Genomic DNA, 72089 nt, shown 5'->3' on the forward strand with positions numbered 1-72089 from the left:
CTAGTGACTCAAAAGTGAGGGACACAGTTCAGAGACAACTCCACTTTATTTCTCTTTGAAATTTAATTACAGAGATTCTTTACAGGCCTTCAAAGGCAAAGGAAAAGACTATTGATAGTATATTCGAAGATTTCTGGAATTCCAAGCGTGCGGCAGCAGCTGCTGGTCAAGTGCCTCTAGGCGGTAGCTTCCTGGACGGATGACCTCTTTGACTCGGTACGGCCCTTCCCAAGTCGGGGAGAGTTTGCCCACCCTTCTTGGCTGGGAGACGGCCGCTTTCCTCAAAACTAGGTCGCCTGTGCGGAACTCCCTTGGTCGGATCTTCGTGTCATGGTATCTAGACACCTTCTGCTTATACGCTGCGGCTCTGATCTGTGACTCTTCACGGACTTCCTCAAGCAAGTCGAGGTTGACACGGAGCCCGTCCCCATTCAGCTGTTCATTGAAGTTAACAATTCTTGGGGAAGGAATGCCGATGTCAACCGGAATCACAGCCTCTGTTCCGAAGGAGAGATTGAAAGGCGACTCACCCGTTGCAGTGCGTGGGGTAGTCCGATACGCCCAGAGCACATGGTATAGCTCGTCAGCCCAGCGTCCGGCCTTATCATCCAGTCTCTTCTTTATCCCCTGCAGCAGAGTCCTGTTCGTCACTTCGGTCTGTCCATTTGTCTGAGGGTGTGCCACGGAAGTGAACCTTTGCTCAATCTTCAGATCTGCACAAAACTTTCTGAAGTTCCTTGAGTCGAACTGTTTGCCATTGTCTGTTATGAGGACCCGGGGTATCCCGAATCTGCACACCACTGATTTCCAGAAAAAGTTCTGGACGTTCTGCTCGGTGATCTTTGCCAGAGGTTCAGCTTCTACCCACTTAGTAAAGTAGTCGATGGCGACAACGACGAACTCGCGGCCTCCGGAGGCCGGCGGAAAAGGACCTAAGATGTCCATTCCCCAGACAGCAAAAGGGAGAGGGCTGATGATCGGAGCCATTGGCACGGCAGGTTGGTGAACGGCGGGAGAAAATTTCTGACACTTCTGACACTTCTTCACAAGGCTCAGTGCATCTTGTCTCAATGTAGGCCAGTACAGGCCTCTTAGAAGGACTTTGATGGCAAGGGCCTTGCCCCCAAGATGTTCTCCGCAAATCCCTTCATGGGTCTCTCGCAGGGCATACAGGGCATCGGTTGGCCGGAGACACTTCAAGTACGGGAGGGTGTAAGATCTCTTGTACAGAGTCTCGCCGTCAAGTGAAAACCTTGCTGCCCGCTGTACGACTTTACGGGCCTCTTTTTTCTCCCCGGGGAGCTCTCTGCTGCGCAGATATCTGATGATCTCATCCATCCAGCACGGCTCATCGTCGATCTGCATTACTACGACGGGCTGGCCATCAATACTGGAGGTCTTCAGGAACTCCATACGGATTTCTCGGAGAGCGGTGTAGCCTGACGTTGCTAGCTTTGAGAGCACATCAGCCTTTGTATTTTTAGTCCGGGGGACTCTAATGACCTCAAAACTTCCGAACTTACTGGCCAGGCTACGGACCCTTTGCAGATATTTGATCATTCGCTCTTCTCGGGCCTCATATACTCCTTGGATCTGACATACGACTAACTGTGAATCGCAGTACGCCTTCAGTCTCTGAGCGCGGGCCTGAATGGCGAGGTTCATTCCGGCGATGAGCGCTTCGTACTCTGCCTCATTGTTTGACGCACGGAATCCAAACCTCAGGGCATAATTCAGGACAAAGTCATCTGGTCCTGTGAGAACTAGCCCGGCACCGCTGCCACTTTTATTTGAAGACCCGTCGACATATACCTCCCATGGCGGCTCTTCAGAACATGGAAGCGGGCTGGTCGGAGGAGCTGCACTCTCAAGCCCGGGAAGCGGAACCGCTTCGGCTTCGATCTGCTGCTCGGATATAACCGGTTCTGCTTCTGAAGGAAGCGCTGCTTCTGACCCGGGGTCTGAATCTGGCATGGTACATTCAGCTATGAAGTCTGCAAGAACCTGAGCTTTGATTGCTGGCCTGGGCAGATATTTGATGTCAAACTCGCTGAGCTCCACGGCCCACTTCACAAGTCGGCCTGAAGTGTCTGGACAGTGGAGGATCTGCCTGAGGGGCTGTCCCGTCAGGACCTTGATCGTATGCGCCTGGAAATATGGCCTTAATTTTCTGGCCGCCATAACGAGGGCGTATACGAGCTTCTCGACTCGCTGATATCTCGTCTCTGCATCATGGAGGACCTTACTGACATAGTAGATCGGCTTTTGCTGGTGGTACTCCTCTCTGATCAGTACTGCTGCAACTGCCAAAGGTCCCGCTGAGAGATACAGAATCAGCTCTTCTCCTGGCTCTGGCTTGGACAGCAACGGCGGAGAGGACAAGTACTGCTTCAGCTCTTCAAATGCCGCTTGACACTCCGAAGTCCAGGGCGCGGTTTTTATACCTTTGACTGCGTTGAAGAACGGAAGGCATTTTTCTGCGGACTTAGAGATGAACTGCCCCAGGGCAGCTACTAATCCGGTCAGGCGCTGTACTTCTCTGATAGTTCTGGGCGGAGTCAGCTCCATCACCGCCTTGATTTTCTCAGGATTTGCCTCTATCCCTCTCTGGCTTACCATGAAGCCCAGAAACTTGCCTGCTCCAACGCCGAACGTACACTTGGTCGGATTGAGCTTCATGTTGTGCTCCCTCAAGACTTGAAACGCTTCTTTGAGGTCGGCAACATGATTGCAGGCAGCTCTGCTCTTGACCAGCATATCGTCCACATATACTTCCATATTGCGGCCGATCTGCTCCTTGAACAGCCTGTTGACGAGCCGTTGGTAGGTGGCTCCTGCGTTCTTCAGTCCAAAAGGCATAACTCGATAGCAATAAGTCCCTTGATCGATTACAAAGGATGTCTTCGGAATGTCGGACTCATGCATTCTGATCTGATTGTAGCCTGAGAAGGCGTCCATGAAACTTAGCAGCTCGTGACCTGCAGTAGCGTCGATGAGCTGATCGATCTTTGGGAGCGGGTAGCTGTCCTTCGGGCAGGCCTTATTCAGGTCTGTAAAATCTATGCAGGTCCTCCACTTCCCATTAGACTTCTTCACCATCACAACATTCGCGAGCCAGTCCGGGTACTGGATCTCGCGGATAAAGTCGGCCTTCAGAAGCCTTTCCACCTCTTCTCTAATGGCCCTTCACCTCTCCGGTGCAAAGTGCCTCCTCTTCTGTTTCACGGGCTTGCAGGTCTGATCAACCCCGAGCTCATGGGTGCTGATTGCAGGGTCGATGCTGGGCATGTCTGAAAGAGCCCAGGCAAAGACATCTGCATTGGCTCTGAGGAACTGAGCAAGATCCTGCTGCGCGGCCTCTGGCAGGGCAGAGCCGATCTGAACAACCCTCTGGTCGTCATCGCTATACAACGGGATAGATATAAGGTCCTCGGCCGGCTCGTTTACTGTGATCTGGGCTTCGTCCCTTAGATCAAACAGCTCGATTGGCAGAGACTCGGACGCATTCTTCCCTTTCAGTGCCGCTGCATAGCACTGCCTCGACTGGGGCTGGTCCCCTCTGACTTCCCCTACGCCCCCTGGTGTACTGAACTTCATCTTCTGATGATAGGCGGAGGGAACGGCTCGGAGGAGATTCTGGCCGGGGCGACCCAGGATAGCATTGTAGGCGGACTTGGCCCTTACCACCAAAAAGTTCACCATGGCGACGGACTGGCAGGGCGGCTCCCCGATAAGAACTGGAAGCTCGATCTGCCCTTCAACTTTGACAACTTCTCCGGAGAACCCGAACAGGTCAGAGTTGGCCGGCTTCAGACGGTCGGTTCCGATCAGCATCCCGCTCGAAGGCGTGATAATAGAGGATGTCTGCGGAGCTCCCGTTGTCGACCAAGATCTTCTTCATTTCCCAGTTCGCCACCAGCATGGTGATGACCAGGGCATCATCATGCGGGAGGATCAGGCCGTCGAGATCTGCATCTGAAAATGATATCTCGTTCTCTAGCCTGGCCTTCTTGCTGCAGGTATGGACAGCGTTGACCTGCCGGGCATAAGTCCTGCGGGCTGATGAAGAGGTTCATCCTGCGGTCGGCCCTCCTGAAATGGTACCAATAACACCATGAGATTGAGGTTGAGGTACCTGAGCAGGGGGGCTGGCCGGGGCCGGAGCTTGAATGCGGTCGCCTAGAGGTTGAGCGCCCCGGGGGCTTCTGCTTCTGGGCTTCGGCTTGTCCTTGCGTTCTCTTTTGTTGTCATCATTTTTCAAGTACCTTCCGAGGTACCCTCTGCTGATCAACTGCTCGATCTCCTCCTTCAAATGAAGGCACGCGTTGGTGTCGTGGCCGTGGTCCTTGTGGAACCTGCAGTACTGGGACATGTTTCTTTTTGCCGACGAGTTCTGCCTCTCCGGCCACCGGATGAAGTCCTCTTCCCGAATGGCTGCCAGGATCTGTGCTCTGGACGCGGTCAGCCGCGTGTAATGCTCTCTCGGGTGGGGGCTTCTCCCCTTTCGAGAAGGGCTTCTCTCCCTGCGGGAAGGGCTTCTCTCCTTCTTCTGAGACTTATCATCCCTACGCTGCTTGGTAGGGTTCTTCTCCTCGGGCCTTCTCTTGCTAGCAGAGTCCAGGGCGGCGAGAGTTTCCTCCACCGAGATATACTCCTCCGCCCCGGCCATCAGGTCTGCGAGGGACTGCGGGTTGCGCCGGGCCACTGCTCGCCTGAAGTCAGTTGATCGGGCGCCGGCCAGAAGGGTGTTCGTGGACGCGGAGGGATCCAGGTTGGGAACCTGAAGAGCTTCCCTATTAAAGCGACCAACGAACACTTTCAAGGCCTCATCATCTCCCTGCCTGAGGGCCATCAGCGAAGCCGTCGTCTTCCTGGGTCTTCTGCTGCTCATGAAATGGCGGGCCAGGTCATCCCCAAAATCATCAAAATTGTCCACGGACCTGGGTTTAAGCCGCGAGTACCAGTCCCGCGCTGCTCCGGTCAACGTGGTGGGGAATGCCCGGCAAAGGAATCCATCCGACGCCCCGTGGAGGAGCATTGTGGTCCTGAAAGTCTCCAAGTGGTCCACGGGGTCGGTGGTCCCGTCATACTGCGGAATCTGCGGCATCTTCCAGCCCGCAGGGGCCTCCGCGCTGAGCACTCTGTCCGAAAATGGTTGAGCGCTTGTGAAGATCCGGAGGCAGGCCGGCCCTGCTCTCTGGCGAGCTCTTCAATCCGGTGGTCGATCTGCTGGATCCTTCGCAACACCGGGTCCTCTCTTTCCTCAGCCCGGTGGACGGGCCTCTCTCTTCTTGCTGGCGGGCTCATAGCCGATCCGGACTGACTGGCCGGACTCCTTCGCCGGTGCCGCGATCCCTCTCCGTGCGTGGCGTCTTTCCTGCTGCCATGCCTTTGTACGGAGGGAGATCGTGACCGATGATGCAGGCGAGGCTCGGGGCGCACATGCTTGTCCCGGGAGAGGTGATCTCGTCTTGTGGAGTGACGAGTCTGCTCCCGGGGCGGGGGCGTGTGCTCTCTACGGGAACTTCCCCTCCTCTGGGTGGGCTGAGAAGCCTCGGCTGGGTACTGCTGGAGTGCGGGGGCCGGATTCCTGAACTGCGCAATCACAGCAGTCATTTCCTGGAAAAGGGCCCGCATCTCCCTCGGGGTCGGGGTAGGGTCTGAACGGTCCGAGCGAGTCGGACTTCGCTCCCCTGCGGCCCCGACCTCTATCTGCGAGGCCAGTCGCTCGCTTCTTCCTTCGCGGGGGGCTGTAGCCCGGGTCGTCCGGGAGGTTGGCACATGCTTTCCGTTTTTCCCTACCATTGCTTGAGTGAGGTTCCGAACAACTTTTTGTTGCGGGGTCCCACGGATGACGCCAAATCTGTTAGGTCTAAAATTGGTAACAGGTTATGGTAGGGCCGGAAGGGCTGATCTGACACGCCACGGCCGAAGGGCTAGTGGAGTCCTGCGCTGCACAAGGGCACAGACAAGAAGACAAAGGGTCAGAGGACCAACCCGGAGTGGTGCTCCGGACGGGCGCTTCGACACTCAAGTCAGTATGAGCAGGAGTGCAGAGCAATGTCAGAGCAAAAGCTTAGGGTTTTGATTTTCAGATCCCTCACCTTAGCACAAGTGAAGGCTATTTATAGTGATTCTGAGCCACCTGTCCAGGACAGGTGGTGGCCTCTGTATGGACCAGGTCTCATACCTAGGAGGGGCAGGTGGAAGTCCCTGATTGGTCCAGGTGTCACACCTAGCAGGGACAGGTGTTGGCTTTGCAGCGGTCCCTATGAGGGCCACGCGTCAACAGCCAATTGGTTGTTGAGTTCGGACCCATCAGTGCTGAGTTCGGACCCATCATTGCTGAGTTCGGACCCCATCGGCATGTCTCCCCAATCAATACATGTAGAAGATTGAATCCTCAAACTAAGATAAATTTATTTGTCAGAGAAATTGCTACAATACACAGACAAAAAACTCAGGGTTAGCAGCCAACGAGTGTATAGTACACCCCCTGGAGAAATGAAGAAAATAACTTACTCGTGTTTGGAAAAGGAGTAAACAATGAGTAGATCAACAATAGGTGAAGTAGATGAAGTGCACTGACTTGCACACCCCTTGGAGGCTCTGTTACACGAGTGGAGGGAAAAAGGCAAAAGATTCCCAGATCATGTGAGATATCCTGAAACTCTTCTTTACATTTTTTTTTTTTTTTGAATCTCTCTTCTATACTGGTTTTGTTTTCATATAAAAAAAGAAAGAAAAGGGAAGTGATATATTCGCCCCTTTTGATCACTAGGGGACACCAGCGTCAATGGCAAAAAGGGAGCTAATGTACTTTATGTCAGAAAGATATAGTGGCTTTGATTGCAAAGTACACTGACAAATGGGTGTCCCTGGCGATAAAAGGGGCGTAAATATCATTTCCCAAAAAAAAATCTCTTCTATACTGGGTATTGTTTTTTATTCATCTAAGAGGGTAGAAGTCCCACGCTAAGTAAGAAGGTCAGGTTTTGAAATGTTTCCAGTTGAATCGTCTGCTCTGTTTATTCAACCCACATGCCAGTGTCCATAGCCTCTGGCAGATATGTCTCATTTTCTTCACTATTCTCTAATAATGCAGTGGTGGAAAGAAGCTGCTCCAACAAATCATCAGGTATATCTGGAAAGATTAGGGCATCATCACTTTCTGAAGAGATTTCCATTGGAGATGAAGTGTCCATTCCAAGTGATGTCCCATTCACATTAATAAAAGAATCATTTTCTCCATTTGTGGAAGGATCCAGTCCTAGAGGGATGCCGGTATTCGATATTGGCACAAGCAAAGTCGGCTTCAGGGTCTCATTTGTAGGAGGCACGTACGTCACTATCTGAGCATTGGACGTGGCAAGTTCATGTTCACCCTCTGCGCTAAGTTCAAGCGCGGGAAGTCGCCTTTTCTTGTTTAATTCAACTAAGCGCCTGTTATCATTCTGCTGCAAAAGTTGCCCCAAAAACCCTGGCGTCTGCATGGCCATTGCGAAAAATGACACCATTTGTTGCTGATGCTTTTCCATCCCTTCAAGACGTTGTCTCAAGGCGAGTAATTGAGGCTCAGTGCTTTGCTGATGTAGCCTGAGTTTTACCAACTCTTGCATGAGCACATTCTTATCCCTCTTGAGCTGCTCAATTTCCTCTTCAATCCCAAACTTTCCAACCTCAACACAAGCTCCGACAGGTGTAATTTTTCCTTGGGGTTGTTTCTGTTGAATGTTGCTCGTAGTAGGTTTCCTTCTGCTGATAGTCTTCAACATATGTTTTTGACCCTTACGAAATCCATCATTGGCGAACTCCAAGCAATCTGAATTAACCACCTTCTTAAAACCCTGGTTCAAAGAAATGGAGTTGCAGATAACTTATGATTGCTCCAAGAAATTGAAGGTGTATATTTCAAAATAGTTAATAAATTATATCCTGCAAACTATTGGATAAAATTACAGCTTCAACCATACACTAGAGAGAGCATGAAAGGTGCCACGTATCTTTTAAAGTTCACCAACAGAAAAACATCTAGATACAGATCATCATTAGTAATGGGAGGATGCTAGATTCACAGGTTTCCTTGCAAAAAAGGGGGTAAAGGGCGCCCCCATTGGTCAATTTGCATTTATGATGGCACAAAAAATTACAATCATAACTGTCATAAATGCAAATTGACCAATGGGGGCGCCCTTTACCCCCTTTTTGCAAGGGCTCCTATGAATCTAGCATTCCTCTTAGTCATGATGAATTTTCTTGCCACCATCAGTTAGGATGGTGACGGTTAGAAAGCAAGGTTTTGATCCCTGATGTGGACAAATTTTTTCATAAACTTCATGGAATATTAGGAAATCTCAAATCCTAAAACTAAGAACAGCATCTGCAACTTCAATCACGACAAAGGCAACTCTATTCTTTACAAAGAAAAATAAGCACCCATTGTGTTTATGAAAAGTAAACTGCATGAAGTGGACTCAAGTTACCTAAGCCAGAAAATTGTAACGAGAGAAATTTCCTTTTTGGAATCATTTAGACAACCTTACAGAAGCTAAATACTCCCGAAAGGTTGCAACATAAAATACATGATATCATACTGAAAAGTTTTTCAAGGTAAGATAGACTTTTAACATGACGGATGAATTTTCAAAGATCCATTTCAAGTACCTCTGTGCTACTTAATACTCTCCCAGGATTTAAAGCTGATTATCTCTGTGGTGACAGAAGAAGCTGGTTATTTAAATTCAGTTGTCCTTTCAACGTTAAATTGGCGTTCAACAGCAAGTGGCAGTGAAAATTGACAAAGCAACCTAGGGATACTAGAAAATCCATGTTTTTGCCCATTTTCAATATAAGCAGAAGGCTACTTTCTTATAATAAATCAAGAATGCGGTACCCATGAGACATGATAGATTTAATTTCAAGAAAACAATCATTTGAGACCCATTCAGTCCAATTCCAACCAAACTTTGAAATGAAGGTTTATTTTTGTTGGATGGATCAGAGTAGTGCCCAAGGAGGTCCTGGCCTTTCATACATATAGGAGAAGATAAATTAGCTGGGTTAAAGGATTAAAGTGAACCCGAAGATCAAGATTTATTGGATGACTCGTTTTTTAGAAATTATTTGGAAACTCAAAAGAAATTCTTTTAGTGGAAGGAGATTCTTAATGTGATGGCATGGGCCTTTTAGAAAAGACTGGGTCCAAAACTACGGTGCGTCAAGGATAAGCTTAGGAGGTGGTCTCAAGAAGGGAAGAGTTTAGTTAATTTTTAAATAGCTGAAAGTTTGAGAAAGATTAAAGAGCTGCTGATAAAGAAATACTAGGGAATCCATCCATAAAAGAGGTGTCTCTAAGGGAGGAGGATCTCAAAGAAGAATTTAACCAAATGATCCTTCAAGAAGAGATGAAGTGGATACAATGCCCAACAGTGAAATGGCTTGACGGAGACCAAAAACACAACTTACTTTCATGACATCGCTATTGCAATGAGGAGCAATAGGATTCACTCTTGGGTGGTGAATGAGGTTAGAAGCGACGGAGAAGGTCATCACTGGTGAAATTGTGAATTTCTATCGCTCTCTTTATTCCATGGAAAACTCTATCTGCTTTTTCTAGAGGGTCTAGAATTTAGCCAATTGGATTTGAAAAGTGATTGTCAGCTTAAAGAGAGGTTTAATGAGAATGAAGTTCAGAGGAATTTGTTATCCTTGAGTGATGATTGGGCCCTGAGCTCAGAGGGTTTTTGTATGCCCCTCTTCCATGAGTGTTGGGATAATGTCAAAACGAATGTCTTGGCTCTGTTCAAAGAATTTCACAATTGCTTGATTCTAGATTAGAGCACAGGAGCAACTTTCATCACTATCATTCCTAAGGACGGTCCAAAAATAGAGTCAGACTTCATGCCCATTAGCCTAGTAGGAAGAGTTAATAAAACTCTGGCCAAGGTTCTTGCAGATAGAATCAAGAAAGTTATGCGTCTGATCATCTCTCAAAATCAGAGTGCATTCATTCAAAGAAGACAAATTTTGGACGAAGCCCTTATCGCAAATGAGACCAGCGGATCATCATATTCACAACAATACCAAAGGAATGTTGTGCAAATTGGATATGAAATTGGCTTACAATAGAGCCGGGAGGGATTGTGAAAATCCGATATAGGGGGTCCCAAGTTGAATTAGAAATGGCAACTATGAGGAGGGAGAATACGGTTGTTTAAGAAAACTAGAATTTACCAATTTGAAAAACTTAAACCGATTAAGAGATCAAAAACAATATTTTAAGCATACAAGTTAAATCTAATGGTGCAATGCAAATGAAAGAGCAAAGAGATAGAAAGAGTGCACCCGAGATTTAAAGTGGTTCGGTCCTCAAACCCGAGGCCTACTCCACTCCACCAACCAAACCCGTTGATGGCTTCACTATTTGATCTTCTTAACCTTGGCGAAGATCGGTGCCAATTACAATTGCTTTAACCTTGGTGGCAATCCTCACCACGGAGAAAAACGGGCTCCGCTTCTCCGAATACTCGCCCGAATACAAATCTTGAAAGATGAAAGAAAGAACTAAAAAATCCCTTCACAAGGGTTACAAAAGATGTACAATTGAGAGCCTATGATCCAAATCCTAGAGTTGGTGATGAGAGGCACGATTGAAGCTTGATTCACTCTTGGGTATTCAAATGAGGTTTAAGAGTGTTAGGATTGATCGTTTGTATGTTTAGAACACCCATATTTATAGGAAAACCAAAATATGACCGTTCAATGGCATTGAGGTAATTCCAGCAAAATTCCAAACGGCTCTTTTTCAGACCGTTGGAGTGTTCTCGGAGTTCCGAGAATAATTCTCGGAGTTCCGAGAAAAAATCTCGGAGTTCCGAGAAGCCTCACAGAAATTGGAAAAAGTCTACTGGACCATTTCTCGGAGTTCCGAGAATAATTCTCGGAGTTCCGAGAATTCTCGGAGTTCCGAGAAAACCTCTCGGAGTTCCGAGAAGCCTATGCAGAGCAGATTTTCAATTCTGTTTTTGGGCTTCCAGTTCTCAACCAAGATGGGATTGCTATGAGGGTTCCAAGGTGTTGGAACTCCACAAATACAATCACTTGTCTATTTAGGGTGTGTGAGATTACCTTAATTATGCCTCTAAAAACCTAATCTAGGTTTGGATCAATTACATTAAAAAATGGTCTTCAATATTAATTTCTTCATGTCTTCAAGTCTTCATGACTTCTTGCTTGATGACTTTGGCCTTCCAATTAGTGGTCCAATGTGGGCTTCTTGGCCTTCAATCCAAGCATCCTTGATCTTACTTTATCAAGATCTTCAACTTAGACAAACAAACACATTAGTGATAAATGATCACTTGTGTATTGGAATCATCAAAACAAGATGGGAATGCCAAGGTAAAAACCATTGGGCTTACAATCTCCCCCTTTTTGATGATGACAAGCACAAGAGATTTACAAATCAAAGCATATACTCTTTTCATATTTTTCTTACACTAGAGACTTTACTCTAGATTCTTCTCCCCCTTTGTCATCAACAAAAAGAAGGGGTAAGAAAAACAAGGGTTTAAAATTTACAATTTTAAAGCTCCCCCTTTTTCAAAGAAAAATTCAATTTTAACTCCCCCTAGTTAAAATAATTTTACAATACAAGAGGGGTTATCAAACAAAACATACAAATGAAATATATTCAATTTTAAGTTCAAAAACCCCTAATCTACACAATATGAATATCATCATATGGGGGTTTTGGGAACCCAAGATTTCTTGGTCCCACATCTAGCCCTACTCTTGGATGCACATTGGAATTGGTAATGACCATTCATTCCACAAAAATGGCATCTAACAAGAGGGTTAGATACACTAGTCCTATCATGATAAGCATGTTGAGGTCTAAGACTAGTTTTACTTAGGATTATGTCAATAATTTTATTTCCATTTAGAAATCCATGTAAACATAATCTAAGTCTTTCATTTTCATTATGAAGATGGGATGTTTGAACTAAAAGCTCATTTCTTTCATCTTCATAAGAATTGGAGGAGCTTGCCATATTTTGAAATTTTAAAAGTTGGCAAGTTTTCTCATCCAAGCTACCCTTAAGGGTATTAATCTCAAGTTTATGATTTTCAAGTGTAACTTGTTCTTGAGATATGGAAGAAGATAAATCACTTTTCAAAAATTCAAGTTCTTTTTCTAACTTTAAAATGGATTTTTTAAGAACTTTGTTTTTGGAAATTTGGGTATGCAAGGTTTCACATAATTCATCATAAGGTATGCTATCACTTTTACTACTAGATGAAGAATATGAGGGGTTAGAGTTTACCTCAACTTCATGGGTGATTGTCATGAAGCAAAGATCATCTTTTTTATTTTCTTCCCCTTCACTTGAGCTTTTGCCCGATGTGCTTAACGCATCCCAACCGGCGGCAAGAGCCTTATGCTTCTTCCAATCCTTCTTACCCTTGTACTTAGAGGAAGTTGATTTTAGAAGTGGACAATCCGGTCTTTTGTGTCCTATCTTCCTGCAATTGAAGCATCTTAAGGCTCCATCAACATCACTTTCTTCTTTCTTCTTCTTATCTTTCTTATGCTTCTTTCTCCACAAGCTTTTGAATCTTCGTAAAGCTTCTTCTTCGTCACTATCCGCTTCACTTGATGAGTCTTCCTTGGAAGCCTTGAGTGCTAGGGATCTAAATTCCCTCTCCTTTGGCTTCTTTTCCTCTTGTCGGCTAGTAAGGAGCATCTCATGGGTGATGAGAGATCCTACAAGCTCCTCTATGGTTAGAGTCTTGAGATTTTTTGACTCTTGAATCGCGGTCACCTTTGGATCCCAATGGGGAGGAAGAGACCTAAGTAACTTACTCACAAGCTCATCGTTAGGATAAGATTTACCAAGATTAGCTAGTTCGTTAGAAATAATAGAAAAACGAGTATACATTTCCGAAATACTCTCGTTTGGACTCATTCTAAACATTTCATACTTGCTCTTTAACAAGTTTATTTTGGAATCCTTGACTTGTGATGTTCCCTCATGGGTAGTTGCAAGGGTATCCCAAATAGTCTTGGCGGAATCAAAAAGAGCAACTCTATTAAACTCCTCGGTAGCTAAGGCACAAAACAAGGAATTTATTGCTTTGTAGTTCAAATTAGCTTGCCTTTTCTCTACCACATTCCATTCTTCAAAAGGATTGGAAGGTACATTGTATCCATTTTCAACAATGTACCAAAGTTTCACATCTATCGAAAGAAGATAGATGCGCATCCTTGTTTTCCAATGTCCATAGTTTGACCCATTGAAGAAAGGAGGTCTACTTGTGGAATGGCCTTCCGGAAGTCCGGTTCCAATTTGGTGTGCCATTTCACAATTAGAAGTTGCCAAATAAAATCTTTCCCTAGTTAGATTTTGAAATAACTTTTACAAAAATTTTAAAATCTTTTAAGAGCCAAGGCTCTGATACCAAGTGAAAATCCGATATAGGGGGTCCCAAGTTGAATTAGAAATGGCAACTATGAGGAGGGAGAATACGGTTGTTTAAGAAAACTAGAATTTACCAATTTGAAAAACTTAAACCGATTAAGAGATCAAAAACAATATTTTAAGCATACAAGTTAAATCTAATGGTGCAATGCAAATGAAAGAGCAAAGAGATAGAAAGAGTGCACCCGAGATTTAAAGTGGTTCGGTCCTCAAACCCGAGGCCTACTCCACTCCACCAACCAAACCCGTTGATGGCTTCACTATTTGATCTTCTTAGCCTTGGCGAAGATCGGTGCCAATTACAATTGCTTTAACCTTGGTGGCAATCCTCACCACGGAGAAAAACGGGCTCCGCTTCTCCGAATACTCGCCCGAATACAAATCTTGAAAGATGAAAGAAAGAACTAAAAAATCCCTTCACAAGGGTTACAAAAGATGTACAATTGAGAGCCTATGATCCAAATCCTAGAGTTGGTGATGAGAGGCACGATTGAAGCTTGATTCACTCTTGGGTATTCAAATGAGGTTTAAGAGTGTTAGGATTGATCGTTTGTATGTTTAGAACACCCATATTTATAGGAAAACCAAAATATGACCGTTCAATGGCATTGAGGTAATTCCAGCAAAATTCCAAACGGCTCTTTTTCAGACCGTTGGAGTGTTCTCGGAGTTCCGAGAATAATTCTCGGAGTTCCGAGAAAAAATCTCGGAGTTCCGAGAAGCCTCACAGAAATTGGAAAAAGTCTACTGGACCATTTCTCGGAGTTCCGAGAATAATTCTCGGAGTTCCGAGAATTCTCGGAGTTCCGAGAAAACCTCTCGGAGTTCCGAGAAGCCTATGCAGAGCAGATTTTCAATTCTGTTTTTGGGCTTCCAGTTCTCAACCAAGATGGGATTGCTATGAGGGTTCCAAGGTGTTGGAACTCCACAAATACAATCACTTGTCTATTTAGGGTGTGTGAGATTACCTTAATTATGCCTCTAAAAACCTAATCTAGGTTTGGATCAATTACATTAAAAAATGGTCTTCAATATTAATTTCTTCATGTCTTCAAGTCTTCATGACTTCTTGCTTGATGACTTTGGCCTTCCAATTAGTGGTCCAATGTGGGCTTCTTGGCCTTCAATCCAAGCATCCTTGATCTTACTTTATCAAGATCTTCAACTTAGACAAACAAACACATTAGTGATAAATGATCACTTGTGTATTGGAATCATCAAAACAAGATGGGAATGCCAAGGTAAAAACCATTGGGCTTACAATCTCCCCCTTTTTGATGATGACAAGCACAAGAGATTTACAAATCAAAGCATATACTCTTTTCATATTTTTCTTACACTAGAGACTTTACTCTAGATTCTTCTCCCCCTTTGTCATCAACAAAAAGAAGGGGTAAGAAAAACAAGGGTTTAAAATTTACAATTTTAAAGCTCCCCCTTTTTCAAAGAAAAATTCAATTTTAACTCCCCCTAGTTAAAATAATTTTACAATACAAGAGGGGTTATCAAACAAAACATACAAATGAAATATATTCAATTTTAAGTTCAAAAACCCCTAATCTACACAATATGAATATCATCATATGGGGGTTTTGGGAACCCAAGATTTCTTGGTCCCACATCTAGCCCTACTCTTGGATGCACATTGGAATTGGTAATGACCATTCATTCCACAAAAATGGCATCTAACAAGAGAGTTAGATACACTAGTCCTATCATGATAAGCATGTTGAGGTCTAAGACTAGTTTTACTTAGGATTATGTCAATAATTTTATTTCCATTTAGAAATCCATGTAAACATAATCTAAGTCTTTCATTTTCATTATGAAGATGGGATGTTTGAACTAAAAGCTCATTTCTTTCATCTTCATAAGAATTGGAGGAGCTTGCCATATTTTGAAATTTTAAAAGTTGGCAAGTTTTCTCATCCAAGCTACCCTTAAGGGTATTAATCTCAAGTTTATGATTTTCAAGTGTAACTTGTTCTTGAGATATGGAAGAAGATAAATCACTTTTCAAAAATTCAAGTTCTTTTTCTAACTTTAAAATGGATTTTTTAAGAACTTTGTTTTTGGAAATTTGGGTATGCAAGGTTTCACATAATTCATCATAAGGTATGCTATCACTTTTACTACTAGATGAAGAATATGAGGGGTTAGAGTTTACCTCAACTTCATGGGTGATTGTCATGAAGCAAAGATCATCTTTTTTATTTTCTTCCCCTTCACTTGAGCTTTTGCCCGATGTGCTTAACGCATCCCAACCGGCGGCAAGAGCCTTATGCTTCTTCCAATCCTTCTTACCCTTGTACTTAGAGGAAGTTGATTTTAGAAGTGGACAATCCGGTCTTTTGTGTCCTATCTTCCTGCAATTGAAGCATCTTAAGGCTCCATCAACATCACTTTCTTCTTTCTTCTTCTTATCTTTCTTATGCTTCTTTCTCCACAAGCTTTTGAATCTTCGTAAAGCTTCTTCTTCGTCACTATCCGCTTCACTTGATGAGTCTTCCTTGGAAGCCTTGAGTGCTAGGGATCTAAATTCCCTCTCCTTTGGCTTCTTTTCCTCTTGTCGGCTAGTAAGGAGCATCTCATGGGTGATGAGAGATCCTACAAGCTCCTCTATGGTTAGAGTCTTGAGATTTTTTGACTCTTGAATCGCGGTCACCTTTGGATCCCAATGGGGAGGAAGAGACCTAAGTAACTTACTCACAAGCTCATCGTTAGGATAAGATTTACCAAGATTAGCTAGTTCGTTAGAAATAATAGAAAAACGAGTATACATTTCCGAAATACTCTCGTTTGGACTCATTCTAAACATTTCATACTTGCTCTTTAACAAGTTTATTTTGGAATCCTTGACTTGTGATGTTCCCTCATGGGTAGTTGCAAGGGTATCCCAAATAGTCTTGGCGGAATCAAAAAGAGCAACTCTATTAAACTCCTCGGTAGCTAAGGCACAAAACAAGGAATTTATTGCTTTGTAGTTCAAATTAGCTTGCCTTTTCTCTACCACATTCCATTCTTCAAAAGGATTGGAAGGTACATTGTATCCATTTTCAACAATGTACCAAAGTTTCACATCTATCGAAAGAAGATAGATGCGCATCCTTGTTTTCCAATGTCCATAGTTTGACCCATTGAAGAAAGGAGGTCTACTTGTGGAATGGCCTTCCGGAAGTCCGGTTCCAATTTGGTGTGCCATTTCACAATTAGAAGTTGCCAAATAAAATCTTTCCCTAGTTAGATTTTGAAATAACTTTTACAAAAATTTTAAAATCTTTTAAGAGCCAAGGCTCTGATACCAAGTGAAAATCCGATATAGGGGGTCCCAAGTTGAATTAGAAATGGCAACTATGAGGAGGGAGAATACGGTTGTTTAAGAAAACTAGAATTTACCAATTTGAAAAACTTAAACCGATTAAGAGATCAAAAACAATATTTTAAGCATACAAGTTAAATCTAATGGTGCAATGCAAATGAAAGAGCAAAGAGATAGAAAGAGTGCACCCGAGATTTAAAGTGGTTCGGTCCTCAAACCCGAGGCCTACTCCACTCCACCAACCAAACCCGTTGATGGCTTCACTATTTGATCTTCTTAGCCTTGGCGAAGATCGGTGCCAATTACAATTGCTTTAACCTTGGTGGCAATCCTCACCACGGAGAAAAACGGGCTCCGCTTCTCCGAATACTCGCCCGAATACAAATCTTGAAAGATGAAAGAAAGAACTAAAAAATCCCTTCACAAGGGTTACAAAAGATGTACAATTGAGAGCCTATGATCCAAATCCTAGAGTTGGTGATGAGAGGCACGATTGAAGCTTGATTCACTCTTGGGTATTCAAATGAGGTTTAAGAGTGTTAGGATTGATCGTTTGTATGTTTAGAACACCCATATTTATAGGAAAACCAAAATATGACCGTTCAATGGCATTGAGGTAATTCCAGCAAAATTCCAAACGGCTCTTTTTCAGACCGTTGGAGTGTTCTCGGAGTTCCGAGAATAATTCTCGGAGTTCCGAGAATTCTCGGAGTTCCGAGAAAAAATCTCGGAGTTCCGAGAAGCCTCACAGAAATTGGAAAAAGTCTACTGGACCATTTCTCGGAGTTCCGAGAATAATTCTCGGAGTTCCGAGAATTCTCGGAGTTCCGAGAAAACCTCTCGGAGTTCCGAGAAGCCTATGCAGAGCAGATTTTCAATTCTGTTTTTGGGCTTCCAGTTCTCAACCAAGATGGGATTGCTATGAGGGTTCCAAGGTGTTGGAACTCCACAAATACAATCACTTGTCTATTTAGGGTGTGTGAGATTACCTTAATTATGCCTCTAAAAACCTAATCTAGGTTTGGATCAATTACATTAAAAAATGGTCTTCAATATTAATTTCTTCATGTCTTCAAGTCTTCATGACTTCTTGCTTGATGACTTTGGCCTTCCAATTAGTGGTCCAATGTGGGCTTCTTGGCCTTCAATCCAAGCATCCTTGATCTTACTTTATCAAGATCTTCAACTTAGACAAACAAACACATTAGTGATAAATGATCACTTGTGTATTGGAATCATCAAAACAAGATGGGAATGCCAAGGTAAAAACCATTGGGCTTACAGATTGCTTAGATTACATTATGAGATGGATAGGATCCGATTTTAAGCGGGGGTCATGGATTTATAACTATATTTATTCTCCTTGATTCTCTATTCTAATTAACAGATCTCCACACGGGGTCTTCAAGGGTTTCCGTGGGCCGTGGCCTTAGGCAAGGAGACCCTATATCACCCTTCTTGTTTACGATCTTGTCGGAAGAACAGAGTAGAATGGATGATACCATGAATCTTAGAATGATTGAAGGCTTCAAAATCAGTCCTCTGGGAGTTGAGGTATTCCACCTTCAATATGCTGATGGTACTTTACTCCTCGGTATTGCTGATGAGGAAAAGATATAAAATCTCAAGGTAGTCATTCGTTGTAACGAAGCGACGTTGTGTGTCAATATTCTTGGATGTAGAGTGGGATCCGTCCCTAGCACTTACCCAGGCCTCCCTAATTACGGAAAGCGACCTCTCAAAGCTCAATAAGATCCAATCATTGAAAAGATAATGAAAGGTCTCTCTTCACTATCCATTTCCGGAGATGGCTACGATTCTCTCCAAACCACCACATCCATTTTCCTCCAAGAGTTGTGTTCATCATCTTCAGACTTCTGATACCCAGGCCCACGTATCACTTAGCTTTGCCGACCTCTTTTCAACGACCTATTTTTTTTTCCTGAATGGCAAAGATATTCATTAGATAGAAAAACACCGAGATGGTCAATACAACAACACGGAAAAAGATTAAAAATATTCAAGACATAGGGAAAAGAACAACCCCATCAACTGAGACACGAAAGAGAGGTCATGGAGGAAGAAAATCATAGATCTCCAGACCCTCTTTAAAGACACCATCCCTAGCTAGCCGGTTGGCATCGCCATTAGCCGACCTCATCACATGCCGAAAAGATATCTGCGATCCTTCCACTCTATCTTGGATTTCATCAAAGAACGGAGCAAATCTCCACAAGAAAGGGTGGGAACCGTAAGCCAACAGATCACATTGAGTGAGTCTCCTTCCTCCACAACTTTATCCAAAGCTCCTCTCTTTAGGAGCTTGATTCCCTAATGAACATCACGCACTTCCGCTTCACTGGAGTTTGCAACTCCAATAGGGCCCACACAGGACCATCTCACAGATGCCACTTGATCTCTAAAAATACCCCCAATTTATGATGGTCCGAGATTCCCGAAGCTAGATTCGTCAAAATTGAGTTCTAAAAAACCAAGGGAGGTGGCATCTAGTCCTACAATCAGAGGCCACTGCTCTAAAATGTTACACACCACCTCCATCCAAACCAAAGTTCAAAAGCCAACACAAACCTGAAACAAGACACAATCATCACCCAAGAGATCATTTGGCAACACCTTTAGAAAAAAGGAAAGCTGGAGACTAAGAGTGCCCTTTGAAGACTCCAGCATTCCTCTCCTTCCAGATCACCCAAATAACTGCCAGATCACCCAGATAACTGCAAGGAAAGAGACCTTCCATAAAATCTTGCCTTTCTTCCTCTAAGGGACCAGCCACCAACTTTCCAAAAGGTTTAGACGATTGGCAGGAAATACCCATGGCATGCCAAACCTGCCAAGGAGCCTACTCCAAAGATCCCTGGCAAACCTGCAGCGCAAAAAAAAGTGATCGATTGTCTCTCTTGCCTCGATAAACATAAGAAATGGAACCTTCTTGATAATATTGTTAGTTTTCGAATAACAAGTGATTGACTATCCCTCCTCCCTTTTCAATCCACAGATGGAACCTACTTGATAATGCTGTTATTTTTCGATCACCCCATAAGAAATTTCCGTGAAATTGTTCGATGCACTTGGTAATAATGATTGAGAACATATTCGTACAAAAGAATATGTTATTGTTGTGAGGTACTTTTGAAATTCCAAGGGTAGGCCCGAGTACTTACTCTAATGGCAACTAATGAGGAGGTAAAATTAGGTTACTAACAAGTTTTAACCTTTTGAAAACTTCTAACCCAATTTTGAAGATTAAGAGATCAATGATGGAATTTAAACACACAAGTTAAATCCTAAGTGCAATGCAAATATAAGGCAAGAGATAAGAGAGAGTGCACCCGAGATTTAAAGTGGTTCGGTTCTCAAAACGCGAGGCCTACTCCACTCCACCAACCAAACCCGTTGATGGCTTCACTATTTGATCTTCTTAACTTCGGCGAAGATCGGTGCCGATTACAATTCCAATTGTCTTTAACCTTGGTGGCAATCCTCACCACGGAGAGTGGGCTCCGCTTCTCCGAACACTCGCCCGAATACAATGTTCTTGATAAAGAAAGAAAGAACAAAAAATCCCTCACAGGGTTTACAAACTTTGTAGAAGATGTACAAATTTGAGCCTATGATCCAAATCCTAAATCTAGAGGATAAGAGGCATAAACAAGCTTGATTCACTCTTAGGATGTTCAAATAGAGTTTTTGAGTGTTGGGATTCATTATTGGGAAGATTAGAAAGCCCATATATATAGAAAACCCAAAATATGACCATTTGGTGGCATAGTGGTAATTCTGGCAAAAACACCAACAGCTCTTTTTTCTTCCCGAAGTAGTGGTCTCGGAGTTCCGAGAAATTCCTCGGAGTTCCGAGAATTTCTCTCGAAGTTCCGGGAATGCAAACAGAAGTTGGAAAAAAGCTACTGGACCAAATCTCGGAGTTCCGAGAAGCCTATATGCAGCAGATTTTCAATTCTGTTTTTGGGCTTCCAACTCTACACCAAGTTGGGATTGTTATGAGGGTTCCAAAGTGTTGGAACACCACAAGGACAATCTCTTAAAACATTTTTAGGGTGTGTGAGATTACTTTATTTATGCCTCTTAAAATCCTAAACTAGGATTGGATCTTATACATTCTTACATGACTTCGATCTTCAATTGCGATGCTTTAAGTCTTCATGCGTCTTGGATCTCCAATGTCTTTGGCCTTCCGAATGTGGTCCAATGAGAGCTTCTTGGCCTCAATCCAAGCAATCTTGTCATAGCACGATTATGATCTACAACTTAGACATCCAAACACATTAGTGATCTAAATCACTTGTGTATCAAAAGAAGATGGGAATGCCAAGGTGGGAACCATTGGGCTTACAACTTTGATGCAAAACGGTGTTTTTCAACGTTCTTTTGTATTAATAGTCCATGTCGTTGGGAGGTACTTTGATGTCAAAATGGTGTTTTTCAACGTTCTTTTGTATTTTCTGTCCATGTTAAAATGCCCAATCATTATTACCAAGTGCATCGAACAATTTCAGGGAAATTTCTTATGGGGTGATTTGAAAACTAACAGTATTATCAAGAAGGTTCCATCTGGTGGATTGAAAGGAGGTCGGCAAAGCTAAGTGATGCATGAGCCTGGGCTTAAGAAATTAGGAGATGATGAACACAACTATGCGAGGAAAATGGCTGTGGTGGTTTGGAGAGAATCATAGCCATCTCCGAAGAAATGTAATACTGGAGAAATATGGCGAAGACTGTGGAGATTGGATCTTAAAAAAGGAATACATGTATAAATGATTTATTTGGGGAGATAAAATGGCAGGATTAATGCTCTTTCAAAAAAGGATTCATTTCAGAGTAGGTAAAGGCAATAAGATTAGTTTCTGGCTTGATTTGTGATGTGGGGATGTGCCCCTCGATGTTAAGTTTCCAAGATCTATTCTAGGTGGCTTTGAATCTGGGGAGTTTGGTCCAAGAAGTGATTCAGAAGCAGGAAGGTGGCATCAGCTAGAGGGTTCGGTTCCGTAAGAATTTCTTTGCTAGGGAGATCAATAGATTGGCCAGCTTCACGGAACTCCTTGACACAATCTTTATCAAGAGGAATGGAGAGGATAGGAGGGTGTAGATCTGGGAACCAGGTGGTGTCTTTTCGGTTTGCTCTTACTACAAGTGCTTAATGCCAGCTTCATTTGCCATGCCAACTTACAAAGCCTCAGGATCCCCCACCTCCCCCTCGCGTGTGTGCACTCGCTTGGACCGTATGCCTCATCAAATTTCTTACTATGGACCACTTGAGAAGCTAGAGGATGATCATTGTTAACCACGACGCTATCTGCCTTGAGGCAAGAGAGTCAGTAGACCATTTGTTCCTATGTATTCTAATTATTTGAGGTCGACTCGATTCTTCTGGCTTATATTGAGATCTTTCTGGGAGCTGGTCTTTTGCCCCTTGGCCGAGGAGGGTCGATATGCTTTGGAGTTTGGAGTTTGGAGTTTGGTCTTGCTGGTGGTTGTTAGAAATTAGCTAGGGTTAGAGAGAGAGGAAGAAGAAGATGAGTAGAGATGATGGAGAGTCTCCACTAGGGAGCGCTCTACACACATACAATGTATATATAGGCCCAAATAGGGCAAGTGAGTACAAAGACTACAATACCCTCTATACTAGAGGTAATGACTAAACTACCCTACAACATGTTATTCATCACTCCCCCTCAAGCTGGAGTGTATATACTAGGGGAACTCCAGCTTGGTATAAAGGAGATTACAACAACTAAAAATAACAAAAAGTACAATAAGCTCATACACACATCCAGCTTGGTATAACACTCATTAAGCTGGTGTGGTAAATACATAATGAAATCATAATACTAAAAAGGACAGCAATGGCCACAATAAACAGCATCGAGATCAATGTCCATAAAAAAGAGCAGCTCCCCTGAAATAGCACAACAGCGAGAGCGATCAAACAGGGCCTCTCCCTAAATGAGAGCACGGCGAACAGATCCACATATCAAGAGCAATGGAGGCGCCATGGCAAGAACAGCTACAATCCAGCAAGCAAAAGGGGCAAACCAAAGGTGCGCACAGCGAACACTGGCGAAGTAACATAACGCTAAGTGAAGAGGATAACAACCGATGGGGAAACCATCAAAGACAAGGTCAACGGGGAAACCGTCGCCTGGAGAGAAGGGATAGAGAGAAAAAGGATAACCAACCAACGATGGGGAAACCATCCTCTCGAGACTAGGTCGACGGCATGAACATCGTCGTCTGAAAAGATAAGAAGAGAGGAAGAGGATAATCAACCAACGATGAGGAAACTATCGTCTGGTGACAAAGTCGACGGCATGAACATCGTCGCCTGAAGATAAGAAGAGGAAGATAACCAACCAACGATGAGGACACCATCGCCTGAAGCCAAGGTTGACAGCATGAACATCGTTGCCTGAAAAGAGCCGACCAACGATGGGGAAACCATCGTCCAGAAAAGAGAGGTCGACGGAAAAAGACCATCGCCTGTCAGAGAGCCGACTAGCGATGGATATGGAAGCCATCGCTTGGAAAAGGAGAGAGAAGATAACCAACCAACGATTGGGAAACCATCGTCTAGAAAGAAGGTCAACGACATGAACATCATCGCCTAATGAGAGGTCGACAGGGAAACCGTCGCCTCAAGATAACAAGATAAAAGGAAGAAGATAACCTAACAACGATGGGGAACCATCGTCCGATGCAGATAACGCATAAAACCAGAAAGAAATGTGAATGCGAAAAACTACGGCAAGAGAAGACATGAAGGAGAAGACAACATGAAGGGATAAGGCATAAAGCCGAACAACACAAAGAGACATGAAAAACAAGAGAGCGCTCCCTCAAGAAGACAAAGACAACACTCCCCCTCAAGAAAAGACTACAAAGTGGACAACACTCCTCCTAAAGAAAAGACACAAAGAACTACATGACAACACTCCCCCTCAAGTTGAAGCCGACGGGCTCTCAACTTGCAACCAAAAAATGACAAACAAGGGGCAGCACCTCTCTCGGACATTTCACCAAACACTTGGTATGCCCCTTGAATAACACATAAAGGACATAGAAAAATTGAAACAACACATAGAAGAATGGAAAGAAAGAGATACAAGATGACAAGGACACAACCATAAGACAATAAAAGAAAATAAACAATTCCAACAACCACATAAAAAGGCTTCCAAGGTACCATACCTCTCTTGGACATTTCAACGAACATCTGGTGTGCGCCTTGGAGAACTACATAAAAGACATATAAGACATATGAAAGAAAGAGATGACAAGAAGATGACGGTGGTGAGAAAGTAAGGTCAAAAAGGGATTTGGGATTGGGAGTTGAGATTGGGATGTTTGAGTGGAGAGCGACAAGGCCAAAAAATAAAACAAATATATATATATATATATATATATATATATATATATATATATATATATATATGAGGAAACTGTTGGTGCACTTAAGCTCACCAAACTTATGGTGAGCTTAAGCGCCCAATCACATGGGGGCCCACTTTGTTAGGATGATCCAAAGCATTCATTTTAAAGTCCCTTACATAGATAGGGGGTGTACCAAAAATCAGCTCCATAGCATCATCCTAACCCCTCCATTTGTGGAGGACAAAAATGGACAGACACAAATCTGCCCATTTTTTGTCCTCCACAAATGGAGGGGTTAGGATGATCCTACGGAGCTGATTTTTGGTACACCCCCTATCTATCATAAGGCCTTGCAAATGAATGGTTTGGATCACCACATGTGACTGGGGAGCCATGTGGTTGGGGAGCTTAAGCGCACCATAGGTTTGGTGCGCTTAAGCTCACCAACAGTTTCCTCTATATATATATATATATATATATATATATATATATATATATAGAAAAGAGAAAATAAGGGGAGTTTGGGTTGAGATTGGAGATTCAAAAGAGAACGAAAGGGGATAGATGGTGGAGACACATGGTGGCGGCAAAAGAGATTTTTTTTTCTCTGTGTGAGATTTACAGCAAACCCAAGAGGGTTTCTGTAATGTGCATAAGAGAGACCCGAGAGGATGAGATGTTTTATGGCAAACACACACATTGGCCGTAAAGAGGAGAAGAGATAGAGAAAGATTATAGAGAGAGATTTTTGAGGGTTGGGGGGAGATATTTTCGAAACATGGCGAGGAGATAGAGAGATGGGTTTACGGCAAGCCCAAACCCAGATTTGGGTTTTGCGCAAATGCGCAACGAGAGAAATAAAAAAAAAGGGAGAAAATCTTGGGGAGATTGAGAGAAAATAGCATTTGAGATATATTTGGGATTTTAGGAGAGAACAAGAGGAAAATAAGAGAGAGCGAAAGGAAAATACGAGAGATTTGAGAGATGGCAGCGAGAGAGAGAAACGTGGATGCAGGATAGACTCTTCTTCTTTCTTTCTTCTTCCCAAAGGATCTTTGCTATGATACCATGTTAGAAATGAGCTAGGGTTAGAGAGAGAGAAAGAAGAAGATGAGTAGAGATGATGGAGAGTCTCCACTAGGGAGCACTCTACACACATACAATGTATATATAGGCCCAAATAGGGCAAGTGAGTACAAAGACTACAATACCCTCTATACTAGAGGTAATGACTAAACTGCCCTACAACATGTTATTCAACAGTGGTTATACAGTGCCTTTGGAAAGAGATGAACAATCACATATTGAAAGGTCTGTCAAAAGGTATCCGTAGTAGTCAACAACGCATCTTCTCTCTGTTGGTGCGGTGGGGCAGTATCTTGTCGGGAATTCAGGGGAGTAATGAAGAAGTCCATAAGAAGATCAGGAATGAGATTCGATTAATCAAAGGCACTAAGAGTAGAGCAACTCCCAGATGGACACCACCGCCCCTAGGCTTCCTTAGGCTAAATTATGATGGCTCCAGTTTTGGGAACCTTGGACCCGCAGGTGCTAACGGTACCCTTCATGAGCACAGCAAAATCACAGGACTTTCTCGGGACCTTTGGGCAGACAGCTTCAACCATGGCAGAAATGCAAGCGCTTCTAACAGTTATTCCCCTAATGGATGTGAGCAATTTGGACCACACCATAGTGAAAGGAGACTCCAAGAATGTCATAACTTGGATGAAAGTAGAAGAAGATTACCCATGGAGGTGTGCTAATGCCATTGGAGAAATTCGAGACAGAATTGAGGGTCATGCAGTCATGTTTCAGCATGTTATGAGGTCGGCTGATAAGGACGCCGATCAGTTGGCTCATTCGGAAACTAAAAGATCTACTCTGGAACTCGTAAACTTCCATCCACCATGATGGTTTCTGGATTGTAACTTTGCTTTTATTTCTTTTTCTTTTTTTATTTTGTAAGTGCTGACCATTTTGGTCCCCGGACTTCGGCCCTCTATTTTTTAATGAATTCATAGTTACCATTCAAAAAAAAAAAATTGGGTTCATGAAGACTGGCGAGCATAATCAAGGAGTTTTGCACTTGGCGAGGGGCATAATATATTATACAAAAGGAAGTAGCGTAACAGCAGGACAATGGATAAAGGAGTCTCTGGGACATTTACATACATACAGAAAGATCACGACTGACATAACATCTAAGTGTTACATACAAATATCCAATGGATTTGTTATTTACCTACAACTCAGAAGTCTACAAAAATAGAACTCAAAGAGAGTTACACAATTGCAGGGAAAGATTCGTCTTGACATGTTAAGAATCAAGACCCACAAAACACAGGGGCAACTCGAATTCTTCATAGTAAAGACAAATAGAATGATAATTGAAACACTAAAGCCCTATTCCTTTAAGATTATGATTTATGGCAACTGATTGTAAGTCCAAAACCAATTATTGGACTCAATTAATTCTGAGTCCAATAATTGAATTTGGACTCACAAAAAGTTGGCATAATCTTAAACAAAAAGGACCTAATTAAGAGCAAATAAAAGGATCTAACTCAATTATAAATCTCTCATGAAAAAACAAACTAAACTAAAATCAAGTCTATGGCTAATGGATTACATCACTAAACCTAAAACAATTAAGAATCACAACACCATGAACAAAGAAAAGAACTAAAAGTAACTGTAATCTACAGATAAGGAAAGAAAAAGTGAAAGACTCACATATTGGTTGAGCTGTCTGACAAAGCTGGAGAAATTGTTGTGTTTAAAGTAATTGGGCAACAAATCTTGAGAAAACGCGGATTGATTCCACACAATGAAACTCTCATTCGTGGGGCTCCATGAAACAACTGAATCAGTGGCAGAATCATCGACCATGTCGTAACATTTGATCAGAAATCGCGTTAGAGAATTCCCATAAACTTCCATGTTTGTTATTGTTCTTAAAAAAAACTCGAATGGCTGTGAATTGAGAACGAATTTTGTTCCGATTTCGCTATGATCTCTACTTTATCGAATTACAGAAGGCAGAAATGGAGGAAATTCGAAAACCCTAGAGGGAGGAGAGGGAGATTACCGGTCAAATAACAGACATCCTTTCCTAAAACATAAAAGCAAATAGGGCATGGTGAACAAACGATTGTGATTTTCAATCGGTTAAAGAGGGGACTGATATTTCATATTTGCACTAGGTATATGGTGGCAGCCTTTTATAGGTAAAGGGCGGAGAGAGAAAAAATATCCGAGAGATTTTTGTCTCTCTACCCTTTATATTGGACGGTCAGCCACGTATAAAAACTCCTTAAATCGATCTCATATATGTCTTTCTCTCTTGTGAAGAGATAGACACATAGAGGGTCGATTTAAGATATTTGGGGGTCGAAAACATGTTTTGATACATGACGTTCATGTCTCTCGTCTTTTATATTTAAAGAGCTGTAAAAAGGCTTTTACGGTCCCCAAAAAAGCACTTACATGACAGTTATATGCTAAAAGACGAGATACATGAGCATCATGTATCAAAATATAGTTGTGCTGAAATCATTTCCCTCGATTTATTATATGATGGTAACCAGTTATCAGCCTATTAAAATTCCCAAAAAAGGGCAGTGATAAATTCACCCCCTGCTAGGGTGAATTCACTACGTATTTTTCTAAATAGAATGTACAGCCCACACCATAAGATGTTCCAAACCACCCATTTGAGGGGACACAACCTAAATTAGAGCTGCAACTCGGTCGGGCGGGTCGGGTTTTGAAGAACCCAACCCTACCTGAGAAATATCTCGGGTCGGGTTGGGTTTTTTTTTTCTGGAAAACTCACGATTTCCAAACCCGGCCCTACCCATGATAAATCTTGGGTCGGGATTTTTTACGTTGGCAAAATTTTTTAAGGAAAACTCTTGTTTGGCAAGGCAACTCAACTCATAGAAGTAGAAAAACTCAAGCATGGCAAACTCTTTAGTGCATTAACTAATAACTAGTCCAAAGAGAATAAATTGATGCTCATATGAGATAAATAGCAAACTATTTAGTGCATTAACTATTTAGTTGAAACTTGAAACCCTAGAGCTAAAGGGGGTAAACGAACAGAAGATGGAAAGAGTCCTTGTGATTGTGTGCGTGCGTGAGTTTTACTTTTAAGTTTCCACTTTTAAAGTAACAAAGTTTTAGAAAAAACAAAATACATACTATAACCTAAGTAACTCGGGTTGGGCCCCTTCAAACCCGGCTCGACCCGAGATTCATGTAGGCTTTTGGATCGTAGACCCGGCTTGACCCGAAACCCGAGAAACATGAACCCAACCCAAGCTATTTTTGGGTCGGGTTGATGCGGGTCGGGTAAGACCCTACCCAAGTTGCAATCCTAACCTAAATAGGTTGTGCCCCAAAAGTCATTTCCATAGGATGATTCTAACCCTCCGATCGAAAGAGCACTCACATTATGGAAACTTCTACAAATCGGATGGTTGGGATCATCCTATGGAAATGATTTTTTTGGCTAAATAGGTTGTGCCCAAAAGTCATTTCCATAGGATGATTCTAACCCTCCGATCTAAAGAGCACTCACATTATGGAAACTTATACAGATTGGACGGTTGGGATCATCCTATGGAAATGATATTTTGGGACACAACCTATTTACATTGTGGCCCATCAAATGGACGGTTTGGATCATCCTATGGTGTGGCTTGTGGCTGTACAGTTCATTTTAAAACATACCGGGTGAATTCATCGTAGCAGGGGGTGAATTTATCATCACCCTTCCCAAAAAGTTCTAAGCATATAATTAGAAAAGTGTCAAACAAAGTGACGAGTGCCATTATCAAAATGTAGTAGTGCAGATATCAATCCCCTAAAGATATTTCTAAACACGAGATAGCAACCTTAAATAGAGACGGAGGGAATAAAATTTAGCGTACAAATCAGTCCTCTCTCAACCACCATCATATTGTGCTAATCGAACGGTCAGGATAACCTGGACAGTCAATCTCTGCATCTTGGCCATGTAAAGTGGCCTCCAGTAGTTTAGGGTTTTGCCCGGGGAGGCAATGTCGGATCCTGATCCTGATCTAAGCGTTAAAGGTTACTGGACTGCATATGCCAAATCCTTTCGTTATCGGATCGGGTCTGCCCGGGACGAACTACACAGTCATGAAGAGGGCTTTTGATGAAGGCTGGGGCGTCCTAATCGCCAAAACGGTATTGAATTTTTCTTTCTTTTAAGGTACTGTTTGGATCGGAAGAAAAGCATTTCTCATGGAAATTGTTTTCTTGGGAAAACATTTTCTTTCAACAATTTAGAAGGAAATGATATAATTATTATGGTTAATTTTGAGGGGTATTATCATAGATTGAAGGGCCTTCTAAGTTAGAAATTGAATATGTTGGTTCAAATTATCTTTTTAGGGTGTAAAAATGGTGAGCAATTTTAGAAATATTTTTCCTTTCCAGTTCTTTTTATTTTTTTGATATTCATGTTTTGGGAAGGCTACTGATATTGGCACTACCATGTTTTAATAATTGCACAAACTCAGCTTGTCTTTTCCTTTTCAATTGGGTTTTGAGAGCTTTTTGGAAACTATAATGAACTTTTGACAGCTGTTTAAATAATAAAAGACAAGCCGAGTTTGTGCAATTATTAAAACATGGTAGTGCCAATATCAGTGGCCTTTGGGAATTAAGGATTGGTTTTTAGTTGGAAAAGTGAAAAGTCTTCATGTCAGATTGTTCTTGTTTTTCATCATACTGAACTTTTCAACATCTGTAACATTTGGGTGCCACTAATTGGACGGCTTGGATCACCCCGCCATCTCCATGTGGGCCTATAGATTAGCGGTCCAGATCTTAGTCATGTGCCACGTTTAATGTTTTAGTTTGACGGACAGGAAAATTGGTGCCCTTAGGCAGGGACGGAGCCAGGAATTTGCTCCACGGGGGGCAAAGAATGGTGTTATAGCATGTTGGGTCCCACCATTTTAGACTTCAATTTTTTATAGGTGGGCCCACATCTCCCCCTATCCCTGCATAAGGTGGAGCCCACAATATTAAACCTCATATTTTGATATAATAGGGGCCAATAGGCCAATATTTACACCTCATGTTATGATGGACAGAGCCTACTAATTTACACGCATACATAGCATAGTCACAAAAGGGCTCGTGATTGGATCCATGTCATCAAATGTAACTGATTTTTTCTTTCAAAATGTAACTGATAATGATGTGGATCCAATGAAGGGCCCTTTTGCCGCTCTTCATGCAAGGGCTCCCTTGTATCTATCATTGCTCAAATCGAAATAATTCTCCAAATTTTATATGTTGCCTGCACATGTAGTCCATTATTTTTCAAAAAGTACTATGAGTAATGAGTCCACTTCATAGGATGATCCAAACCATTCATTTGTTGGGCCACAACATAAATGGGCTGCAATGCGTAAATAACCTCCATAAGATGATCCATGCAATCACATTGTAGATCAGAGGGTTAGCATCATCCTATGGAGAAGATTCAAGGAGTGCAGCCTATTACATAATGGCCTAACAAATAAACTATTTGAATCATCCTATGAAGTGGGCCACAGTGCCACACAATAGTTTTTGAAAAACATTGGACTTCACTTGCAGACAACATATAAAATTTCATTAATTACCTATCTCAGTTATGAGTTTTGTGTTGGGGTGTATGGTCCAAAATTTAACAAAAAAGACTGTACAGCCCACTTCATGGAATGATCCAAAACCGTTCATTTGTTGGGCCCAACCATAGATAGGTTGTGCCCCAAACTCATTTCCATAAGATGATCCATACCCTCTGATCTGTAGAGGTTGTCCCTTTTAGATTGGAGGGTAAGGATCATCCTATGAAAATGATTTATGAGGCACAAACTATTTACATTGTGGCCGAACAAATGAATGATTTGGATCATCCCAAGAAATTGGGTACAGTCCTTTTCGAAAACCACATACCGTCACACATAATATAAAATCTCGATTATTTTTGCTTTTGGCCCTCAAATTCCTAAGATATTTTATTGTTAAGAGAGAGAGAGTTAAGAAAAAAAATGCTATAATATAGGTGCTTAAGGAAAAAAATACATATGAAAAACATCACTAATAAAATCCTGGGATTTGCTAAAAAGAAAAAGGCTAAAAAAATCCTAAAACTTGTGGAAATTTTCCCAATTTCCAGGGGGGGGGGGGGGGGCCCTTGGATTCATCTCTGCCCTTAGGGTCCGTTCACTTGTTTTCTTGGGAAAGGAAAAGAAAAGAAAAGAAAAGAATCTGACGTGAAAAGAAAGGAAAAGAAACTGTGCTGGAAAAGGAATCCTGCGGCTGTTCAGTTGCGCAAGAAACCCTGAGAAACTCAGAGAAAAGGTTTCCTGCGCCTGCTCACTTGCCAAGTAAGCTGTGCTAGGAAAGCTAAACAGAAAAGTCACATGGAACAATATTTCATAGTCTGACATAGTTAGAGTCCTACAAAATGAAAAGCATAGCAACAAACACCACAATAAAACCTAACTGGAAGAGGAACTGGTCCTAGCAGAACTTGTTGACGCTCTGGAATCCCCAGGAATGTTAGTCTCTTCTTTCCTATCTCCACTGGGCCCACTAATGATATGTAAAAAGGCATTAAGGCCAGCTTTTGCCTCCTCCCTACTCTTATACGAACGAAAGCATGCTCCACTAAACCCGTTAACTTGAACATGACAGTGTTGCCAACTGTCATATACACCTACCTGCCTTCCCTTAAAAACTACATAGAACTTTAATTTGGCCATTAACCTGTAGAAATGCAATTAAAAATAAGCACATAAATGAATAAGGCCCAACAACAATAGTACGAAAAGTAACACTACTGGATCCATAAAGTCTACATAAACAGAATAAGACCCATAAAGTTTACATGTACACAAACCAAAGTTTCCCAAATACCCATGATCAGAAAAATAAAAAAGAACACCCGAAGTATTAGTTTGAAAAAGAAGCCACAAGTACAATGGATTCGTCACAAGTATCGGTAACCTAGTCACTGCGATCCTGCTGAACGGGCCCACTGCCCAGTTGCATAATCATCCTCAAAGACTACAAGAGATTCATCAAACAAATCATGTCGTTGTGTCAACATTCTCAAATCTCAAGGGTTAGACTGCATGGAAAAATATAGAATAAGAGATGTAGGAATTGTGATTTTATAGGGGAACAAAACATAAACATACTACATTAACATATGTACCGTAATATATGCTGTGTCTAGTTCATTGCATATGGAAATTGGAAATCATCTTAGTCGTTGAATCCCAAACAAACTCACATTGTTCCAACAATGTCTTGACTTGTTTGTAGTTCTTTTTTAAGGTTCTCAACCTCTTCCTGATTTGGGATATGTTTAGGTGCAAATTATGGGCATTGTTGACATGGATGACGGCATTGATAGATGCCACGTCATTGAATCATCCATCCCTCTATTTCCTTATGTTATTTGAATTACCATGTCGGCTAGCAAAGTTCTGTCCATGCCCAGATTCCACATACTGTTCTATTACTACAAGAATATAGAAAATAAAGGATTAAAAAGTAACAATATTAACATAAGTAACAAGTCCACTAAAATAAATCCAACAAACAAGTCCAACAAAATCCAACTAAATAAAGCCCAATAATATGGATAAACAACAAACACATCAACCACCAACATAAACTGTCAAATAAGTCCAACAAAATCCAACAAATTCCAACCACCAACAACATAGATAAGCACCCACCCACCAACAAAATCCAACAAAATCCGACAAAATAAAGCCCTACAAACAAGTCGAACAACATAAAATGCGAAATACATCAACATAAGAAGTCCACCAAAATAAAGATGTAAGTATCTAAGTCATACTACGATCATATGATTCCCAAATAGGACCTCAACAAAAAGGCCCAAACCATATCAAACTATACCAGCTGCGCCACAATATCTCCTATCATCTGCAGTCCTTCATCCTCGTCAAGGGAAAAGAAGACTTTAGCATCCTTGTGACTTTTTTGAAAGTCGGTATAATCCCCTAATCTTCTCTATCTTGATGAAACCAGCCATGCTCATCACAACGGTTTTCAGGTCAGTAAGGCTATGCACCTCATGAGTCGATGTGATAGCCTCAGCAACCATCATAATACCGGACGACAAGTAACTAATATCTGATGAAAGCTGTGCACCACTAGATCGCCTCTTCCTCTTTTCGCTATTACCTGTAGTTGGGACTTTCAGTGGCGATGAGTCACTAGAGCCCATGCTGGTGCATCTGACTGGAGATGAATGACGTGATCTGAAAGCACGAGGAGCGGGGGGCATGTCTGTCCCTAGTGAACTCCCCAGTCGCATAATCTTCCCCGAACACTTCTTTCTTCTCCTCATATAGCTCGTAACGGTTATTTAAAGAAACGAAAATGTTCAGGATTCCTCTAAAAAAAAGAGGCATTGTAAGGATTGTGAACAAATTGTGAGGAAAATAATGAAGGAATTATGAGGAGTTGTAATTACCGCTAGGTAATCATTCTTCACTTGCTCTTCAACGCATTTTTTTCCAGTTGTGAATCCCAGCGAAATCCGCTCAGATTAATGATAGTGTTAAGAATCCTATAGCTGGCTTTTAGCATAGTCATACGATTCTTGACGTGGTCTTTTGTGATCTACTTTTTAAGGATGGTGCTAAGCTCCTGAGCCGCGCCAATGTACGCAACAGCCTCTTCAAAACCGTTAGGGGCCTTCTGGCCCTCGGCAACCTGATGAGTAGGGCTACTATGAGATGCCTATCCATCTCATCGCACCAGAAGTTATTTCTCTTCCTCTTCTCTACTTAAGTTGATTCCATTATATCTGCAACATTGTGAAGCATAGTAGAAAAATATCCAAATAATCAATCATACAACATATCATCAAACAGAGTATCATGAAACAGGGTAGCAAAAGTGAAGTTAAAAATTCTAATACAACCAAACAACATATCATCAACACAGTTGCAGAAGTCTAATCAAAATATTCATAAAATTCTTACAATCCAAAAACATGTCATCCCAACGACAACGACATCGCCGTGCTTGGAAATCATTCCACATATGATTCATAATTCCTGTTCGAAGTAGACTGCCCTCTCTCACATCTTCAGCCCTAGAAATAAAAGGAAGTGATTCTTCATCTTCCTCCTCCGCTGCAGTTAGCCCTAACTCATTGTCAACAATTGAAATGTATGTATCGTTTGGCATCTCCCTCCTTATGTGATTGTGGACGCAGCAATAGGCTAACACTATGTCGACCTATCGTTTGAATGGGTACATGGGTGGCGTATTTATTATGTTGAATCGCTTCTTCAGGACACCGAAAGTTCGCTCGATTACATTCATTGCTGATGAATGCCTTTGATTATACAACTCCTCTGAAGATTGAGGTCTGCGCCCTCTAATGTCGTTCAGGTGGTAACCAATGCCTCGGAAAGGAGTTATAAAATGTCTCAAACATGGGTACCCACCATCAACAAGGTAAAACTTTCATACAAACACACGAAGGGATATATATAAGTTTCATAACCGAGACCAACAACAACGGTACGGAGTAAAAAACAAACTCAGTACTACCTGGTAAACAAGGAATCTTGTTCGGCTTTGATAAAGCAGATGCTAAGACCCTAGAGTCTGATGTCGACCCTTCCCACCCAGCTAACACTAAGTAAACTTCAGGTCAAAGTCACATACAACTAGCACATTTTGAGAGGGCCATCCTTTACAGCAGATAAATCTGGGTTTCAGATCCTCGGATATTGAATGTGTATCTCATCAATTGCACCAATGCAATCCTATAATATGGACATTCAAAATGTCAACCGTCAGTGCTAACATATGAGTCACTTGCTAACAACTTACAAGCCCACTACATAGGTAATATACAGTACCTTAAAGTACGGCATAAAATTCGGATTTTCAGCAATGTGACGTGGTGTGTCCCTTGAAGTTTGAGCACAGCATCCAGAACCTTGTTAAAATACTACGAAAGTCGCTCCTGACCGTCTAATGAATGCCCTAATACTACGGTTCCTTTGGCTGTGGTCAATTAGTTGTAAGAAAATCGCCACTTGTTCCCTGACACAACAGTGTATTGTGTCTTCAAGCAGGGCCGTGTTTCTAAATATGGTCACGAAGCTGCGGAAGCAGCGAACATCCATACGGAGAAAGGCAACACAATGATTCTCTGCCCGCGTAATACATGTAACAAATGTCCTACAAGTTAGGTACCCATTTTCATAAGGGGCTCTTGTCATATTTTCTTCAACGTAAAGTCTAACCCTAACTGTCAATGCAGCTGCCGCAGCCATTAGTAGAGTTGTAGCTCGAATAATTAGCATTCTCCTATTTGCTGGTTCTCGAGGCATGATGGTAGCCCTACAATGAGAAATCCAGTTGGATTCGGGTACTAATAGCAAAATAACAACAAATACAAAAATATTCAATCTGAAACCATTCACCCAATGGAACCCACATCCTCAACAACAATGAAACCCCAATCTTCAACAACAATGAAACCCAAATACAATTGACAAGCAATAACTACTAGTACATCAAGTAATAAATACATGCAATACCCTAACAAACCTATTAAAAACCCAAATACATCAAGCATACCCTAACAAGTACAACAATAAGCAGATGATAAAACCCCCACATTTTCATATGTAATCAGCCATTAAAAACCCCCAAATTACCCATGAAACCTAGAAATTAACCCAATGATGAAAAGAAATTAACCCTACAAAAACCAAAGAAAAATGGTCAAAACCACTAAACAATGTCCAAAAAACACAGAGAGAGACACATAACTTGTCTTTAAAAAAACGGAGAGAAAGTAACGATAAACCACAAGAAAAACTCCAAAACCCCCAAGATCTGAAACCCTATATTGTAACAATAAAATAAGGACATCAAGATAATAAAAAAACAGAAACCCTATTGCAAGAAAAACAAAAAAATCAAGATCGAAAACTGCAGCTATGATAACACAACAATGGCAAAACCCACTAGATCTAAAACCCTACTGTAAGAAAAACAAAAAACAACTACAAAAACCCCAACATGTGAAACCTATTGCAAAAAAAAAAAAAAAATGTTAAACCAACAGATTTGAAAAGCAGATCACAAAAGACCGCGTCAAGAACCGTATGAAGACGATGAAAGCCAACTATAGGATTCTTAACACTATCATCAATCTGAGCGGATTTGGCTGGGATTCACAACTGAAAAAATATGCGTTGAAGAGCAAGTGAAGATTGATTACCTGGCGGTAATTATAACTCCTCATAATTCCTTCATTAATTTCCTTACAATTTGCTCACAATCCTTACAATGGCTCGTTTCTTTTTTTTAGAGGAATCATAAACATCTTCGTTTCTTTAATAACCATTACGAGCTATAGGGGTGGCCAACCAGTTCGGTTCTCGGTTCTCGGTTCCTTTTTTTTCGGTTCTCGGTTCCATGAACTGTAAGAACCGAACCGAACCGTAGTACACAGTAGGACCGAATCGAACATAATCGGTTCGGTCCGGTCCGGTTCTTCGGTTCTAATGGCTAATTATTAATTATTAATTATAATTTATAAAATTTTTTAATTAAAGTTATAATATAAGTTACTTTCTTATTATAAGAATAGTATTAACTATTACTTATTAATATTATAAGTAATTTATATTATTAAGTATATGTATAATAGAAATATAAAAATATTATATATATATATATATATTCAAAGTTCGGTTCTTCGGTTCCAGAACCGAACCGAGAACATTAGACCCGGAACCGAACCGAATAAGTTTGGTTCTTCATCAGTGGAACCGAACCGGACCAAAAATATTTTTTTACAGTTCGGTTTCGGTTCGGTTCTTCGGTTCTGGTTCGGTTCTGACCACCCCTAACGAGCTATATGAGGAGGTGAAAGAAGTGTTCGGGGAAGATTGAGACTGGGGAGTTCGCTAGGGACAAACATGCCCCTTCTCAGGAGACAGAGGATGTGGAGGGTACTTTCTCATCGAGCCAGGCAGTAGGGCTCGATGATATGTTCGATGGTTCGACCTCTGCTTTTTTACTCCTCCCCCCGCTCCCTGTGCTTTCGGATCACGTCATTCATGTCCAGTTAGAGACACCAGCATGGGCTTTAGTGACTCATCGCCACTGAAAGTCCCAGCAAAGGTAGTTGCGGAAAGAGGAAGAGGCGAACTAGTGGTGCACAACTTTCATCATATATGAGTTACTTGTTGTCCAATATTAGGATGGTTGCTGAGGCCATCACGTCGCCTGGTGAGGTGCATAGCCTTACTGACCTGAAAGTCGTTGCGATGAGCATGGCTGGTTTCACCAAGATGGAGCAGATTAGGGCCTATACCTACCTTCACAAAAGTCACAAGGATGCTGAAGTCTTCCTTTCCCTCGACGAGGATGAACGACTGCAGATGATGGGAGATATTGTGGCGCAGTTGATGTAGTTTGATATGGTTTGGGGCTTTTTGTTGAGGTCATATTTGGGAATCATATGATCGTAGTATGACTTAGACACTTTTCTGCATCTTTATTTTGGTGGACTTCTTATGTTGATGTATTTCGCAGTTTATGTTGTTGGACTTGTTTGTTGGGCTTTATTTTGTCGGACTTTGTTGGATTTTGTTGGTGGTTTGGTGCTTATCTATGTTGTTGGTGGTTGGAGTTTGTTGGATTTTGTTGAACTTTTTTGACAGTTTATGTTGGTGGTTGACGTGTTTGTTGTTTATCCTATGTTATTGGGCTTTATTTAGTTGGATTTTGTTGGACTTGTTTATTGGAGTTATTTTGGTGGACTTGTTAATGATGTTAATGTTGTTACTTTTTAATCCTTTATTTTCTATATTCTTGTAGTATTAGAACAGTATGTGGAATCTAGACATGGACAGGACTTTGCTAGCCGGCATGGTGATTCAAATTACAGAAGGAAATAGAGATATGGATGGATTTAATGACGCGGCATTTATCAATGCTGTCATCCATGTCAACAATGCCCATAATTTGCATCTAAACATATCCTAAATCAAGAAGAGGTTGAGAACCTTAAAAAAGAACTATAGACAAGTCAAGACATTGTTGGAACCCGGTGGGTTTGTTTGGGATTCAACGACTAAGATGATTTCCATATGCAATGAACTGGTCACAGCACATGTTACGGTACATATGCTAATGTAGTATGTTTATGTTTTGTTCTCCTATAAAATCAAGATTCCTACATCTCTTATTCTGTTTTGTTCTCCTATAAAATCACGATTCATACATCTCTTATTATATATTTTTCCATGCAGTCTAACCCTGAAGATTTGAGAATGTTGACACACTGATATGATTTGTTTGGCGAATTCCTTGTAGTCTTTGGGGATGATTATACAACTGGGCAGTTGGCACGTCAGTAGGATTGCAGCGACTAGGTTATTGATACTTGTGACAAATCCATTGTACTTGTGGCTTCTTTTTCGTACTAATACTTCGGGTGTTCTTTTTTATTTTTTTATCATGGGTATTTGGGAAACTTTGGTTTGTGTACATATAAACTTTATGGGTCTTATTATGTTTATGTAGACTTTATGGATCCAGTAGTGTTGCTTTCCGTACTATTGTTGTTGGGCCTTATTAAGTTATGTGGTTATTTTTATTGCATTTCTGCATATTAATGGCCAAATTAAAGTTCTATGTTATTTTTTAGGGAAGGTAGGTAGGCTTATATGACAGTTGGCAACACTGTCATGTTCTAGTTAACCGGTTTAGTGGAGCATGCTTTCGTTCGTATATGAATAGGGAGGAGGCAAAAGCTAACTTTAATGCGTTTTTACATGGCATTAATGGGCCCAGTGGAGATAGGAAAGAAGAGACCAACATTTCTGGGGATACCTAATCGTCAACAAGTTTTGTTGGGACCAGTTCCTCTTCCAGTTAGGTTTTATTGTGGTGTTTGTTACTATGCTTTTCATTTTGTAGGCTTCAAACTATGTCAGACTATGAAATATTGTTCCATGTGACTTTTCTGTTTAGCTTTCCCAGCAGAGTTCCTTGCGCAACTGAACAGCCGCAGGATTCCTTTTTCAGCACTGTTTAGTTTCTTTTCTTTTCCTTTTTTGCCACGTCAGATTCTTTTCCTTTCCTTTCTTTCCTTTCTCGAGAAAACAAGTGAACGGACCTGTGGACCCCGATCTGAGAGGACGGGTGCTGAGGGAAGCGAGATCCCCCTGCAATCCTCTGAGATCTCCACAATGTGAAGGAGAGCTCTGCCAAGGAACTCTCGAAACGGTGCCACCCTCACAACATAGCATGAGTGGCGATACAAAATGAATGAGATACCTCTCGATTCGGAGCCAGGGCTCGAAACCAAGACGCACCTGAAATAACTCAGAGTCGCCATCCATGGAACAAAAAACAAAAGCTCTGCTTGTAACGGATAACCAGAGATACAAAATGTCCGTGCCTGGTGACGAATGGAGAAGCTCCGAAGAGCACCCCAATTCGCCCGAGTGCGAACACTTGGTCTCTTATGCCATTTATTTATTAACTTCGAAGAGTTTTGGGCGAAAATCATGTGAAATGGGAAGACGCATCTCCGAGAAAAATGTCTATCTAATCATGCATGTCTCGGGGATGGAATAATAAGCGCACACAAAATAATGAAAAGAAATGTCACCTAAGAATAGCTGGGTTATGAGTGACATACCTAACAGGTGTCTAAATTCTAGTGGACGAACACATGCATGCTACAGCTAAAGGTATAAGGTCTGCACAAGATGAGAAATCTAAAACTAGCAGTTAATCATGAAAAGAATCAAGATACAATAAACAAAATAAAGAGTAAACAGAAATACAGGCAGATAAAAGAATAAGCATGTGAGTAAGCCAAGAAATGAACACACACTATCATGATCCTATGCAAAAATCATCATCAAAATACAAACACAAGCCCTAAGTGCTAATAACAGACCCTAAGACCCTAATGCTTAAGCCCAAGTCTTTAGATGATCTGAGATTCATCCAAAGAAGCCTACGTATCCCTGCCTCCACGAGAATCAAGACAACGTAGTTCTTCGCACCTATTCTAAGCTATGATGCCTAAGACATCTAGACCTCTATCCTAGACCCGACCTAAACGACCAGACTAGTTATTAAAGCTTCTTATGAGATTATTTAAATTCCAGTGGATTGTGGATTTTAGGACACCCTATATGCCCTAATTAAATACAGGTTAGCCCTAAGCTAATGCAGGTGATTCATACAACCTATGTATAACTAGGTTGTGTGTCCTAAGGAAAACAATGAGATCACTAACGTATCCAAGACCTAGTCATCAGTCGGCGATGTGAATCGTCAACCGGATCGCCAATTGACCGGACGGAAGCGCTCCTAGCTAGGACAAACTCCTAACTCTAACACAAACTCAACAAGCACACAACAAATCAAGGACAAACACCTAACTCTAGAACTAACTCCTAACTCTAGAGGAAGAGCTTTTTGAAAACAAGATTTTAAAATTGCTTATTCAAAAAAAGATTTAAAATGCTATTTACAAAAAGTTTGGCTGGACTTGGGATGAGGATCCCAAGCAGCATTACGTATCTCGTGGAAGAGGATCAAGCCAACGTAGTTCGAAACAAGATTCTCCTAACTATTCTCCTAATGACACATCTTTTCAGATGCTTTGAAGCTTTCTGATGCTTTCGATGTTCTATTGCTTCTTTGAAGTGTTTTTTATATTTTTGGTGTTTTAAAAGTGTGTTAACACCCTTTCAGCTAAAGGGGATCCGCTAGAAGAGCCTCCTTACCCACCATATTGCGGTAGAGTAATTCAGAGGGAAACGGGATCCCTAAAGCCTAAGGGGAAAGAAATCAAAATAGGGGGGGGGGACTAAAATCCCAAAGAAAAGAATAATCTCAAAGAGACGAAAACAAAACTAACGAGCCCTCATCAATCTCTAAATGAGACGATGTCTAATCTGCGAGGTAAACTCCTAAACAAACGAGAGATGAAAAGCTTCTAACCCTAAGGGTAAACTTCTAAACAAAATGGACAGACCAAAACCCCATAAGAAGAACTACTAAACAATCAGTCACTATGGAAGGGTCCTAACTAGTTAAACACTCTAAGAGGAGGAAATCCCTTAACCTGCGAAAACTCTAAGGCAGGAAGGGAAGAGATTGGCTCAAGAAACGTTCCATCACCGCCTAACCCGACAAAGTGTTCTCAAGATTGATGGAACTCCGAAACTTGAAAAGAACCCCGAGGAACGCACAAAAAATAATCCCGAAAAGAAAGGAAAACCCCTCAAACCCTGCGAAGACCCTAAGATAGGAAAAATGACAGGGGGTTGGCTCGAGAAACATTCCGTCATCGCCCCAACCCGACGAAACACACTCGAAAATCGATAGAATCCTTAGATCGATAGAAATTAGTGGAAGGCATGAAGAGTCATCCAGAAAAGCAAGATCATAAAGGGAAGAGACTCTGAACCCAATGAAGATCCAGGAAATAGGACGAAACCATAGAAAATAGGAAATGGACCCTAAGCATCGACCTTGAACTCGAAGAGGTGCGAATGAGAAAATGGGCACTACTTATATTCTTTTAGCTGAAGATGACAAAGATGAGCAATCATAGGACGTTCAACTCTAGAACAAGGACATCCACCAGTTAACTAAGCAAGAAAGAACAGATCCCGAAAATAACAAGTGATCTTATGAGAATCTCCTATTTCAAGAGTCAATACAACTTTTATGATGGGTTAAAAGTAAGGGCAATGTAAATTTATGTATCTATTCAGAGGCTGAGAAACACAAAATGGATGTAAAATAAAAATTCAACAAAAAATGGGAGTATGGTAACAATACCACCCATGTTCTAAGATACACACTATTCCAACTTGTCTATGAAAAATCAAATGGCTGCCAAGGCATTATTTTAGTTCTCAAGAGGTCTTGCAAGCTGGTTAGAAAGAAAAGACAAGCTGGGGCCACACAATTGCCCAAATATTGCTGGGCTGATATCGTTCTCAATTGAATTAATGAGCAAGGAAGCCCCCCTTGAAATCAGTCATGCCACATCTTGAGAGTTGCTGCGCTCCTCGGCCTCAATCGCTTTTTTTTTTTTTAAATGCAATAATGACCAGGTGGTTTAAAATAATCCCAAAGACTCTTCACCAGTCTCCTCAACGGCAATGGACCCATTTCGATATAAGCTAAAGAGAATGACCATTGGAGATTTTCATGAACCGACAAGGAAAATGCAAAATGATTTTGTAGACCAATCAAGATTAGGCATTGTGGGCATCGAAACATGAGATAAACACTAATATGTACACTATAACAGACCTTGGAATTTTAATTGCTTGTCTGATCTTAGAGCATTAACTTGATTGAACTGCTCCTGTACATTCCCGGCAATTCACGTATTCTTAAGCACAAACACTACGAGATCCATCTCTATGATCATGAATGGAATCAACAGGAAACACCTATTAGACTAGGCACTATTAATGAGACAAACCCCAATAATAACCTTGATCCAAAGCCTGTGACCTATGTGATTTATTAGTGCTACTTAGGAATTCCAGTAGACTTCAAACACTAGTAAAATGATGAAAAATGACATGAGTTCATCTCATTACTATGCACGACAGTGGTGATATCAATGACTCATGGAACATGACATGAATGGTGTGCTGGGTGCTAATAAGGATCCACCAATTATGACAAATTAAAACAATGAGAGGGCAACCAGATTAATGGAATACAGAGCTACCATCGCCTAATTGGCAAACTCATTGAGAGAACCTGTCAAATTCATGAACTTGCCGAGACATGAGCAAACCCCAAGATTACATCACGGACATGAAGGGAAATAACAGGTATCATCCAAGGCAATTAGCTAATGGTTTCAATTTATATCAAAACTGGGTATTAAGGAAAATACAGATTTTATAACCGGATGAGCTTGATTAGAGTAAGCTCTTTTAATACAATATTTAGGCAGATGCAGAATGACCATTGATTTCTAAATTAAATGTACTAAATAGCCAAGATAATTTTGTAAGCAAGCAACACCATTAAATGTACTAAAGGGTTCGGTCAAAATGTGGTGTCTACAGATGCCCCTCTTTGTCAGAGTGTGCTTGTCACACGAATGGCAAAGCTGATAGGACAACGCATTCTGGCCAACCTGGCTTTAAAAGATTAAATTTTGGATTTTTTATTTCGAAAAAGGTTTACACAAAAGTAAATTGGTGAAACAGCCTCTCATCGGACTCTAACTCTGCAAATATATTCGTGAGATAGTCTCTCAGCGACTCTTAACTCGGTGCTTGTATCGAAGATTGAAGATTTTGATCGACAAATTAAACCAAGAATCACTCGGCTAACTACCGGGAGCTAAAACAAGTGAAGAATATTTGAGAAGACTCAAATCATCAATACAGGACTACAAGACAGGTAGAGAATGTTTGAGAAGACTCAAACTATCAATACCGGAATGCAAAACGGGTAAAGAATATTTGAGAAGACTCAAATTTTTAGTACTGGAATACAAAACGGGTAAAGGATATTTGAGAAGACTCAAATTTTTAATACCGGACTACAAGACGGGTAGAGAATGTTTGAGAAGACTCAAACTATCAGTACCGGACTACAAGACGGGTAGAGAATGTTTAAGAAGACTCAAACTATCAGTACCAAACTACAAGACGGGTAGAGAATCTTTGAGAAGACTCAAACTATCAATACAGGACCACAAGACAGGTAGAGAATGTTTGAGAAGACTCAAACTATTAGTACCGGACTACAAGAAGGTAGAGAATGTTTGAGAAGACTCAAACTATCAGTACCGGACTACAAGACTGGTAGAGAATGTTTGAGAAGACTCAAACTATCAATACCGGACCACAAGACGGGTAGAGAATGTTTAAGAAGACTCAAACTATCAGTACCGGACTAAAAGATGGGTAGAGAATGTTTTAGAAGACTTAAACTATCAATACCGAAGCACAAGACGGGTAGAGAATGTTTGAGAAGACTCAAACTATCAGTACCGGACAACAAGACGGGTAGATAATGTTTGAGAAGACTCAAGCTATCAATACCGGACCACAAGAAGGGTAGAGAATGTTTGAGAAGACTCAAACTATCAGTACCGGACCACAAGACGGGTAGAGAATGTTTGAGAAGACTCAAACTATCAGTACCGGACCACAAGACGGGTAGAGAATGTTTGAGAAGACTCAAACTATTAGTACCGGACGACAAGATGGGTAGAGAATGTTTGAGAAGACCTAAACTATCAGTACCGGACCACAATATGAGTAGAGAATGTTTGAGAAGACTCAAACTATCAGTACCGGACTACAAGACGGGTAGAGAATGTTTGAGAAGACTCAAACTATCAATACCGGACTACAAGACGGGTAGAAAATGTTTGAGAAATCTCAAACTATCACTACCGAACCACAAGACAGGTAGAGAATGTTTGAGAAGACTCAAACTATCAGTACCGGACTACAAGACGGGTAGAGAATGTTTGAGAAGACTCAAACTATCAGTACCGGACTACAAGACGGGTAGAGAATGTTTGAGAAGACTTAAACCTTCGATACCGGATTACGAAACTATCAAGACGGGTACAGAATCTTTAAGAAGACTCAAATTTTCAAAACCGAATTGGATGATGATATATCGAGATTTTATTCTGAAGTTTGTAGCCAGATCGCTCCTAACGTAACCTCCTAGAGGCCAGAAAGGAGGAAAATGAGAAAATGGTTAAAACATAGCATAGCTAGAAGTGATTAGGAAAACATGACGTTTACCAAAGGAATAACTCGAAGAAATTTGATGAAATCTTGTGGGCTTTGGCCCCTTTAAACAAGTAAACCAAAAAATCTGCTTATATTTTGAAAACTGCCAAACTGAATTCCAAATTCCAATGAGGATTGGGTTTTTCCGAAAAACTAATCAAGGAATTTAGCTCAAAAGCGTGAGCGTTCAAGCTTCTCCTATCTTTATTTAATAAGAATAGCCATCTCAATCCTAAATTTTGTTCGACGTCTTTTATGACTTGGGAAACCAAGTCATAAAAGTTGCCCCTAGTATGATTTTACTTCCATGACAAGATTCATACGAGAGCAAAGCGCAAGGGTTCAACTAAAGGTTTTCATTTCAAAGAAATGTTTGAGGTTACAAAACTTTCACAAATACAAGAAAATGGGTTCTGCTCAAAGCATTTATCCTTCTGCACTTTGTGATAACATTCTGAATAAACTTAAAAAGCTGTCCTTTCTGAACTCTGCTCTGTTCGGCTCTGCCATCAGGAGATGCAACTTCTAACTTTTAAAACTTATCACCCCAGCTTCAGGAGGAATACAGGCTAAACTTGACTTTAAAGACTTGACTTTGACTTGACAATGAAAAGATTTTGACACACAATAGACGGGGCTTTGACAAATGACAAGCAAAAGCTTTGACAAACACATAACTTAGACTCCAAAAGAGACTGAATCTGCTTATTAATTTGATAAATGTTTAAAGTGGTAACAGTCTACCGCTCTTAGAATCTTTTGAATACCGTATCTAAAAGCGTCTCATTCCTCTTTTCGGTATTTCTGTCATGGTTATTATCTCCTTTAGACTATTTAGTTTTAACCACTTTAGCTTGAAGAAGTATCAAAAGAAATTATGCGTGCGCTTACTCAGACTTTGAAGTAATGCCGAAAATGGAAGTCCAATCGGCTTCCAGAGGTTCCGTCTTTTTAAAGTCGTTGCCATGACCAAATTGCCTTTTCAGGTTTTTGATTCGGCGAACCGCATGCCTTATATTTTGCTTGGATTATCTGCCCTTGCAGATTTTCCATCCAGTAGGCTCAGCACCCTGATTTTTGCCTAAGCCGCCCTTTCGAATTTTCAACTTAGCGGGTGAATGACCTTAAATTTTGCCTAGACCGCCCTTGCGGGTTTTCAGTCTAGCGGGTCTAAGACTCCATTTTTTTTTTACAAACCTGGGCCTAAATACACTAGAAGGACTTTTAGGTAGGCTTGGGTTCAAACAGGTTAACATTTGGTAAGTTTTGAGCAATTAGACCGAATCTGGTCCCTCCAGATTGCCTACGTATCCCCAAAGAAATTGGAATCAGGTCCCGCATAGTTAGAGTTTAATGTCTTTTATGACGAAAGTCATAAAAGATACCCCTGGTTTTAGTTTGATAAAGAGGTTTTGCTTTTGGCTCAAAGGAGTTTAGCAAAAAGGGTTTTCATTTTTGAAATTTAGGCTATTGCTTAAAAAGCTCAAATCGTCCAAAGATGGCCTTCTAGTGTTTTAGGCGTAGTATTTCTTTAACTGATCCAGATTTATACGTTCTGTTAATTTTTCTCCATTTTCATCGAGGAGTCTTACGGCTTTTCCCGGCAGGACTTTATCGACAATATAAGGACCAGACCAATTTGGTCCAAACTTCCCTCTTGGATCAAATACCGGTGCCCTATAGGACTTCAAGACAAGATCTCCTGGTTTCAAATCTCGGACACAAACCTTCTTATTGAATGCCCTTTCAATCCGCCTTTGATACCCCTGAATATGATATAGAGCTCGCAGCCTCTTCTCATCTATCATCTGCAATTCCTGATGTCTGGCCTTCGCCCATTCAGATTCTAGCAAGGTCGCCTCCATCATCACTCTCAGGGATGGGATTCTGAGCTCAACAGGCAAAACTGCTTCCATTCCGTACACTAAAGAATACAGAGTGACACCTGGAAAGGATCTGATCGACGTCCTCTAAGCCCATAAAGCATAAGGAAGCTTGTTCGACCAATCTTTATAGGTTTCTGTCATCTTGCTGATGATTACCTTGATGTTCTTATTTGCTGCTTCAACGGCTCCATTCGCCTGTGGCCTATAAGGAGATGACTTGTGATGCTTTATTTTAAACTCTTCACACAAGTGTGCTACTTCCTTCTTGAAGTGGGAACCATTATCTAAGATTAACTCATGAGGTACTCCGTATCTGCAAATAATGTTTGTACAGATAAACTTTGCGACAGAGGTAGAAGTCAAAGAAGTATAGGAAGCAGCTTCAATCCACTTCGTAAAGTAGTCGATGGTAACCAAAATATACTCATGTCCGCTGGATGACTTCGGAAATACTTTCCCAATGATATCAATTCCCCATACTGAAAACGGCCACGGCGAAGTGAGAGAATGCAACTCTGAAGGAGGAACATGAATAAGATTCGCATAGACTTGACACTTATGGCATTTCTTTACAAAGGCGAAACAATCTGCCTCCATGGTTGGCCAATAGAACCCAAGTCTAAGGATTTTTCTAGATAACATCTTCCCGTTCATATGAGGTCCACAAACACCTTCGTGAGTTTGTTCAATAAGCTTAGCTGCTTTGTCTTCATCAACACACAAAAGTTGGATCCCATCAAAAGATCTGCGATATAACCGTCCACCACAAATAACAAAATTGGTAGCTAATCTCTGAAGGGTTCTGCGCTCTTTCCCAGAAGCCTCAGGTGGATGCCCTTCACCAGATATGAGATTCCTGATGTCTGTTTACCAGGGCTTTCCATCTGGACATCTGGGTGCTATTTCGATAACATTCACATGCGCTGGCTCCCATTGCAATCGCACTGTAAGCGGCTGGACCTCCATTGTTGCTGAAATGTCTAACATCGAAGCCAGTGTAGCCAAAGCATCAGCAAAATGATTCTTTGTTCTGTACAAGTGAGTAAATGTAATACTCCTGAACTTCTTAACCAAAGATTCCAGATACGTATTACAAGGGATCAATCTATCTTCTCGAGTCTTCCATTTCTCATTAATCTGGTAGATGATCAGGATGGAATCCCCAAACACATCGATGTCCCGAATCTGCAAAGCTAAGGTTGCCTCAAGTCCGGCAATACAAGCTTCATACTCCACCATGTTGTTGGTGCACTCAAACTGCAACTTGATAGATATAGGAATATACTCCTTCTGAGGGGATACGAGCACTGCTCCTACTCCCTGACCCTGGTTATTGACTACACCATCAAAATACATTGCCCATCTCGTATTTGGAGTATCTTCTTCAACATCCATAATCTCTTCATCAGGGAATTCAGCCTTCAGGAATGCATTCTCTTCCACAGGGGAATCAACTAACTGTTCTGCGATGACCCGCCCTTTAACAGACTTCTGAGTGACATAAGTAATGTCGAACTCAGATAACAATAACAACCACCTTGCGGTTCTTCTAGTAAGAGCAGGTTTCTCAAACAAGTACTTCAACAGATCCATCCGTGAAAGCAGAAATACCTCATTCGATAATAAATAATGTCTGAGCCTCTGAGTTGCCCAAACCAATGCTAGACATGTCTTCTCCAAGATTGTATATTTCACTTCATATTCTAGCATCTTTTTGCTGATGTAGTATATAGGCTTTTCTTTCTAGACATTGAATCTTGCTGAGCGAGCATACAACTCATCGTTGTATCCGTGATGGACAAATACAACAATAACGGCTGACCCAGGATGACAGGGGATAAAACAGGAGGTAAGGACAAACACTGCTTGATCTTTTCAAAAGCTACCTAGCATTCTTCAGTCCATTTCTTCGATGAATTCTTCTTCAGAAGCTTGAAAATAGGCTCGCATGTCATCGTCAGATGAGCTCAGATACTGAACTTTTTCGAGAAAACCTCGGATCTGTTTCTCGGTCTTCGGCGGTTCCATCTCTTGAATCGCTTTGATTTTCTGAGGATCTACTTCAATTCCCCTTTCGCTCACCATGAATCCAAGTAGCTTTCCTGAAGTAACCCCAAATACACACTTGCTAGGGTTCAAACGAAGCTGATACTTTCTGATTCTTTCAAAGAATTTTCTTAAAGCGACAGTGTGCTCCACTCGAGTCTTTCCCTTAACGATCATATCATCTACATAGACTTCGATTTCTTTGTGGATCATATCATGAAGAAGAGTAGTCGCAGCTCTCTGATAAGTAGCACCTGCATTCTTCAACCCAAAAGGCATTACTCTGTAACAGTAAGTTCCCCATTGAGTAGTAAACGCTGTCTTGATTATATATTTAGGCGTCATCTTAATCTGATTGTATCCTGAAAACCCATCCATAAAAGATAACAGAGCATGACCAGCTGTATTGTCAACCAGAAGATCAATGTTCGGAAGCGGAAAGTCGTCCTTCGGACTTGCCTTGTTGAGGTCCCTGAAGTCCACACACATCCTGACCTTTCCGTACTTTTTGGGCACCGGCACTATATTCGCTAGCCATTCTGGATATTCCACAACTTGAATGAATTTACTTCCAATAGCTTTTTAACTTCATCATGAACTTTTAACTCTCATTCTGTTTTAAGTTTTCAGAGTTTTTGCTTCTTTGGTTTTGCGCCAGAGATTAGAGGTAATCGATGCTAGACAATGTCTTCGCTCAATCCCGGCATGTCATCATAAGACCAAGAAAAAACCTCTTTGAACTCCTTAAGTAAAGTGATTAATTCCTCACGCTCCTCGGGAGATAAAGTCTTGTCAATTCGTATTTCCCGAATTAAGGTTTCGTCACCTATATTTACGGTTTCAATTTCCTCTTCAAGCGGTCTTGCTCGGCGACTCTTCTCTTGTTGAATCATATGTTTGATTTCAAGGGGAGTTTCATCGGCATCCTCATCAGAGGGGGAATCTTGATTATCATTATTAATATTATCAGTTTTAAGAGCAGACTCAGTACTTGAAATGGAAACAGGAGAAACAGAAACAGGAATGAATATAAAAGAGTCTTTCATTTCATTCATAGAATTGGTTACATCAAGAATGGAATAGCCCACAGCAGGCATTGTTTTGGACTCTAACGATGTATTTAGAGACTCAACAGACAAATCAACAGTGAACTCAGCCAACTCTGGCATATGTGCAGTTGAAGAATTAAACTCATCATGTAAAGTACTCTCAGACTCGACTTTATTGGAAAGAGACTCGTCACCGACTCCGGAACGAGATATGACTTCTACGGTACCTGCATCAAAAGAATCGTTAGAATAAACAAACTTAATATCAGACTCGGAAGTAGATGTATACTAAGAGACCACTGACTTTTTTGAGGAAACATGACTATACTGAAAGACTACTTGAGGTAAAACCTGAGAGGTCCAGTTGGTTAGGGGCCCTGGGCAGGGGTGATTAAGTCTGCGGGATTCAGAATGAATGCATCCCTGCCAATCACTGCTACCACTGATGCTTCGGTCTCACTGCTAACCATTGCTGCCACTGGATATTCAATCTGAAACATGCCATTCAGACAGCCCGGCTCTAAAACATCGGCCCAATCAGTTTCCGATGCTACCTCAGTAATCCGCGCACTCATTGGCTCTTCTGATAACTCCAGGTCAAAGAAAATTTTGAAACCCGGAAACCTCTGCCCTGTCACATCATCGGTCCATGGTTCAGCAAACCCGCAAAATGAAAAATCTGCCCCTCTTTTCTGAAAACGCCGTTTCTGATCAGATTGATTGGTCCCATAGGCAATTCTAGTCCTCGGCGGCGGCACTCGGCCCATTTCAGCATGTATCTCTTCATTTCCCTGACCTCCTGCTCGGTCGGCTCATATCCTAGACCAAAGAGACCATTGAAAGTTCTAAACTCAGGCCACTCAGTAGGGCCTTGGTGATACCTGCCCACCCTGCTTCTGGAATGTAGCCTTGTTTACGGATCATACTGACTACATTCGAGTTGACACTAGTCAAGAAGAAAACTTCTTCGCCCATGGCCTCTTCCACGGATATGACCGACACCTCCAATGAAAAACCTGTCAAACTGACATCGGCTTCCTTCCCAGCTACAAGCTCTTGTGAAATCTGTCCAATCTCTAAGTTCGGGTCACCCTTTACAGTCACTACCTTGTTGTTATGAATAAACTTCAACTTCTGATGAAGGGTAGAGGGGATAACTCTGACCTTATGTAGCCAAGGTCGACCCAATAGCAACAAGAAAGAAGCTTTAATATCCAATACTTGGAATTCTATGTCAAAGTTTTCTCCCCTAATCTGGATTTCAGTGGTCAGGGTTCCGATGACATCTCGCCGGGTCCCATCATATGCCAATATACCCTGCTCTGAAGGAATAAAATCTCCGGGCCCAAAGCCCAAAGTCGCGGCAGTACTGAGCAGACAGATATTCAGAGCAGACCCATTGTCGACTAGTACTTCGGGTACCCTCTTCTTGTTACAGATTACAATGATTTTGAGTGAACGGGTGTGATCTCTTCCCTCAAGAGGTAAATCGTCATCTGTGAAAGATATTGCCTTGGAGGTCCTAGCCACAGCGACTAGGCTTTCCAACTCATCGGGCGTAATCTCAATTAGCACCTGAGCAGCATTCAACTCTCTGAGTACCACCTTCCTGTGCTTAGACGAAGACATAAGTAGACCCCAAATGGAAATGTTTTCTTAGGTCTTCTTCAGCTGCTTCAACAAATTATCTTCTTCCTCATCTGCACTTGGCCTATTCTGCCCCTGATTCTCGGCTGTTCTTACTGCTTCTGCAGGGTTTTCCGCTCTCAACTCCACGGGCTTGAATACACGGCCACCCCTGGTAACATGACGAAGCTCGTCACACTGATCTTCTAATAAAAGCAAATCATCTGCATCCATTCTCAGAACATACGAAGTTTCATTTATCTCTTCTTCATCGAAATCATCCATCCTTAGAATATAAGGAGCTTCTTTTTCTGCCTCAACATCTTCGCATCGAAGGACATATGGTTGAGAGGATGCCTCTGCCAGACCGGTACTACCCATCCAGAGGGCATAAGACCCTTCTCTTTCCATCTCTTCGATCTCCTCAGGGTTAAACCTTATGATATAAGGTTCATCAGGAGTGATTACACAAATGAGAGCGGATGGATCAAGAACTGGCTCCTCGACAAAAATGGCGTTCGTCGTAGGAGGAATAGCACGATGGTTAGGAAGGGGATTATGAGTTACATTGGGCCTCTCCACCTCAAGTTTTCCCTTCTCTAACATAGTCTGGAGCGCATGCTTTAAAGCCAAACATCTTTCAGTGAGGTGACCCGAATTTCTGTGGTACTCACAATACTGATCTAATCTCCAGTATGGGAACAGCTTAGCACATCCGAAAAAATTATCCTAAACCTTTTTACTAGCAATAAGGTCTAAGCCATAAAAGGTTTTTGCTAGCATGGTAGGGACAAGATTTCTCCCCTCATTAATTTGTTCTACTATCTTCAACAAGGTGAAAGGGGCAACACTAGAATCTCCACGAATGACATGGCACGCAAAGACAGCAAATGTTAAGGCATTACGTCGACATTACTGAAAACGGGAGTCCGCAGGATCGATGTTTTTGGAAAAGAGTTCAATAAGGGCTTGAAATTGCACATTCTTCTCTGTTAAGCATGGCAGAGTCTTTATAGTCTTATTTTCGAACAATTTGCGAAAAAGATCACAAGGGGAGTCTACGCTTGAAGGTCGGATCCAAAGTCCTTCAGGAGGGAGCTCTAACAGGGCACACCAATCTTCAAATATAGGACAAAGTTCAAAAGACCCAAATCGAAAGACATGAAAACAGGATCCTAGAGTCCAGCAGCTGCTTGAAGAAACTTTCAATTTATACCGCGACTATTCAGATGGGTAAATGAGCTGATGAAATGCTCAGCCTTACTCCTTTCTTCACACCTTAACGGAAAAGATTTAATAGTTTCAGCTATCCATTTCTCTAGCAAATTGGTCGCCATGATCAGACCTAACATTCAAATAAGACAAAGATCATGAGGGAATAGGGATAATTTGGTATAGGCAAATGACAAGGATAACTTGGCAATCAATTATATGAAAAGGATACAATTGATGACCTTGAATTTTTCATCAATGATCAAGGATGATCAGTAGATCAGAAAAGTAGACCATGGCCACAAAATGACAAAAGTAGGTCATAGACCGGATCTAAATCTAACGATAGATACCAACAACTGTATGATAAAGGGGATCGGTAATTATAGACCATGGCCATAAAGACAGCGGGTGATTAACATATTTATGTGTGAATGGTAGTGGTAGGATGCATGCATATTTTATGTTTTAAGCGGTGCTACTAAGGTATTTTTGTTGTTTTTGTTGTTTCAGGATTTTTATTGGAATTATGAAGGAAATTGAGCTTAACATATGAAAATAGTGAAGAAATGACCAATTGCCATGAGAATCCAAAGTTCCAAGATACCTTAGTTGGCCGAATTGGCATGATGCTTTAGTAGGATCAAATTGATAATGCCACACCCCCTTACTTTGCTTTGAAAGATGAAATTTCAATGATGGATGATGAAAAACAAGAGAAGAGAAAGAATCTTAATTCCAATGCCAATGGTTGAGATTGAAATGATCAAGAGAGGAGAAGGGAATTATTTGTTGTTTATGTGCATTACAAAGGAAGGGCAGATTTGCCATTTGCGAAAGTATATGGCATGGTTGCAATTCATTCGAAAGATAGGGACAATTTGGTCCTTTCATGCACGTATTCCTCAACTTAGAAATTTTTCATTATTTTTCTACCATTTAGAAAGTTGCTTGACAAAATAATTAGAAGGTTTTAGACAAACCTTTGGAAAGAAAAAAAGAAGGAAAGTAACCGATGTGTTTTTAGAAGAGATATAGAAAGCCCATTCAAGCCTTAAACTTGTCCTTTCATTTGTTTCCTAAGATTAGCTTTTTAATCTCCACCTTACATATTTTTCAGTCCCTTAATTTAGCAACCTTTCTCACCCAAAATCTATATATCAATCTCTCTTGAACTCTCTCCCATCTTCTTGAATATTTATTCTCGTCTCGTCTTCAGCAGTTTTTTTAATTTTTTCTAAAAGTTCAACGGACCATAACTTCTTCGTTTTAGCTCCGATTCGCGCGTGGTCGGATCCGTTGGACTCGTATCGACGAGAGGAATCCGATCAAGGCTTGAATGAGGACAATGATTCAACCATTGAAGGAGAAAAAAATAAGTTTTTCTTATTTTGCTCTTTATTTTAAATTACAGTTTGATGTATTTTTGCTTTCAATTTCAATTAAAGAAGAGTTCTTTTTGTTTTCTTTTTCATTCTCAAGTTCTTAATGGCAATTCTCTTCTTTCTACTTTTTATTTTTGTTTCTTTGACTTTCTTCATGAGTCACTAAATTCTATATACTTAGGGTTTAGATGAAACCATGGGGAAGGAGAAAGGTTTTTAATTAAATTTAATCGTATGGAATTAATGGTTTATAATTGTTGCATACTAATCATTCATGCCATTGGCTTTCTCCTTTCGTATGTGTGATTGCTATGAACATTATAAATATTTATATAGCCTTTAAAATTGGAGTGTGTCTTTGATAAATTACTCATGGGCAATGACATCCATTGATCTTATTTCCCATAGACTAATTATCAAATATACAATTCAATACACAAAAATTATTTTAATTAATCAATCTAATCCAAGCCCATGGTGGATTCTAACCCTAAGTAATCTTTTATATTGAATTAAGGATTTTACACTGTTCCAAATTACTTTGTAATTTTCCAATTTACTTAGGCCCTTAGAATTTTGGTTTTCTAATTAAATTAGATAAGTAGTTAAAAGAGATCATTAGAACTTTGGTATACTTTGCCTAAATTAGGATTTTAAATCAAAAAGATCTTAGTTGAATTTGATTCTTAGATTGAATAGAATATACGCTTATATATAGTGTTGGCTCCGAGGTCTAAGTCCACGGAAATCCTGAGTCCATTCCAGGCAACATTATATCATAGCTAGTATTCTAATCGGTAAAAGAATAGGATTGACAACTAGATTTTTCTTCCCTGAGTTCGACCCGTATTTACACGATCCGTGCACTTGCGGTTATTTAATTTCCTAATCAAGTTTTTGGCGCCGTTGCCGGGGAAGAGAGTTGCATTAGAATCTTAATTATTCGAAGTGTTAGATTAGTAGTTATTTTTAGTTTAGTTATAATTTTGGTTTCTTGCCTATCCATCACTCTTACATGGTTTTCTTGTGTTTATGAGCGTAGGTTGGGTGCGGAACTCGGCCAATCGATTAGAAAGAGCAAACCAGTTAGAGACTGCGGAAGACATCACACCAAATCCAAATCAAGTAGTCATGGCGAAAGAACAAGAGCCGCCCAAGAGTTTGCGCGATCGCTTCTATCCGGCCCGAACCGCGCAACCTTCTTGCATTAGATTGCCGATTGCACAGGGCAATAATTTTGAGCTAAAATCGCAATTTATTTCTTTGCTTCCTCGTTTTCATGGCCTCCCTTCGGAGGATGCTTATTTATTTTTGCGTGAGTTTGAAGATGTATGTGCTTTGATTAAGTTGCAACAACTTACCGATGATGCGGTAAAGTTGCGGTTTATTACGTTTTCACTCAAGGATGGAGCCAAGAAGTGGGTCTATGGCTTACCAACGAACTCCATCACCACTTGGGAGGAGTTCGCCGTCGCTTTCCTAAAAAAGTTTTTTCCATTACATAAAACTAATAAGCTTAGGAATGATATTTTACAATTCAAACAAAAGCCATTAGAGTCATTTTCTAAGTTTATGGAGAGGTTCAAAGACCTACTCCAAGAGTGTCCTCACCATGGAATTGATTTGTGGCACTTATGCCAAATTGTTTATGAGGGCATAGATTACCAAACAAAGCAACTTCTTGAATCCATGTGTCCTAACGGTTTTACATCTTTTACGGATGAGGCCGCAGCATAGAACTTCTTACTTGATTTGGCGGAAAGAACAAGAGAGTGGGAATCCACTCAAGATGGTGAGAGAGCCACTTCAAGTAAGGGATTTCTAATAGAGGGTGCCGTGGCAAAAGAGGCCCATCTTGATAGCCTTATCAAAAGATTAGAAGCAATAGTTGTCAAAGGACCTTCACAAGTCAATCAAATTGCACATAGTGTTCCTATGTGTAGTTGGTGTCAAGCCACGGACCATGTCATGGAAGAGTGCCCAACTCTTGCTAAATTTGGTAATTCTAATGAGAATGTAAGTACTTTGTATTCTAATAATCCTTATTCTAGCACTTATAATCCGGGATGGAGAAATCATCTCAACTTTTCATGGAGTCAAGATGGGCCATCCAATTTCCAAGGCCAAGGCCAATTCGGCCAACCTAGGCCCACCTTCTCTCCCACTTTTGTTCAACCATCGCCTTCCCCTCCTACTTTTCAAAACCCCATGATTAATAATATTTCAAATCAACCCCCTCCGGGTTTTCAAAAGCAAGGGGAGTCGGCACGAATTGCATCTTTAGAGAAGAACATGGAGCTTCTCATGAGTACCTTCATGACGGGCCAACACAACTTAGAAAAGCAAATTTCTCAACTTGCTACGGCCCTAAGTGAAAGGGAAGAAAAAAAGATGCCAATTCAACCCATTCCTAACCCAAGGAATATGGCCATGAATGGGAATCAACAACTACATGTGAGTCAGTTGAATGCCATGCAATCTAGTTTATCGCAGCAAGAGCCCTCCAACCAATGTAATGCCGTATATGCTTTAAGGAGTGCACGAGATTACCACAAGGAGGAGGTCAGATCCGAACCCTCTAAAGATCAACAAGAGATAGCCAAAGAGGTAAGTAAAGACTCCCCTCTCACAAGTTCAACTGTGGAACCCGAACAGGTAAGTGAAGAGCAGGCAGTTTCTCCACCTGAAAAGGAGTATGTGCCTAAAGCTCCTTTTCCAAGAAGACTTGCTAATAATAAGAAGGTGGATGCCATAGATAAAATTTTAAATGTGTTTAAACAAGTGCAAATTAACATTCCTTTATTAGATGCAATTTCTCAGGTTCCTACTTATGCCAAAGTGTTGAAAGATTTGTGCACACAAAAGCGCACAACTAATGTGCCCAAGAAGGCTTTCTTGGCCGCAAACATAAGTTCCATCTTGTCTAAACAAATGGTGGCTAAGTATAAGGACCCGGGATGTCCTACTATTTCTTGCACTATTGGTAACACAAAAATTGAACATGCTCTTTTGGATTTGGGTGCAAGTGTAAATCTTTTGACTTTTTCTGTATTTAAACAACTAGGACTAGGGGACCTCAAACCAACCACTGTCACTCTCCAATTGGCGGATAGATCAATTAAGACACCCAAAGGGATGGTTGATGATGTATTAGTTAAAGTAGGAGATTTTCTATTTCCCGTTGATTTTGTTGTTTAGATACGGAACCCGTTGCTAATATCAAGGATCAAATTTCTATCATCCTTGGTAGGCCTTTCCTTGCTACTAGCAACGCTTTAATTAATTGTAGAAATGGCCTAATGAAATTATCTTTTGGCAACACGTCTGTAGATTTTAATATATTTAGGCTAGGTAAGCAACCGAAATTACATGAAGAAATCAATATGTTGCATTTATTTCATGACAATATATAAACTAATTTTGAAATCGATTTTGATGCAGGTTTTCAAGAATGCTCGAAAGAATTGGGAGATGTAGGAGGGGAGACTTCTTTTCTGATGCTCTTAGCATCCATCAAATAGAGCCAAGAGGACCCATATTTACATCCCTTCCCAAGCCATTCATTGAAGAAGCCACACGGTTAGATTTGAAGCCTTTGCCTTCAAATCCAAAATATGGGGTTATAGGTGAAATTCAAACTTTTCCTGAATTAATTGCGGATCTAACCTCAAGTGAAGAGGAAGAATTATTTAACTTGTTAAAAGCTGATAGAGAAGCCATTGATTGGATAATGGCCGATATCAAAGGAATGAGTCCTTCTATTGAGCAACCCCACATAGAATTCATTGAGGGTTCCAAACCTTCAAGGGAACGCCAAAGAAAGGCTAATCCTGTGATGAAGGAAGCCATCCAAAAGTTGCCCTTCATAGATCAAAAGCCTACACTGAAATACAATATGAGAATTTGGAAGAGGTTATGGGTCTCCATGAGCCTCTTTATTTCATGTTTTCTTGATCATATCAGGTGCGCCTCTCTCTTCATTGTCCTTGTTTTTATTTCTCTTTTTGCATGCATTGAGGACACTGCAAGATTTAAGTATGGGGGGGGTAGCTTTTGGAAACTTTCTTTTCTAATCTTTTCTATAGTTAAAGTTAGAAATTTTCTTTTCCTTTTGTTTTTGGTATTTTTCTCAAATTTGAAAGAACTTGCTATTCTTAAAAGGAAAGTTGTTTTCCTATTTTAAGAAATAAAGTTAGTGGATATTTTAATTTTGGAATTTAAAAATTAGAAAGAATACTTTTCTTTCTTAGTTTTGTTTTCTTTTGGAATCTTTCTTTTAAAAGGATTTGAATAAGAAATAGAAATAGAAACTTGCTTTTTATATGGTATGGTTAAAAAGGAAAGAAAGGTTGAAACAAAAGAAAGAAAGAATTATTTTTAGAAAGTTTGCTTCTCGATTATAGTTTTGATTTGTAGCCTTTTTGACTTGAGCTATTAAGTCTGAAGGGTTTGTATGCCTAGTTCCTTAAAGCCAACTGGCTTGAGAGCAACTGACTGAAAACTCCATACATGGGTCAATTAGAAAGCTTAATAAATCAAAGCATTGCACGTAATCAAAGGTAAAACTTGAACTCATATGCATCAATGTCTATGATATATGCAAATCAAAGATTAGTCGGACACTGCTTAGTAGCCTAGGTGTCTGGTGCATGCCCTGCATGTCATTCACGCCAAAAGCAGTGGAGGATTACAAAAAGTGAGTTCTATTCTTAGAAACTATGAGAAAATTGGAAAGTATGGTGGATCATATAAATTTGTAAGTTTTCTACGAAGTTTCCGAATCAAATTCCTTTTATGGTACAATTACATTAGAGGCAATTTTAAGGGAGCAAAGTAGGACAAATTCAAAAGAGGATTCCTTGATTAAAATATCTTTTTAATTTTCCAACTTGGAATAGGATGCAAAGTTTAAGTATGGAGGTATTTCTGTTCTTCTATTTTGAGTAATTTATCAAAGAAAAAAGAATCAGAAATCTTTGGCTTTATTCTATATTTTGGATTTGTAAAAGAAAGTTTTATTTTTAGAAAGTTAAAATTTTAGAATTTTGTGTGTATATTCAATACAAACACTCACGAGACACAACTCGTCTACTAAGGTAACCTAGGGGTTTAAAGGCTTGTTGCACATGCTAAGTGCAATCGTGATTCCTACGAAAATGAGTTAGGATTTTATTTTTATTGTTTCGATTCTGTTATTTTTTCTTGTTTGCTTGAGGACAAACAAAGCTCAAGTATGGGGGAATTTGATTAACACATTTATGTGTGAATGGTAGTGGTAGGATGCATGCATATTTTATGTTTTAAGCGGTGCTACTAAGGTATTTTTGTTGTTTTTGTTGTTTCAGGATTTTTATTGGAATTATGAAGGAAATTGAGCTTAACATATGAAAATAGTGAAGAAATGACCAATTGCCATGAGAATCCAAAGTTTCAAGATGCCTTAGTTGGCCGAATTGGCATGATGCTTTAGTAGGATCAAATTGATAATGCCACACCCCCTTACTTTGCTTTGAAAGATGAAATTTCAAGGATGGATGATGAAAAACAAGAGAAGAGAAAGGATCTTAATTCCAATGGTTGAGATTGAAATGATCAAGAGAGGAGAAGGGAATTATTTGTTGTTTATGTGCATTACAAAGGAAGGGTAGATTTGCCATTTGCGAAAGTATATGGCATGGTTGCAATTCATTCGAAAGATAGGTACAATTTGGTCCTTTCATGCACGTATTCCTCAACTTGAAAACTTTCCATTATTTTTCTACCATTTAGAAAGTTGCTTGACAAAATAATTAGAAGGTTTTAGACAAACCTTTGGAAAGAAAAAAAAAAGGAAAGTAACCCATGTGTTTTTAGAAGAGATATAGAAAGCCCATTCAAGCCTTAATCTTGTCATTTCATTTGTTTCCTAAGATTAGCTTTTTAATCTCCACCTTACATCTTTTTCAATCTCTTAATTTAGCAACCTGTCTCACCCAAAATCTATATATCAATCTCTCTTGAACTCTCTCCCATCTTCTTGAATTTTTATTCTCGTCTCGTCTCGTCTCGTCTTCAACAGTTTTTTTATTTTTTTTCTAAAAGTTCAACGGACCATAACTTCTTCGTTTTAGCTCCGATTCGCGCGTGGTCGGATCCGTTGGACTCGTATCGACGAGAAGAATCCGATCAAGGCTTGAAGGAGGACAATGATTCAACCATTGAAGGAGAAAAAGAATAAGTTTTTCTTATTTTGCTCTTTATTTTAAATTACAATTTGATGTATTTTTGCTTTCAATTTCAATTAAAGAAGAGTTCTTTTTGTTTTCTTTTTCCTTCTCAAGTTCTTAATGGCAATTCTCTTCTTTCTACTTTTTATTTTTGTTTCTTTGACTTTCTTCATGAGTAATTAAATTCTATATACTTAGGGTTTAGATGAAACCATGGGGAAGGAGAAAGGTTTTTAATTAAATTTAATGGTATGGAATTAATGGTTTATAATTGTTGCATACCAATCATTCATGCCATTGGCTTTACCCTTTCGTATGTGTGATTGCTATGAACATTATAAATATTTATATAGCCTTTAAAATTGGAGTGTGTCTTTGATAAATTACTCATGGGCAATAACATCCATTGATCTTATTTCCCATAGACTAATTATCAAATGTACAATTCAATACACAAAAATTATTTTAATTAATCAATCTAATCCAAGCCCATGGTGGATTCTAACCCTAAGTAATCTTTTATATTGAATTAAGGATTTTACAGTGTTCCAAATTACTTTTGTAATTTTTCAATTTACTTAGGCCCTTAGAATTTTGGTTTTCTAATTAAATTAGATAAGTAGTTAAAAGAGATCATTAGAACCTTGGTACACTTTTCCTAAATTAGGATTTTAAATCAAAAAGATCTTAGTTGAATTTGATTCTTAGATTGAATAGAATATACGCTTATATATAGTGTTGGCTCCGAAGTCTAAGTCCACGGAAATCCTGAGTCCATTCCAGGCAACATTATATCATAGCTAGTATTCTAATCGGTAAAAGAATAGGATTGACAACTAGATTTCTCTTCCCTAAGTTCGACCCGTATTTACACGATCCGTGCACTTGCGGTTATTTAATTTCTTAATCAGCGGGCAAGCCATCGACCAATCTAAGACAAAGCAAACAGACAAGCCACGATCTAACCTAATGGGTAATATGCACGATACGGATATATGACACAATAATAGAATGGGGTACACAATCGGAGGGTAATATGTATCGTGGCCATGAGAATGACAGGTACAGGCCACCAATCAGGTAAACCTGAAAGAATGTAAATGCGATTGACTAAACCAAGGATATCCCACTAGAAATGGGTCCTAATCTAATCAACCGACTGAATCAGATATATACAAGGAATCTGTACAATCCGAGAATGAAAAGACAGGCTATGACCACAATAATGGCAAAAGAAATGCCACCAACCATATCGAAAGAATGTAAATATGATGAATTAGCCCAGGAATACCCACTTAGAATGGGTCCTAATCTAAACAGGTAACTCAACGAACCTAGTATGTAAAAGAAGATGGCAAAACTGTAAAGCGACTTAGCAAATAAGTCATGCATAAAGGAACGGCAAAATTATATACTCAAGAGACAAAGAGAGACCATGATTAGAATAACGACAAAGGAAAATTACTGACCAGGTTAGAGGACTAGAGGGTGAAAGAATATAGCTAATAATTAGACCCGAGAACTTTACTGATGGGCAAGTTCTGGTCTAATAGCTATCACAATGAGCGATTAGGTTCACAGATTTTAAATGAAGCGGATGACGAGGAATCAAGAAATGGACCATGGTCATAAAAGGTGGTGAACAAGAACCATCGGCCAGATCCAAGACTGAAGTAGTGAACAAACTCTAATCGGTGAAATAGACCAGAAAACCTCAGTAGAAACTAGGCCTCGATCTGACAGCCGACAAAACGGATATAAATCCGAGATACTGGAATAATCATATGATAAAGATGACAGGGTAAACCGTGATCTGAATGATGACCAAGCAAGAGCAATGGTCATCGACCAGGTCTGAAAGAACGGTATGACTGAAATAGATACAGAAACCTATTCGAAACAATAGGTCCTAATCTAAGAATAATACACTATACACACACATATATATACATATATATACACCCAAACCAGGGGCACCAACCTAATCTAATCTAGCGGAGTCAAGAAAGTCTTGACTCGAGACAGACTAGTGAGTGTATTAAGACCGCGATGTAGCTACATAAAGTGAGCTACCCTAGTCTATAAATGAGAAAATGTTGAGGAACAAGTCCCCAACAGTTTGACCCCGATCCGAAAGAGAGGTGGGGACAAGCCCCCAACGGCCTCTAGATCATCCATGTGTGAAGGAGAGCTCTACCGAGGAACTCTCGAAACGGATGCCATCCTCATAGCATAGCACGAGTGGCAATACAAAATGAATGAGATGCCTCTCGATTCGGGAACAAGCCCAGATTCGAGACGTACCTAAAATAACTCAGAGTCACCATCCATGGATAGGCCATGGAACCCCAAAAACAAATCCTCTGTGCAATGGATAACCAGAAATATATATGGGCTCGTGCCTGGTGACGAATGAGAAGGTCCGAAGAGCACCCCCAATTCGCCCAAGTGCGAACACTTGGTCTCTTATGCCAATTATTTATTAACTTTGAAGAGTTTTGGGCGAAAATTATGTGAAATGGAAACACGCATCTCCAAGAAAACGTCTATCTAATTATGCAGTCTCGGAGATGAAAATAAGCACACATAAAAGAACCGAAAGAAATGTCGCCTAAGAATAACTAGGTTATGAGTGACATGCCTAATAGGTGTCTAAGTTCTGGTGGACTAACACATGCATACTACAGCTAAAGATATAAGGTCTGCACAAGAGGAGAAATCTAAAACTAACAGTTAATCATGAAAAGAATTAAGATACAATAAACAAAATAAAGAATAAACAGAAATACAGGCAGATAAAAGAATAAGCATGTGAGTAAGTCAAGAAATGAACACACACTATCATGATCCTATGCAAAAATCATCATCGATATACAAACACAAGCTCTAAGTGCTAACAACAGACCCTAAGACTCTAATGCTTAAGCCCGAGCCTTTAGATGATTTGATGTTCATCCAAAGAAGCCTACGTATCCCCGCCTCCACGAGAATCAAGGCAACATAGTTCTTCGCACCTATTCTAAGCTGTGATGCCTAAGACATCTAGACCTTTATCCTAGACTCGACCTAAAAGACCTGACTAGTTATTAAAGCTTCTTATGTGATTATTTAAATTCATTGGATTGTAAATTTTAGGACACCCTATATGTCCTAACTAAATGCAGGTTAGCCCTAAGCTAATGCAGGTGGTTCCTTCAACTTATGTGTAACCAGGCTGTGTGTCCTAAGGAAAACAATGGGATCACTAACGCATCGTAGACCTAGTCATCAGTCGGCGACGTGAATCGCCAAATGACCGGACGGAGGCGTAACAAACTCCTAACTCCAATACAAACACAAACCAAACACACAACAATCAAACAACACATCAAGGACAAACTCCTAACTCTAAAACTCCCTATGTAGGACAAAATCCTAACTCTAAAGGAAGAGCTTTTTGGAAAAAAATTATAAAAAGATTTTTGTGCTTTTTAAAAATTCAAATGATTTATTTACGAAGTTTGGTTGGACTTGAGATAAGGATCCCAAGCTGCACTACGTACCTCGTGGAAGAGGATCAAGCCAACGTAGTTCGAAACAAACTCTCCTACTACGCTCCTAAAAATTTAACTTTTCAAATGATTTGAAGTTTTTTTTTTTAAGTTTTCAAATGTTTTTTGTATTTTAAAGATGTTCCAATTTTTTTTGAGTTTTTCAATTTCTGATGTTCTTGGTGTTTTGAAATTTTCAAGTGCTTTTACATTTTAGGCGTCTAAAGTGAGTTAACACCCTTTCAGATAAAGGGAAACCAATAGAAGAGCCTCTATACCCACCATATCGTTGTAGAATACTACAGAGGGAAACGGGATCCCTAAAGCCTAAGGAGAAAGAAATCGAAACGGGGGGAACTAAAATCCGAAGGAAAAGAACAATCTTGAAGAGACGAAAACAAAATTAACGAGCCCTAATCAATCTCCAAAGGAGACGATATCTAACCTGTGAGGAAAAATCATAAACAAACGAGAGATGAAAAGCTTCTAACCCTAAGGGCAAACTTCCAAACAAAAGGGACAGACAAAAACCCTATAAGAAGAACTATTGAACAATCAGTCACTAAGGAAGGGTCCTAACTAGTTAAACACTCTAAGAGGAGGGAATCCCTTAACTTGTGAAAACTCTAAGGCAGGAAGGGAAGAGATTGGCTCAAGAAACATTCTATCATACTCTAAACCCGACAAAGTGCTCTTATGATCGAGGGAAACCCGAAACTCAAAAGGGATCCCAAGGAAAGTAAGGAGAACAACTTTGAATGGAGAAGAAACCCAAGGAGATGTCGTTATAATCGAAAGAATCCCGAAGCCCGAGTAGGATCCCTAGGAACATGAGGAGAGTAAATCCGAAGAAAAAGAAACTCTGAACCCTGTCACAAATGATGATCACGAAGAAGAGGAAACCCCTAAGCCCCATAAGAAACGATGAGATAAGGAAAGAGACATGAAGGACAAAGGGGTGGCTCAAGAAACATTCTGTCATCGCCAAAACTTGACGAAATTCTTAACAATCAACGAATACACCCAAAAGCTAAATCGGTAGAAATCCCAAAACCGATAAGGAACCTCAACCAAAACCAGAATAGCTCTTAAAGGGAAATAAAAAGGGTGCCCAGGAAGGAAGCCACTTGCTTTGTACTGCTCGTGAAAAGAGTCTTCTAACCTAACAGCTTGCAGAGATAACCATTGAATTGGAACGAATCATCGCAAATAAGGCCATGTCATTGATCTTGACAGTAGCACAAGAATGAACTGTTAGAGATGCACATTTGATTTTGGCAGTTGCATTTTGAGCTAAAAATATGATCAATGATAATTATGATCCTCAAGAGGAAAAGCTCCCATAATCTTGTTCCATGGATGAAATGACTAACTTATTCTTGCAGTTATGAAGCATGATAGTGTTAACAATGGAGACCCACATTGATGCTCTTCTCTAATTCGGTGGGAGTTACTCAGGTAACACGTCATGCACTGATAACTACCATTAAATTGATTTCATAAGTTTCAGAGACAAAATAGTTTTGACACTAAAAGGGGCAAATATCAAGGCCTCATGATAATATCACCACAACCATACTCCTTCACATGCAATAACTCATCTTGATTTTCATCTATTAACACAGCCACAAGAGGTTATCTCTATATCTCTCCTGCTACTCAGCTTAGAACACAAAAAGAAAATCAAGGTAACATATAAGTATGGAATTGAACCCTATCTATGTCCTACTCTCTAGTCCCCGACATCAAAGCTAAAATCAACCAGAAATTGAATCAAAGAGCCGAATTAAACATGATCCGAGTTCAAAGATGAAAACCCCATTTCCCAATTTTTCATGAACAAGATCCATAGACATGCAGTATCTCAGTCCCAAAGAATCACATCATATTTGAATTAAATAAAAGCAAGGAGAATTACCTGAGTTTTCTCTTTCTTTTTTTATGAAATTGGATGAGTTTCAGATCTCGGATTTCTTTGATGGATCTCTCAAGTGAAGAAGACCCTGAATGAGATGAAATCCCCAACCTGCATCTTGCCTCTTAATTCCACCACTTGCACATCATCCTTAAATTCAACATTCTATATTGAGCGCCAACTTCCATTGCAAAAATTTTGAGGACTATGTCTAGTAGCAGAAATCACCACTGCCAGCTCAAAGCTAGCCCCTGGCCCTTCTGTATCTTTTCCATTGACCTAGTAAACCGAACATGTTCCTTTTGGATAAGTTTCACCAACATATTTGACAAGCTCAGCATCCAGTGCTCCTCGAGATTCTTCAATATAAGAGGATGGAAACTCTTCATCAGTAGCAGATCTCCCCTCTGTACAAACTTGTTTGACATGGTCGATAGTAGCAACTTGGCAAGTCCTGGGGTCAAGTTAATCAATCTCGTCAAGCTCCCCAAATGTTGTAATGAGCACATCTCCAGTTCTGTTAGGCATTTCGAGAGAAACCATGTGAGCTTTATTGTAAAGAGGAAATGCTTCAGAAAACGCCGTGTTGTATACATGCTCGTCCATCAAAACCGATCTAATGTCTTTGGCAATGTATTGAATTTCTCCAGCAGGGGAATTGGTGAGAAACCATTTGCCAATCTCTTTCTTTTGCTTTTCATCGAGCTCTGATTCTACAGATTCACCCACCATGGATGACTGTGAGAGAGATCTGGGAATTGGATCGGATTTAAGGTGGGGTCGGATTTAATGGAGGAGGGTTTGAAGGTGTAGATGGAGGTAGAAGAAGGGTGGCGATGGTGGCTGGGATGGGGTTTTGCTAGGGCTGTAATGAGGGTAATAGTGGAGGCAATGGTGGCAAGAGGAAAGAGATGGGCAGATTTTGATGGAGGCAATGGTGGAAGATGGGAATGAAAAAAAAAGAGATGGAGAAGAGGGTTTTGATGGTGGCTAAGAAGATAAATCAAATGGGTTTGGGGTAGAGGTAGTGGCTGAGGTAGTGGTGGGAAGTGGATGAAGGACCGGATCTAATGGAGATTGTGGTCGGATTCCGGCGAGAATCCGACCGGAGAAGAAGGGTTTGATGGTTTGGGTGAAATGGGCTTCGAGAAGAAAGGGAGAAGAAGAAGAAGAAGATGGAGAAGGTGGGTGGCGGACTCGTGGCGGGGATGGGTTTGGCTTGCCGGATTCCGGCCGGAGTGGGAGGCGAAGATGGCGGCTCCCCTTTTCTCTTCTCCCTCTGTCTCTCTCTCTCTCTCTCTCTCTCTCTCTCTCTACTGTATGAAAAAAATGAGAAAATCCTCCTCTCTCTCAGTTCGATGGGTTTTTTTTTATTAAGAGAAGTGATATATTCGTACCCCCCCTTCCTCCTTGGACAACCCCCTGATGCGTGATTTCCGAAAATTTCTAACCAACAGGGGGGTCCAAGTCGAAAACGGGGCAAGAAATTTCTTTCTCTCCACATGATTCTTAACCCCCTGATTTGATCCAAGGGCCACTAGGGATTGCTTGTGAAGGAAGCAACATAAAATTGCCAAGAATGCCCTCTTTTACATGGGAAATGACGTATTTCACCCCCATTTTCTGAACTTGCACCACAACACCGTCCTAACTCGTTCGCTAGACAGATGTGCTCAAACTATCGTCCTAACTCGTTTGCACCACAACACCGTCCTAACTCGTTTGCCAAGAGTGTTTGACTAAACTTCACAGGGACCTTGGTGGGACCCTAAGCTAGCCTAGGGTGTAATTTGGGGTCATAACACACTAATTTGAAAAAGTTATGCACAAAAACATGGAGGTACAGGGCACGGTCAAAATGGGGTGTCTACAGATGCCCCTCTTTGGCAGAGTGTGCTTGTCACACGAATGACAAAGCTGACAAGACAACACATTTTGGCCGACCCGATTGTCAAAACAAAACAAATTTTTGGGTTTTGATTCTAAAATGGTATTCACTAAGGTAAAACAACAAAGTAACACTACGAGACTCAAAGACTGAAAGCAAAGCGGAGATAACCTCTCACTGACTCTTAACTCGGTGCTTGTATCAAAGATTGAAGATTTTGATTGACAAATTAAATCAAGAATCACTCGACTAATTATCAGGTGCTAAAATGGGTAAAGAGTATTTGAGACGACTCAAAATCGGATTACGAAATTATCAAGATGGGTAAAGAATATTTGAGAAGACTCAAACTTTCAATACCAGAATACAAGACGAGTAGAGAATGTTTGAGAAGACTCAAACTATCAATACCGGAATAAAAGATGGGTAGAGAATGTTTGAGAAAACTCAAACTATCAATACCGGAATACAAGACGGGTAGAGAGTGTTTGAGAAGACTCAAATTATCAATACCGGAATACAAGACGGGTAGAGAATGTTTGAGAAGACTCAAACTATCAATACCAGAATACAAGACGGGTAGAGAATATTTGAGAAGACTCGAACTATCAATACCAGAATACAAGACGTGTAGAGAGTGTTTGAGAAGACTCAAACTATCAATACCGGAATACAAGACAGGTAGAGAGTGTTTGAGAAGACTCAAACTTTCGATACCGGATTACAAAACAGGTAGAGAATGTTCGAGAATACACAAATTTTCAATACCGGATTACGAAACGGGTAGAGAATGTTTGAGAAGACTCAAACTTTCAATACCGGATCACAAAATGGGTAGAGAATGTTTGAGAAGACTCAAACTATCAATACCGGATTAGAAAACGGGTAGAGAATATTTGAGAAGACTCAAATTTTCAATACCGGATTACAAAACGGGTGGATAATGTTTGAGATGACTCAAACTTTCCATACCGAATTTCAAAATGGGTAACGAATGTTTGAGAAGACTCAAACTTTCAATACCGGATTACAACACGGGTAGAGAATGTTTGAGAAGACTCAAACTTTTAATACCGGATTTCAAAACGGGTAAATAATGTTTGAGAAGGCTCAAACTTTAAATATCGGATTACAAAACGGGTACAGAATGTTTGGAAAGACTCAAACTTTCAATACCGGATTTCAAAACGGGTAAAGAATGTTTGAGAAGACTCAAACTTTCAATATCGGATTACAAAACGGGTAGAGAATGTTTGAGAAGACTCAAACTTTCAATATTGGATTTCAAAACGGGTAAAGAATGTTTGAGAAGACTCAAACTTTCGATACCGTATTACAAAACGGGTAAAGAATGTTTGAGAAGACTCAGACTTTCAATACCGGATATGATGATGATATATCGAGTTTTTTTTTTTTTTGGAATCGATAGCCAAATCATTCAAAACGGGTAAAGAATATTTGAGAAGACTCAAACTTTCGATACCGGATTACAAAACGGGTAAAGAATGTTTGAGAAAACTCAAACTTTCAATACTAGATTACAAAACGGGTAGAGAATATTTGAGAAGACTTAAACTTTCAATACCGGATTACAAAACGGGTAGAGAATGTTTGAGAAGACTCAAACTTTCAATACCGGATTACAAAACGGGTAAAGAATATTTGAGAAGACTCAAACTTTCAGTACCGGATTACAAAACCGGTAGATAATGTTTGAGAAGACTCAAACTTTCAATACCGGATCACAAAATGGGTAGAGAATGTTTGAGAAGACTCAAACTATCGATACCGGATTACAAAACGGGTAGAGAATATTTGAGAAGACTCAAATTTTCAATACCGGATTACAAAACGGGTAGATAATGCTTGAGATGACTCAAACTTTCAATACCGGATTTCAAAATGGGTAACGAATGTTTGAGAAGACTCAAACTTTCAATACCGGATTACAACACGGGTAGAGAATGTTTGAGAAGACTCAAACTTTCAATACCGGATTTCAAAACGGGTAAATAATGTTTGAGAAAACTCAAACTTTAAATATCGGATTACAAAACGGGTAAAGAATGTTTGGAAAGACTCAAAGTTTCAATAACGGATTTCAAAACGGGTAAAGAATGTTTGAGAAGACTCAAACTTTCAATATCGGATTACAAAATGGGTAGAGAATGTTTGAGAAGACTCAAACTTTCAATATCGAATTTCAAAACGGGTAAAGAATGTTTGAGAAGACTCAAACTTTCGATACTGTATTACAAAACGGGTAAAGAATGTTTGAGAAGACTCAGACTTTCAATACCGGATATGATGATGATATATCGAGTGTTTTTTTTTTGGAATCGACAGCCAGATCATTCAAAACGGGTAAAGAATATTTGAGAAGACTTAAACTTTCGATACCGGATTACAAAACTGGTAAAAAATGTTTGAGAAGACCCAAACTTTCAATACTAGATTACAAAACGGGTAGAGAATATTTGAGAAGACTCAAACTTTCAATACCGGATTACAAAACGGGTAGAGAATGTTTGAGAAGACTCAAACTTTCAATACCGGATTACAAAACGGGTAAAGAATATTTGAGAAGACTCAAACTTTCAGTACCGGATTACAAAATGGGTAAAGAATGTTTGAGAAGACTCAAACTTTCAGTACCGGATTACAAAATGGGTAAAGAATGTTTGAGAAGACTCAAACTTTCAATACCGGATGGGATGATGATATCTCGAGTTTTTATTCTGGAAGCGACAGTCAAATTGCTCCTAACATAACCTCCCAGAGGTCAGAGAGGAGGAAAAAGAGTTAAAACATAGCATAGCTAGAAGCGGTTATGAAAACATGACTTTTACCAAAGGTACAACTCAAAGAAATTTGATGAAATCTTGCGGGCGTCGGCCCCTTTAAAGAAGTAAACCAAAAACTCTGCTTGTATTTTGAAAATTGCAAAACTGAATTCCAAATTCCAATGAGGATTTGATTTTTTTTTCTTTTTTTTTTTGAAAAGAAACTGGAAATCGAGGGTCCATAGTAATAACCATGAAGAGCCACGCATGGAATCAAAGGTCCATGGCATTATGCCACGAAGAGCCAAGAAGAGGGTCCATGGTAATAAACCATGAAGAGCCTAGCAATAAATCTGAGGTCCATGGTAATTAGCCACGAAGAGCCCCGCTGGAAAGGAATCAAGGGTTCACGACAATAAACCGTGAAGAGCCAAGCATTAAATCCGGGGTCCGCAGCAATAAGCGATGAAGAGCCCAACAAGAACAAAGATAAGTAATGAAAATGAATGGAATGATCATGGATAGTGGGTCCATGATATACCTTAAAGGATATATCACAAAGAGCCACTCATAAAGAAAGGGTCCATGGTGTACCTGACTGGTAGACCATGAAGAGCCAAGAATGAACAAGGATAATGACAAGCAATGGAGATGAATAGAATATGGATAGTGGGTCCATGATACAACTTGAAAGGCCGATCACGAAGAGCCACTTGGGAAGCAAGAGTCCATGGTATACTTGAATGGTAGACCACGAAGAGCCAGGAATGTATAAGACTTACACAGAGGACTTACTGATTGGAGAATTAATTTTTCTAGGATTAAATGTCTCTTGCCGAGAAAATTGGGAGTACGAGTTCCTTGCTGAGGATCGGACTCAGGTAGCTTGATGGGGTTTTCCAGGTCTTGACCCTTCTTTAACATGTGAAAAACATTCTGCTGAGGTTTGAAGGTTGCGGGAGTAAATTCTAGACTCCGCTGGGGAAATTGATTTTCTTTGGAAATTGACTCTTTTAGAAAGAGGGCTCATTTGAAGAGTTCAGAGATTTGGCTCAAGACGTGCTCGCATCTCTCTTATCTCAACTTGTTGTAAACATTGGCACTGATTGCGTTTGTGTGCTTGATATCTTTTATGACGCAAGTCATAAAAGATGTGCGTCATAAAATATGACTCTAGTATATTATACTTCCATGACAAGAGTCTCAAGGAAAGTAGAACCAGGATAGATAAGGAGATTTTGGATTTGCATGGGTTCTTTGTTTTGGAATAAAGATGGGAAAATGGCTAAGCTCAAAGACTTCTCCTTTCATTGACCACTATTTGAGGTTCGTTCTTTCCACCACCCACTGCTTGAAACTTGACATATTCAACTTGTCCGTACAGGATACCTAAACCAGGATCTTTCATTTTGGAAGGTATGCACCCCTTCCTTTCAGTGCCTTACAATGTGGACCTTGAAAGAAAACACATACAAAT

The 72089-nt window shown here is 40.6% G+C and overlaps 2 protein-coding genes, 1 non-coding gene and 1 pseudogene across 3 annotated transcripts; all 4 read right to left on the reverse strand.

The window, feature by feature from the left end:
* Positions 1–431: 431 nt before the first annotated feature.
* On the reverse strand, positions 432–2181 carry LOC143863306 (uncharacterized). The gene is made up of 3 exons (XM_077373995.1): positions 1813–2181; positions 902–1593; positions 432–435 (listed from the first exon to the last, which is right to left on the reverse strand). Exons 1-3 carry the CDS (start codon positions 2179–2181, stop codon positions 432–434), a joined length of 1065 nt encoding a protein of 354 aa, XP_077230110.1.
* Positions 2182–6627: 4446 nt separating this feature from the next.
* On the reverse strand, positions 6628–27414 carry LOC143863515 (heat stress transcription factor A-1-like). The gene is made up of 2 exons (XM_077374194.1): positions 26941–27414; positions 6628–7847 (listed from the first exon to the last, which is right to left on the reverse strand). Exons 1-2 carry the CDS (start codon positions 27145–27147, stop codon positions 7029–7031), a joined length of 1026 nt encoding a protein of 341 aa, XP_077230309.1. The 5' UTR covers positions 27148–27414; the 3' UTR covers positions 6628–7028.
* A 28388-nt stretch (positions 27415–55802) lies between these two features.
* On the reverse strand, positions 55803–55909 carry LOC143864081 (small nucleolar RNA R71). Its single transcript, XR_013241082.1, has one exon. It is a non-coding gene; the product is annotated as a small nucleolar RNA R71 (small nucleolar RNA).
* A 10104-nt stretch (positions 55910–66013) lies between these two features.
* On the reverse strand, positions 66014–66673 carry LOC143863307 (F-actin-capping protein subunit alpha pseudogene; annotated as a pseudogene).
* Positions 66674–72089: the final 5416 nt, after the last annotated feature.

Source organism: Tasmannia lanceolata, unplaced genomic scaffold, assembly GCF_043159265.1.
Source record: "Tasmannia lanceolata isolate RefF3 unplaced genomic scaffold, GAP_Taslan_0.1 ptg000044l, whole genome shotgun sequence".
NCBI classification, from domain to species: Eukaryota; Viridiplantae; Streptophyta; class Magnoliopsida; order Canellales; family Winteraceae; genus Tasmannia; species Tasmannia lanceolata.

What these genes read in the sequence shown, in the direction of transcription:
- LOC143863306 (XM_077373995.1), bottom strand. Translation starts at nt 2,181, where the DNA reads ATGGCGGCCAGAAAATTAAGGCCATATTTCCAGGCGCATACGATCAAG. An exon ending in CTGAAGAGCCGCCATGGGAG is followed by an intron (nt 1,594 to 1,812) that starts GTATATGTCGAC and finishes GTCGTATGTCAG; the next exon opens with ATCCAAGGAGTATATGAGGC.
- LOC143863515 (XM_077374194.1), bottom strand. Translation starts at nt 27,147, where the DNA reads ATGGAAGTTTATGGGAATTCTCTAACGCGATTTCTGATCAAATGTTAC. An exon ending in TCAGACAGCTCAACCAATAT is followed by an intron (nt 7,848 to 26,940) that starts GTGAGTCTTTCA and finishes TCTTTGAACCAG; the next exon opens with GGTTTTAAGAAGGTGGTTAA.